The sequence below is a fragment of the Eleutherodactylus coqui genome, chromosome 1 (assembly GCF_035609145.1).
Source record: "Eleutherodactylus coqui strain aEleCoq1 chromosome 1, aEleCoq1.hap1, whole genome shotgun sequence".
Lineage (NCBI taxonomy): Eukaryota > Metazoa > Chordata > Amphibia > Anura > Eleutherodactylidae > Eleutherodactylus > Eleutherodactylus coqui.
In genome coordinates, this window is record NC_089837.1 from 341,358,798 (window position 1) to 341,419,745 (window position 60,948).

Sequence of the window (60,948 nt, forward strand, 5' to 3'; positions counted from 1 at the left end):
CGTGTCCACAGGCGTTAGGACGGACAGAGGCTGGACAAATAGATTTGTTTTCAGTTTTTTCCCACCAACAGGCAGCACTGCGTATATTCAATGAACATGAGAAGTTTAATAACTGTGCTGTGTCCCTGCTTATGTGTCACAGAACGTGAGGGTAGCAGAGTTATTATAACTCTGGCAGAGCAGGTATTTTTTTCCCAATTAAGGAAAGCAAATGGCGAAGCCAGCAGTAAAGCGTAGCTGGGTGCGTATGATTTAGCAATGTTTTTCACGCAGCTCACACGTCTCCACAGGCGTAAGGACGGACAGAGGCTGGACAAATAGATTTGTTTTCAGTTTTTTCCCACCAACAGGCAGCACTGCGTATATTCAATGAACATGAGAAGTTTAATAACTGTGCTGTGTCCCTGCTTATGTGTCACAGAACGTGAGGGTAGCAGAGTTATTATAACTCTGGCAGAGCAGGTATTTTTTTCCCAATTAAGGAAAGCAAATGGCGAAGCCAGCAGTAAAGCGTAGCTGGGTGCGTATGATTTAGCAATGTTTTTCACGCAGCTCACACGTGTCCACAGGCGTTAGGACGGACAGAGGCTGGACAAATAGATTTGTTTTCAGTTTTTTCCCACCAACAGGCAGCACTGCGTATATTCTATGAATAATAACTGTGTTGTGGCCCTGCCTATACAATTCTTTCCCTGCAGTATCAATGGAGGGTGGAATGCTCTGCAGAGGCGATTTTGAGAAGCCCAAAAAAAATGCAGCACAGCTAACAGCAGCCTGGACAGTACTGCACACGGATAAATATGGCCCTAGAAAGGACCGTTGAGGTTCTTGAAGGCTACACTCACTCCTAACACTCTCCCTGCCTATGCAGCACTTCTGTCCCTAATGCCAGGTGCAACGGTCTGCAGAGGCGATTTTGAGAAAAAAAAAAATCCCACTGCTAACAGCAGCCAACACACAGCTATCAGTGGCCCTAATAAGGACCTTTGGGGGGTCTTGAAGCCTACACTAACTACCAATTCTTTCCCTACAGCAGCTCCGGTATAAACAGCACTGTCCCTCATCTAACTCACACCGCATCTGAGGCGAGCCGCGGGAGGGGCCGACTTTTATATTAGGCGAACACCTGATCTCGCCAGCCACTCACAGCAGGGGGGTGGTATAGGGCTTAAACGTTGCAGGGGGAAGTTGTAATGCCTTCCCTGTCTTTCAATTGGCCAGAAAAGCGCGCTAACGTCTCAGGGAAGGAAGTGAAAGTAACCAGAACACCGCATGGTGTTCGTTACGAATAACGAACATCCCGAACACCCTAATATTCGCACGAATATCAAGCTCGGACGAACGCGTTCGCTCATCTCTAGTAACCAGTCATCTAGATATGGAACAATCGCAATACCCTAAAGCCTAAGAGAAGCAGCTACTCCAGAAATCACCTCCATGAAGATGAAAGGGGCTAATGATATCCCAAATGGTAAGGTTGTGATAATACAGTCTTTCCTTTGATGTTGATAGCCAAACCCTGCAGGAAGTACCCCAGAATAACTATCGGGATATGTAAATAGGCATCTTGGGACTAGAGTAATCATAAAGTCTCCTAGCCAGAAAATAGATGCCACAGACTTTGTTTCAATTCTGAACTTTTTCCGTCTGATATGTCGATTGAGGTATCTCACATCTATTATCATGTGCTAATCTCCGGATGGCTATTATATAAGAAAAATGGGTGAGAATACCCAATTTCTTTTTCTGCACAGGAGATAGCCTCTAAGGCACCCTTTGTTATATGATCTTTTATAGAAAGCTACAGTGTTTCCTGTTTGCTTGACATGAGAGGGCCTGCCTGTATGAGCTTGTTCGTTGGCAACTGAACAAAATCCATTGTGTACCGTATTTGTATAATGTTCAGGACCCAAGGGTCCTGTATCATTGTCTGCCGGAACATAGAAAATGGGAAATGTGACGGCTTATGGTAATCTCGAACCCTGATGTCACACCTGAGACCAGCCAGGCGTCAGAAGTCAGTTTTTTAAACTTCTTCTGGCCTCTGGATATTGCAGATCCTCTCTTCTGGTCTGAGCCATGCCAATAATATGGCGTTGATTGTCGGTACCTCTGAGGGGAACTCCCTTTTCTGGCTCCTCTGCCTTGCCACATGCGGTACTGATTCTCCTTTCTTTCTGAAGCATTATAGAGAAACTGCACGGTTAGGTTCGGGTTTTAAGGGATGATAAAATATCATCTTATGAAGTGCCTAAGTATATGTCTTTTTGTAACTGAAGATTTCTCCTTAAGTTATGGACTATTTAATTTAAGGTGACAGATGCTGAGACCTGTGCAGATGCCCTTGAAAAGGCTCTTCTTAGTGTACTTTCTGCCCTGCAATCCATAGCATCTTGCCGCCTTGAACCATCTTCAGTCTGTATTATGGTACGACATGAGAGTTTCACTATGGCAATATCAACTTTAGGGATAGGAACCCATTTATCGAATTGGTCTTCCCGTATAGGAAACATGGTCTTGAATCTCTTGGATAACAAAATGACCCTTTTCCAGATGTTTCCATGTCCTTTTTTAATGCCTCCCCCTCTTTGAAGGCCCTAGGCCCTCTATGGTGTTTCTGGAGCTTTTCCTGTGTCAACATCATAGTTGATAGACCTGACTGATTTTTGTAATTTATCTTCTCTATAGTGAAATATAACTTTCCAGCACTCTCCTTCTTATCTTGAGAAGGTTTTGAAGAATACGTTTTCGTCCCATTCTGGATGCTGGGCAAGGGAGTCTTTTGAACAATATCTTTAATGCAGATGACAACATCCTGGATTGATGGTTCTGCTGTTGTTTTTATGGGGTAGTGCTGCCTACAATAGTTATATCCATAGGCATCTGGTAAGGGTGTGTTGCAATCCCAGCAGGTTAAATGCCTACACTTAGAAATAGACTTCTGACCACCTGACTATTTCTCCCGAACCAATGCCCAATATCATGGAAAAGAATAACAGAATTTATTTTAAATCAAAGGATTAGATAATATTGATATAGATATAAGAACTTCCTAAATAATAATGTAGCTCAAAAAAGTAAAATATTTTCCACTAAATTGCATAATTAGAAGATCCTATATCACAGTGTTGTACAAGAGTCACACTGAACTCACGAAGGAGGAAGAATAGTGTTTTTGAAGGGCTTTTATGAGAGCTGACCCGGAAGTTCCACCTTTTTGAACACTGATCTACAATTTACAATAAACTTCTTTGCTGGTTTTCGTAAGAGAGCCTGATCTATTCAAGAATTCTTCCGGTTAATCTACAATTAGTTTAAAAAAATTGAATGAGAGTCAAACAAATACTTTCTCTCGTACCTTGGAAGTGAGCTAACATCACTTCTTGTCTCTCCGCCCAGAGACACAGGGCACCACTATCTTGTTAAGGCCCTGTTAGAGACCGCACTCTAGCCCTGGCATATGGAGCAGGAGAAATGGCATCTGGGGGGAGCTAAACTTCTGCATGCGTTCCTCCAGAAACTACCAACCTGGGCAACTTAACCTCTGTGCGGCTGGATACTCCTGTGACCACCACAGACCAGTGGAGGTTAGAATATACATATTCCACGGGTTTTTGGATTCTCTTGTTGGAGTATTCCTTTAAATTTAGAATCAGCAATAAGGCTGCTGGGATTTGAATTCTTTCATGTATCCAAATTTAATTAACAAGGATCATTGGAGAAAGAACAAAAGACAGCAACTGAGTGAAGTCACCACTGTCCTCTTTTTGAGGCACCAGCCCAGTGTTAGCTTTATTGATAACACAAAGAAGAGCAAAGAAGGGTATAGTGTTCAATCACGGGAGACAACTCCCTAAAAGTAACAAATCATTACAAAGTGTTAGTTCTGACAAATGCATACATAATGTTTGCTTACATTACCTTACACTGATAGAAGTAAGAAAAGTGGATACAATTACTAAATATGGTCTCCAGGAAATACTCAAGGCTCCACTATAAGGACACATTGCTTCTACGAGCTTCAGACTAACCTATGTATTAAACCTTGAATAGCAAGTGTAACACAGAAATCATCTTAATACTTTCACACTCTGAACACGGGGATATCTGAAAAAGAAGAACGTTTTAAATTAAAGAAGGGTAGACACCAGAGGTGTCAAAACTCCATCTGTCCTATGGGAGACACTGGGCAGAAAAAAACAGAGGCAGTCCAGACTGATTAACCCTTTATATGGGGAGGCAGAGTTATTTAATTGCTTTCTAATTAAAAATTCCATGTGTCCTACCAGTACACAGGACCAGAAATACCCCATAATTGTTCTGCTGTAGAACCCTGCTTTCACTGCACTGATTCTTAATGGCGAGTCTCTAATAGCAGGAATCGCTCAATGGCCTTGTAGAAGAGGATCCAGGAGATATAGTCAATAATAGCAATATCTAGACCAGAGGTGTCAAACTCGTTTTCACCGAGGACCACATCAGCCTTATGGTTGCCTTCAAAGGGCTAATTGTAATTAAAGAACGCATTCCTGACCCAGGAAGAAGAGGATCCATCTGACTGAAGGTGAGCTGACCTGTGGGACTGGAGGAGCCAGGAAAAGATCGGTGAGGTGAAGATCCGGTAAGAAGGCTACCTGGGGAGGAATAGGTAAGTGTGGAATTTATTTAAATGACAGAACCCCTTTAAGGACTTATTCGCATGAATGAGATTATTGCGCGAGCTCTGTGCGATACATTGCACTGAAATGGATTTCAATGGATTTGTTAACCCAAGGGGTTTTTTTCCTCGCAGCATTGACCAACATGAAATAGAGAACTAGAGCCACTTGGATTAACCGCCTAAAAAGACTTTCTTCTTTCCTTGTCCAACCCCTCACCTTCTACAGTAAAGGTTCCTATACACAGTACAACTGTTTGACATATTAGCACCTGCCACCCGTCGCTGCTGTGCTTTTACACAGTTGTTCTGTGAATAGAGGCAGCACGTGCCGGAGATCATTTCGGCCACCCACCTCTATTCGCAGTAATTCACAGTGGCCTAAAGGACACTGGTCTCTCCTGATTCTCCTCCTACCTATCTGATCGCTCGTTCAGCGTCTCCTTTGCTGGCTCTACCTCCCCTCCACGTGCCATTGCTGTTGGGGGCGCCCAGGGCTCGGTCCTTGGCCCCCTTGTTTTCTCCATCTACGCAGCCCCTATTGGACAAACCATCAGAAGATTTGGCCTGCAATACCACCTCTATGCTGATGATACTCAGCTATATACCTCTCCCTGTGACATCTCTGCACCTTTTCCCCAAAACATCACTGACTGTCCGCTGTCTCTAACACTATTTCCTCTCTCTACCTAAAACTAAATCTCTCTAAATCTGATCTTCTGGTGTTTCCGCCCTCTACTAACCGGACCTCATCCTAACATCTCCATCTCAATGTGTGGTGCCACCATAACTCCCAGACAGCATGCCCACTGCCTTGGGGTCATATTCAATGCTGATCTTTCCTATACCCCCTACATCCAATCTCTGGCCCGAACATGTGAGCTGCACCTCAAGAACATCTCAAGAATCCGCTCTTTTCTCACCGTGGACATGCTAAAAACGCTCACTGTTGCCCTCATCCACTCCTGCCTCAATTATTGCAAAGCGTTGCTGATCAGCCTCGCCAGACTCTACCCTCTCCTATCCATTCTGAATGTGTCAGCCAGGCTCATCTTCCTGTCCCGCTGCTACTCAGACGCCTTTGACCTGTGCCGGTCACTGAACTGGCTGCCCATTAAATACAGAATTCAATTTAAATTTGACTACCTTCATCCAAAAAGCCCTCCACAGCGCAGCGCCACCCTACATTGCCTCCCTCATCTCAATCTATCACCCAGCCTAGGCTCTCTGCTCTGCTAACGAAACCAGACTGAGCGCCCCTTTAATTTCAACCTCTCATTCCTGCCTCCAAGACTTCTCCAGAGCAGCCCCAGTCCTCTGGAACGTACTACCAAAGGCTACCCGGGCAATTCAGGACTCACAAAACTTTAGGCTTGCTCTTAAAAAATATATCTCTTCAGGGAGGCATACCGCATCCCCTAAACCAAACCCCTCTGCACTCCGCCTGATAATATGCTTCCTGACCTATTGGCTACAAACCCTGCTAGCCACCATCAACTGACCCTGCAGTCATACCGATTCTGCCGTCACACGGCTAAATGTCTGACCATTGTCTATGTGTATAGCATCCCTCACTCTCCACCTCACCATACAGTGCATATCTCCAGCCCACCATACCGTTCACATCTCCAGCCCCTTTACCTTCTTTATCACCCCATTACTTGTAGTATGTAAGCTCGTTGGAGCAGGACCCTCACCCCTATTGTTCCTATCAACTGATTACTGTAATTTTTGTACTTCTGTCTTTGTAAGCGCTGCGAAACATGTTGGCGCTATACAAATAAAGATTATTATTATTAAATTGGTAGCTGTTCAAAGATTAAGTGCCTCCAGGTAAACGGCCCAACAGTCGCTTGGTGAGCTAAATGCCAAGTGTCTCCAACAAATGAGCGATTTGTCGGTCAGCGCTCTGTTGACAGCCGCTTGTCTAGGGTACGACTATCACCCAAATTAGTTGTTTTCAGTCATAATTCGGACTATAATTGTCTCGTTTAAAGGTACCTTTACAGTCATTCCAGTTTTGTATGAACACTGATGTAGATCAAACATACATGAATAATACATGTTATTTCAAGTGTGCCAATTGAAGTGTTTTATTTATGCAAAGGGAAGAAATGTAAAATTAAACATGATTACCCAATTGTCAAATCGAAGTTCTCACAGAAATAAATGCCCTACAAGGGTCTCCTGACTGACATGCGTATTCACACCAAACTGTTCCAATGTTACAGTTACAAGTTGCATACATGAACCAGTTCTAAGCCTCTTATTCATATAATTAGATAATTGTCTATGGAGATAATATAATGTTATTCATAGGCCAAGACCTATATGCCATTTGTTCCTATTACTGTCCATAAAAATAGATGTGGCATTGAGCAAGACAAAAAAATTGACAAGATTTCCTTTTATTCTAATGTCCTATACATTTCTATCGTTCAAATGAGGTGAAATACATTGCCTGTGCTCAATACCCTTTGGGAGATCGCGGTATAGTTTCTATGTTCACAGTCATAAATGTCTCCAGCATTTACACAGTGTTATGAATAGGAGTAAAAAATGTCAGCAGTCATTCTGCAGAATAAAGTTACCTAAATTAGGTTTCAGGACTTGTAAGTTTATGTATTTTCTGGGTGAAAGACTTTCAGATACACTTTTATCATGTTAGAGCCTTTGAAGGAGCTACTGTAGGTTCTGTCAGTTTGAAGTTATTCAAAGGCTTCGTGCTCTTTGTAATTCTCTAAGGCAGAGAGGTGGGCAGAAAAGTAATCAGTACTCATCCACAAAGCATTCGTTGCCCACATGTTCAGCTGACTCCAGCTCGACGCTGGAGAGAAAGCGCCTCATACATTTTTTGCAGTTGTAATCCAAAGTAGTGGTGTACACAGTTTTTGTGTGCTTTGGATACACAATTGTGGTGCTCATGAATCTCTGAGGCTTGTTCTTCGGTTCAAAGTGAACTTCAGCTCTGTAGTTGCGCCATGTACAGTTAGGAATACAGATCACAGTCTGACTACATGAAGAGACTCCCAGTCCTACCGCCATGTATATATTGTCGATGAAATGCCTGTCGGAATCATATTTAACCGATGATGTATACCTGAAAACAAGAAAGAAGTCACAATATTAGTACAACCAGAATACAAGTATGTATGGACCATAAGTAACACAAATGTTGCATCATCCACTGTAAATATATATTTTTAGCCCAGTTTAACAACTCATTCCTGAACCATGACTGCTTGGATTTAAAGTTGTTTGGTTGAAAACGAAAACATTTTTAAAATGAGTTGATACATGCGGAAGAACTTTCTCTTCTATTAGCTAGAGCAGAGAACAGCTACAAAGAGTGTTTTGTAGGTCTGTGCGATACACAGAGAGCCCATTGACTGATTACAGGAAACTTTTAATGAGCTGCAAGGGAAATTAAGACCTGTGTTTCTAAAGTATCCGGTATAACAGATCAACACTGAACAACCAATATAATCTATAAGTTGCTATTTGTATAGCTCAAACATACATGAATAATACATGCAGGGGCTTAAAGGGGTTGTCCCGCGCCGAAACAGGGTTTTTTTTTTTCAATAGCCCCCCCGTTCGGCGCGAGACAAACCCGATGCAGGGATAAAAAAAAACAACTGGGTAGTACTTACCCGAATCCCCGCGCTCTGGTGACTTCTTACTTACCTTGTGAAGATGGCCGCCGGGATCTTCACCCTCGGTGGACCGCAGGTCTTCTGTGCGGTCCATTGCCGATTCCAGCCTCCTGATTGGCTGGAATCGGCACACGTGATGGGGCGGAGCTACGAGGAGCCGCTCTCTGGCACGAGCGGCCCCATTCAGAAGACAGAAGACAGGACTGCGCAAGCGCGTCTAATCGGGCGATTAGACGCTGAAGATTAGACGGCACCATGGAGACGAGGACGCTAGCAACGGAACAGGTAAGTGAATAACTTCTGTATGGCTCATAATTAATGCACAATGTACATTACAAAGTGCATTAATATGGCCATACAGAAGTGTATACCCCCACTTGCTTTCGCGGGACAACCCCTTTAAGTAAAGGCTCAGGGACCCTGATGCAAAAGGTGAGCTGGGGCCCCCCTCTATCTGTTTCTGTACCCGTACCCATACCTAAACCATGCTGCAAAGAGACATAACTTGAAGCTTCTGGGCCCCAATGCAAAACCTGTAACAGGGCCCTCAACTATAATGCTTTATTCAAAGTACTGGGCTCCCTATGTGGAGAAGAGAGGCCTTATGGGCCCCTAAGGCTCCAGGGCCCGGGTGCAACCGCATCCCCTGCACCCTCTATAGTTACGCCCCTGAATACATGTAATTTCAAGTGTGTCCAACTTATTCCGCAGCACTTTCAGGTAACTTATTACACACAGGTACATCCATATGTTGTGAGCACTCTCCTAGGTCGCCTGCTAGTCCGCTGCAGTTTTTTGCTACTATTAACCAGAAGGCACAACATTTTTCATGTTGTTCTGACTGCTAGGAGTACAGACCTGTAGCTGTAAGATGCTGTCCTTACATAGTAAAGTATATTACATTGACAGATCCATTATATGAAAGGTAATCAAATGCCGCACAGACCTTTCTCTGGCTGAATCAATTTCTGACATAGATAAATAAGATACTGGACATTGGTTACTCTTTAATTTTGTCATGAGGCCCTAGAGGAAAAGCCTGAGAAGCCATGCTCTAAGCAATAATAAAAAGGCAGGTACAGTAAGGTACAGAGTGGAGCGCAGACGAGAGAACACATAAGTCCCACTTCGTGAACATAATCCTCTGGTATGATATTCAGGAGGATAAGCAGTGCCAGAATACTGCTCTGAACATCCAGTGCTTATTTTACCATTCGGTTTTACAATCATGTGGAAGGTAGTTTTTAATGTCGTACGTGTTAAACATCCCATAGCTTTTTGCTGACAGCTATTTTTGGGTGGAACAGACACTATTATTTCAACATTGAGACTTTACATGTTCCCCTCTCTTTGCTTTGTATTTTTCTATTTAAAGAAACAGTTTGCTGTAAAATGATTTGATTGAAAGGTGATTTGGGAAAAGGCTGAAAATAATCTTTTTATTTTCAGTTAACACTTCATCACGAGTAAAATAAGCACAGATGATTTATAGGAGGAGACAGCGCAGGTCCAAGTGGGCTATAAAAAAGGCTATGATCAATCCAAGAGGAAGAGCTGCAGAATTATTTCCATACATCCATATGACCGCCAAGAACTACTGTAACTGCTTGTAGCAGAAGGAGAAAGGTTTACTGGAAACAGGATATCCGTAAAGTCTTATATAACATCAGAAGGTGGCCACTGGTCTACTTTATGTCTTGCTCAGAAATGGAAACAAGAAAAGTAGAGTAAGTGGTGATTTTAATGATTATTTTTACTCTATCCTCTAGAATTAGGTTCATCATCGTAGTAAGAGTGTCTCTGTACTTCTACGAACCAGACATTTTCCAAAAAAGTATACTTTGGTATACATCTGGCTTGCATGTGTTGGCATACATGTTTTTCTCAACTGCATTTAAAAAACGTAGTTGACTACATTTTCCAATACAAGGCAACCCTGCTTTTAACACATAGGCCTCATGTCCACGGGCGGGTGGGATTCTGTGGGCGGGAGCCAGACTGCAGAATCCCACCCTGCCTGCGGCATGAGGACATTACTTACTATCCGGATCCTCTGCATGGCTGTGCGGGTCATCTGTCTTTTCCTCTGTGGATGTGCGCAGGCGCGCCAGCATGTGGGTGGCCCACCGGCCAGCACGCCCCCGTACATGCGCAGTGGAGATTTAGAAAAAAAAATCTCTTGCTTTCCTGCGGGATGCCTGCAGTGACAGTTAAGGGCATGTCGCAGATCGGACGGCTTCCACTGACTTCAGTGGAAGCCATCCCGTCGGGATCTACGGTAAAATAGAGCATGCTGCGATTTGTTTTTTTTAAGTTGCGGGCGACCATGATTATCTATGGGTGGCTTGAACTGCGAATCATTCGCGAGGGTACACCATGCTGATTCCGCAATTCAAACCCACCCGTGGACATGAGCCCATGCTATAGGTGCTGATTTATTAAAACTGGCGTTTAATGCCCCAGTCTTAATATATATAATTTCTGCTATAATCTAAGTAATTTTTCTTGTGTAAATTATAATGAATGTGGTAGCTCAAGCCTGTTCGGCCATTTGCTGCCAAGCCCCACCCACTCTTTTTACAAAAAGTTGCAAGGCTAACATAAACTGTAAAAAGATATAATTTTTGGCGCAAAATGTAACCTGCACCAAAATTGTAACTTTTTAGAGCCCCTACCCATTTGCGATATCACAGTGTTTTGTTTTTTTTACCGCGAATGTCAATGGGACTTTCTAAAATTAAAAAAGCATCGCACAAAAGCACAAACTAGCGATGCATTTTTAACATTAGAAAATCCCATTGACATTTGCGTTAATCGCAGCGATATCGCAGCGCTAGAAACACGCAATGCCAGAATTTTGGCACAAGTGTGATAACAAATTCCCTTACTAGTGTGCAATATACTTTCTGTTAAAATAGCAGGCAATGGTAGACATATACATTAAAGGAACACACAAACATGGTGCGCACAGAATTCACTTTTTCAAAGTCCCGGCCCTCCGGTGTAGCCACTCTGTTCCCGGCTGCTCCAGTCCTGGAAGCTGTGGCAGTGAAGTCATGGTCAGCATTCAGGCGACCGCTGCAGCCAATAACAGACCTCAGCGGCCATGAGAATAATGATCAGCACGTGTCTGCAAAAGGAGGTTATGGGACCAGAGCGGCTGTGCTGGAACACTGGGACATTTAGACATCTTTTTCTTTTCATCTAATTTCAGTTTATATACCAGTACATTATACCTAGGAACAACAATACTGAGGTATTTAGGTACCTCTGCCTCCTACTGCCAAGCTCCTGAGTTTAAGGGCTCACCAGGGATGCGATGAAAGGAGAAGATTGAGAAATTAATCTATAAAGACCTGCTCGGAGGTGTCAAAAGAAGTGATATAATCTTGTGTCCACCCCCCCCCCCCCCCCAAATTTGGACTTCGGCTAGAATCCATGTGAATACGCTCTGCTCCGTTCCGCCCACTCCCGTTGGACACAGCCGGAGGGGAGGAGAGAGGCAGAGAGCCAGTGAGGGGGAGGGAAGGGGGGGGCTGCTCAGATGGAAACGGATATCGGCCGGCCGTGAAAACACTGGCCGATATACGCTCGTGTAAATAAGCCCTTAAACTGAATGCTTATCATCCACTTCATTCGTTTGAATGATCCTGTGAGCAATAATCGTTCTGTCTAAACACAACATTAGGGCCGTTTTACACGGAACGATTCTTGTTCAAAAAAATCATAGGATTGTGCAAATTTGAACAATAATCGTTTAGTATAAACAAGGCCAGCAGTTAAGCAAACGAATCATCATTCATTGTTCATCATTTATCATTCATTTTATGCAGACATAAAAATAAGCATTTGCTCGTTACGTGTAAACGGCGATCAATCAGTCGATCACATTCACTTCAATCTGAATGACTGAACAGTCAAGTGAACAAAATTTACGCAATTTATCTGCATGTATAAACTGTCTGCAGGAAGCAAACGAGCGAATTCTGTCATCGATCGCTCATGCAAATCATTTCAGACTCTATGTAAAAGGAAGCTTAGAAACAGGAGCATACATAGAAATCATGGGGCCCCAAAGTAAGAACTTGAACAGGCCACCCCCATTTTGATGATCTGCCATTCAGAAGTCTGTGAAAGCTGAGCGACCACCTCTATAGGATCTTATGATCATAATAACCCAGCTTTCCCACTTGCCAGGATAGGATGATGCAACAATGCAATATGTAGACAAGCACAGTAGTCACAGCTGTATCAGACCTCTAAGCAGCCCTCTCTGTGCTGAAGGGGGTAGGCGGCAAGCCCTCACCTTGTAGACACTCAAACAGCCCAACAGCATCTAAGTCCTCTCTGTGTTATGAATCCTAGCGGTGCGCTGCTGTAATGTAGAAGCAGTCACAAGATCCCTAAAGCCTGGGTCACAACTCTCTCTATTAGGCCGCATACATACGGGCGGGTTGGATTCTTCATGCGGAAGCCCACAGTGGAATCTGACCCTGTGCCCAGGCGGCATCCGTGAGTTCCTGACATTCTTTTCTTTTTTCTGTACTGCGGATGGTTGGCACGGCGAGCTGTCGGACATGCACAGTACAGTGTTTTTTTTAGGGGGGGGGGGTTGTGTTTAAATCCCTGCTTTTCCTGCGTCGTTGCTAGGCGATGACATGGGTTCCCGTGACCTTTCCACAATGTCATTGCAGAAGGGCCACAGGTCAGACAGCTTCCATTGACTTCAATGGAAGCCATCCGTGTGGAATCTGCACTGACATAGAGCATGCTGCAATTTTTCCTCTGCGAGTGGAAAATCACAATTGATTTCCACTTGCTTTCCCATAGCATGCTATGGGCGGTATTTGCGTACGCTCGCTCCAGTTCCGCAATGGAAATCCAGCCGTGGGCAGCCGGCCTCACGTGCAGGACGTAGACTGCCAGCCTTCAGTGTGCACATAGCTAACGGCCCATCGGGAATTTTCCAGTTACATTACATGGCCAATCTGCCCCTGCACATAAGCTGTGGCTGCAACAAATGCAGTCACAAAAACACATACTTCAGCACTCTTAAGTAGATGGGCCCACATATCCCAAGATTTTCAATTAGAGTATACTGTCTGGTATCCATTTGGAGGTTTAGTCTGTTAGACTTAGGAACCCATCTAAAAGCAATGATCGCCTGGATGTGGCAGATAGGCCCACATATTTTGGCCAAAATATTTTTGATTATAGTTATATGCAGGTAGTATTTATAACAGTTATTCAATTATCAAATATGTACAAATGCTGAAGTGCTTGTCTTTGCTAATTATCATAGTTGCCAAACATTCAGAAATTCCTGGGCATTCCATAAAAATAAGGGACATTTTTTTCCAGTGTCTCAAAAAATTAGATACATCCGTGTTTCTTCTTTTAGTCTGGTGGTACTTGAGGAGATTATTGTGACTGTAATTATTGTAATTTTAAAGGGGTTGTCCAGAGAAAAACTACCGATAACCTATCTTCAGGATAGGTCATCAATAGTTGATCAGCTGGGGTTTACTGGGATCGAACGCTTGCTATCAGCAACACAACACCAGGCGTACGGAATTGAAGTTGCTGCTCCGAAGCCTGTGTAGTGGTCGACGTTTGTAACTGCAGAGCCAGCTCCCATTAAAGAGCAGCAGCTTCCAATCCTCACATGTTGCGGTGCCAACAGCGGTCACCTGATCAGCCGTGGTCATGAGAGGTGCACCCCACCGATCAACTATTGATGACCTATCCTAAAGATAGGTCAACAATAGTATTTTCCTGGAAAACCCCTTTTAGGCTCACAGTACAGTGAGTGCTGATAATGAGTGTATTCGAGTATCTGACCTATAGACATGTACCACCTGTAATCTTTATCATTCATTGTGGTTCTGCAATTCATCCAAACAAAAGTTGTCTGTGTTTTTTTAGTAAATCATCCAGAAGAAAAAGAACAATTCAGGTCAGCAGCCCTGGACATGATATATGAGGAACTGTACTTTGTGGCTAAATATTAACTACATTAGCTGATTGTAACTCCTACATCTGCATCTAAAATATTTGTTCACCTGAGATATTCAGTGTGCAAATACCACAGTAGAATATTTAACCCGCCTCCATGTTAGAAGGTACAAGGTTGTGAATCTGCATGTTCACATTATGATTACAGGCTTTGGTTCTACTGTTAATAGGGGAACTGGTTTGCTGCCAAAATACTAAACTCTATGTTTAAGCAGCAGCTATCACCTTGTATTTATTACATTATTCATATTTATTCATTTTCTGATTTAAATAGCTACCTTAGCATTCTTTTCTATGGCTAGTGTAAATATACAATGGCTGCCAGTATTTCATATATCTTAAAAGCTGGGTAGGCTTTGCTAAAGCAGCAATTGCATTGCCTATCTTCTTTACTACTCTCACAGATAGCACAGGTAATACAAGATCCAATATATAATAGTCAGCAATACTGTTATTCTTCATGTACACACGGCAGATTAATCTGAAAAGCCATCCCAATTGATGGACATGCTTTAAAGGGAACCTGTTAACAAGGTTCCCGAACCATGGGCAACATGAACACAAGACAGGCTCATGTATTGCAGATTTGTATGGTTAATTCTGAAACGCGGCAGCATTTCAGAAAGAAAAAAAACATACTTGAAGAGCCATTTAGAAAAGGGCTTGGCATTGCAGGGGAGGGGCCTCACTGACATCTCTCCGCACATAACAATCGCACATAATATGGCGATCGGTATTCCCTGCTGTGGCTGTTACAGCTGCACCATGGGATTCCTTGGATGTGAAACCCCTGGATTTCACCTTTTTGTCAATGGGGCCGGCCGTAGCATTGAAAACATAGGGAGTAGATCGCGCTTCCCTGCCACAGCTGTGACAGCTATGGCAGGGGATTCCTTCATCCCTGCGGATGAATGGCTGAGTGCTGCCCCAGCTAACAGAATACAGAAGAAGACTTCGGGGACCGGAGAGAAGAGCCGGACAGATAGGGATCATTTTATATTTCAGGGAAGTGCGATCTACTCCCTATGTTTTCAGTGGGGCCAGTGCTGCTGCTGCTAGCCCCAATGACAACAAGGTGAAACCCCTGGATGTGACAGCATCCAGGGTTTTCACATTTTTTTCCTTCGGTCACATGTTTTTAACACATGCGATAAACGCTGTCCAATTTTTTTATAGGTGTGAATTTTTTTTCGTGACCGCTTTCATTGGAAAGCATTAGTTCTATGTAAAGGCGATTTGAAATTGCACCTATACATGCACTTAAACAATTGTTTTGAGAGTTCATTTGGACTGCTTGCTATGTCTATTGCATCTGAGAGCCACTCATCTAAATGCTGTAACATACAAAGAACTGTAATGGGCAATAACGCCTTAAATTCAGCTTAAATTATGGCTATATATATTCAGGTATGTTTGTATTGGAATCAAGAGCAATGAATTACAGTTTCATCATTCACGCTTCAGTCTTACCTTATCTCCTTGGGTGGCAATGGATCTAACTCCACACCTTCTCCAAATGACAGAGGACAAAGCCGTGGGGTGTAGCTGCTTGACAGGCTTAGTGAGGGTGATGTACTCTACGGAAAAAAAACATTTGTATTATACCAAACATTCTAAAACTAATTAAAAAGGCATTCGAAATGAAATATAAAAGATTATTTATACAGAAATGATACATTATTATTTTAATTTTTCCTAATTATGTCAATTGTTAGCATAACCTAAAAGGAATGTCATGTATATAACATAAATTTACAGTAAATATCCATCTACAGTATCTGTGTGTATGTACTGTATGCCAACTTCATAATTTAACATATTGCAGAATTGCACTCCCAGTACTTTCCAATGGGAAGCATTCAGATTATAGGTCCCACTTCAGAACAGTTACACTGAATGGCCACAGATTCTTGGAATTTATCTACCTGACTGTTTTGATGAAATACGTATTCTGATTCTTTTGTGTGGTGCTATAATATATATTGAGATGGGCATGAAGCATATACAGCCTTTCTCATTGTCATTTTGAAGCATTTTTTGTATATTATTTCTCTTTGATGGTGCTTCTGTGTTGAGAATATATAATTTAAAAAAATCTTATGTGTATAGCGCCAACTTATTCCACAGCGCTTTCAGGTTATTTATTTATTACCCTCCACCAAGCTGGGTACTCATATTTACCGACCTCGAAAGGATGGAAGGCCTTGAGCCGGCTACCTGAACCAAGCGGGGATTGAACTTGCAACCTTCAGGTCATGAGCAAGAGCTTAGGACTGCATTTTTGCTGCCTTAAGGAGCACATTAAAACATTTAAGAGGTTCCAGAATGGGGCCATCCTTTTCAGGGTGAATACCCCACTGCTATAGGGTTGTGAGTATAGGGATTATTAGGGTTAGCACATTTGTTATTGTTTTCCCCTTCATTTTTCTGTCTCATTTCTTTCTATCAGAGATATTACTATATTAGGCATATCTAATGCAGCATTCTTGAACCATGGATGATGATCTAGCATAAATTAGTATTATTTGCTGTTCAGGATATTGTTTTCTGTTTATATCAATGTCTATGATTGATCATAAAATATACACTACATACGTGTGCCTTTAAATAAAGTTTACGTTTTTACTGTGATATCTTTCAGTGATGGCTTAAACCTGTAGCATCCCATTCTCCATTGGTTTTCAGTGATATTCACTTGATTTTATGTCTAATGTCCATGCAGATGAGCTCCAATTATAAAAGGGCACGTGCCTCTGATAAAGTGGCCATTCAGTGTATGTATGGTGGCTATAAACTAGCAGGGTTTGGCTGTCCTAAAAGAACCCGTAGTCTGCAATCAGGCCGGCAGAGCAGCTGAAGAGAATATGAATTCTACATGCATTCTATGCTTCATTCATATGTGATCCACTTGTCAAGTTGTACCGTAACTGTTTTGGAACTCCAGGATTAAAGGCGTTTTCCAACCGCTAAACATAATCCACAACAGGATTCAAAGGGTAAAAATAACAATTAGTAATGTGCTTCTCAAGCCGCCTGCGCACCCCCGCATCTCGCTTACATCTGTGCATGACCACAACAGATAATTGGTTTTTTGACAAGCAGCAGTTCTGCAGATATAAGTAAGATACGGTGCGGAAACAGTGTGGCCTTCATTAGTTTATGACTGTTTTTATATTTTTTTTTTTTTTTTACCCTATTGGTTTTTTTTTTAGAAGTTGGAAAACCATCTTAATAAATTTACCCTTCTGAATTTTCAAGCTGTTATGTATTAATGGTCAATGAGCTGGAATAGGGTTTTCTCCAGCAGGCTTCAGGGTATTCTGCAGCTTTCCTAATTGTGTGGAAGCAGTATGCGCACACTGACCAAGTCAAACACAAGGTATGAATCTCATGTTAAAAATGGCTCTTCTGGCAGAGACGTCCAGACAGGCCTTTTTATTGAAAAAGGATAACACCTGCCCTTTATGGGCGTTTAACAGATTACATCACCAACATATATATATTCTTATTCGCTAGATTATACAGAGTCTCCCGCCTCCCTACCCTCCCGTCCTCACGTCCGCCAAGGTATGGACTTTGTATTCTTTAGCATGCAGACAGCCTTAAGGAATTCTGTGTAGTTGACAAATGATGTGTTTAACTAGCTTGTGTTTGACGAGTGGAAGGGGGCCTAGATAAACACACAGTATTGACCACAGGATATACACATAACACTATAGCCCTTAACTCTTAGAGGTTTCTTGTGCAATTTCTATGTACTTAGTCAACATTAGATCAGACATCCTTCACCATCCCATTGTCTACTAAATACTATGATTAGATTGTGTGTCGATCAAACTCCAGAGTTAAAAGTCATTACAACAACAAAATACATTTGGGTTTATATAAATCAATAGACATTTTATATTCATCATGATGTCTACTACAATCCCCCCTTGAAATGTCTATTCTCTAACTTTCCCTAGTAATTCCACAATCATCTGCGGGTGACCCTCCTTGGGGTCCCAAATCTAGGCAGGCCCATCGAGCATACCAAGGTAAGCTCTCCAAGCCAACCACGGGTTCTTCACAGCCCTTGCGACTGGACCACAGCTAGCCTGGGTCCCCCGTAGTCACCGACTCGTAATTCCAAGGAGGGTGGTCTGACCCTATAACTGGAGCGCGTTGTAGGTTGGATTTAGAGTCTTCAAGGGGGTGTAGGACTTGTCCACTCCATCTGGGGATGCATCCAGTAAACTCATTGTGGGAGCGGCTTTTTCAACAGCAGTTTCACAGGTCTTTTTGACACAGGGGACAACACAGCAGGCTAGAATAGAAAAGATAATCAGTACACATAGAACAGCAATGCCTATCTGCACCAGAATTCTCTGCCACCCACTCATCCATGAAAAGTACTGGTCCCAAGCGTCAGTTATCCCTGAGTTTCTTTTTAATTCTTCCGATAGTGCAGTCAACTTTTTAATGGCAACTGTGACTTTACCCGTGGGTCCTGTATTGTCTGGGATGTAGGTACAACAAGTCTCCCCTATCATCTTACAGACACCCCCCTTCTCAGCTAAAATCATGTCTAAAGCCATTCTATTTTGAAAAGTCATAGTCGAGGCAGGTCCTAATTGGTCAGCTAGTCCCTGTAAGGCATCTCTGGTGTAATTTATAAATCGCTGCTGATTATAATAAATATAATTAATCCAGTCAACGTTTTTATTTACCGTAATGATTGGGAAAATGGACTCGAATCCAGCTTTAACTTGGTCTCTAGCTTTATACTCGTCAGGTACCCCCCTTGGCTGTCCTATGGCGTCAATGTACACGTGTAAATCGAAACTACCGCCAGGAGCCTCTCGTCTCACTCTATGATAACTATTGGGGGTAACCTCATTATCCTCAACGTTATCTGACAGGATGTGGAGGGGCATAAGGGCTTTTGCTAAGGCACACTCCCCTGTCCAATTACCTTCCAGACGGGTCCTCAACCTCATGTCTCCACAAAGCCAGTAAACGTCTCCTAAGGACTGGACCTGATTCTGCGTCCATTCCCCTCCCAGTGTACTGTAGGAGGAGCAATACCCGTTGGTGAAGTTCCCCAAAAATCTCCCCCCTTGTCGGTTTGCATAGCAGGTGTAGTTTCCGGGGTAGATTGTAATACTCTCCCCGGGGCGAGGCACTTGGGTGATTATGGGGTATTCCTTTTTCCACTTCTCACAAACAGTGTGATTGGTGGAAACGTTCGTGAAGAGACTAAGGAAACACTTTTCAACATCTACAGGGAGATTCAGTGGGACCGTCCCCAAGTGCGGTCGGGCACTTCCGCACACGTAACAGTTAGACTTGTTGCTCTTGTTGGCATTGTACCTCATCCACTCTAACCAGAGATTCTGGTCAGAGTAGCCAGTCTCTACTGTCATGACGTCTTCAAAGGTAGGGTCGGCTATGGCCATCATGTTCGTCAAGGTCTTTATTTTGGGGCGCAGGGGGTTAAATATAGGCACGGGGCTAGGTGAAGGCCTCCATTCGGGAGCATCTACCATATCCCTTATTTTAAACTTCCCTAAGGGATCTGTCCTCCCATACCGGTATGTCCCCAAACAATAAGTCCCCTCGTCTCCCGGGCTTGGATTTTCTATGGTTAGTGTAAGAACCATATTAAAGCCAAGCAACATGATGAGTTCAGCCTTCCAGTTCCCACTATCCTTATTATTTTTAAGGAGGGTCATACGACTAATTAGGGATTTCCCGCTCTTATCTTTTTTATTTACGGCACTTCGCGGTTTATAGGACCAGTCTGTTCCTGTGTTCCATCCCACTGATCCCCAATAGCGACAGTCTTCTCCCCAGACGTTATCAGTAACACAAATATATTGAATTCCCAGGGTGTACAAGTCATATAGCCAACTGGATCGGGCTAAATCCGGCCCATGGTGGGATTTTGTTTTTAGACACGGGACCACAGTACAATAGTCGAAGGAATATGTGGCCACCTGAGTGTTGGATGAGTTATACCAAAAGGTAACAGTACCCTCATATTCCTCCGACCAAGGATTCCAGTTGCCACCCTCCTCTCTCGTGATTACTGCTCGAGACCCACCTCCCACTCTGACGAGTCCCAAACAAAACAATGTCCACAGCATGACTAGACCTGGTCTCCCAGATCTGGAACTTTCTTACAGTGGGAAGCGTGGATCCAGGTGGGTCTTCCGGCTAATTTCACAGCTGTGGCAGTAGTCAGAAGCACCTGGTAGGGACCATCAAATCGAGGCTCGAGGGAGTGCTTCCTGAGGAACTTCTTGACATACACCCAATCCCCAGGCTTCAAGGTATGGGTCCCGGTGTCCGCCTCTGGATCTGGAATGGAAGAGAACACCTGTGCATGGACCCTGGTTAGTTCTTTGGCAAGGGAAGTCACATACTTAGTCAACACATCAGATTGCAGTTGTAACTGTTGGGGGTAGTAACAACCTAACCTTGGGGCTGACCCAAACAGGATTTCATAGGGAGATAGTGCGTGATCCCCCCTGGGTGTATATCTCACACTGAACAGGGCTATTGGGAGACAGTCTGTCCAGGGTAGCCCTGTTTCCTGCGTCATTTTGAGCATTTTGCTCTTTAGTGTGCCATTAAGTCTCTCTACCTTTCCACTACTCTGGGGGTGGTAAGGTGTATGGAACAGCAGACTGCTACCAAGGGCCTGCCAAATTTCTTTGGTGACGTTGGCAGTGAACGCTGGACCTTGGTCACTTTCGATGACCTCTGGGATTCCGAACCTGCAGACGAGTTCTGAGAGTAGTTTCTTAGCAGTAGTCTTTGCAGTCATATTGCTCACTGCGTATGCTTCTGGCCAGCCGGAGAAGACATCTACTACTACTAGGGCGTATTCGTATCGCCCGCTCTTTGGCATTTGGATGTGGTCAATCTGGATCCGTTGAAAGGGATACATGGGTCTGGCAAGGTGTTTTGCAGGAACCCTCTCCATACGTCCTGGGTTACATTCCGCACAAGTAACGCACGACTTACAGTATCGGTCAGTCAGAACCGAGATTCCAGGGGCCACGTAGTACTTCTGAATGAGGGCGTTCATCAGCATTTTGGATAAATGCGTGGGTCCATGAGCCCATTGTACCACTGCCGGGTACAGAGATCTTGGAAGACAGGGTTTCCTTGAGATTTGATACAGCCCTCTTCTGTCTTTGGTAGCCCCCTTATCTTCCCAGATTTTCAGCTCTTCTGGCGTAACTCTCGCCTGTGCTTCTGAAAGAGTTTTTACATCTGGGGTGGTAGACACTTCTGGTCCCGTCTGAGCGACCATTTCCATTGGCTGATCCTCCACTCGAGTCTCACTTCCTTCGTCTGGACCTGCTGCTGCTTCTTTAGCTGCCTTGTCGGCTAGATAGTTCCCTCTAGCTTCTGGTGAATTTAACTTTCCGTGAGCCTTGACTTTCAGAACAGCCACTTGGGTAGGTAGAAGTAGCGCATCCATCAGTTCTCCGATAGCCTCATGATGTTTCACTGGAGTACCAGCTGTCGTCAGGAATCCCCTGGTTTTCCATATTAGTCCAAAGTCGTGTGCCACTCCAAGAGCATACCTGGAGTCCGTGTAGATATTTGCAGTCTTCCCTTTGGCCAATTTACAGGCTGAAATCAGGGCTTGCAGTTCTGCTTCTTGTGCAGACATCGTTGAAGGCAGTCTCTGAGCTTGGAGGATGGTGTCTTCCGTAGTGATTGCATACCCCGTGTGAAACCTTCCCTTGCTGTCCGCATACCTGGAACCGTCAATAAAAATTGTAAGTTCGGGATTCTGCAGTGGGGCATCTAGGACAGTAGGTAGGTGTGAGGTTTGTTGTTTCATGAGCTCAAAGCAATCATGTTCGGGCACCCCCGGATCATCATGTTCGGGCACCCCCGGATCATTTGTTTCTTTTTCCTCTTCTGACTCTACACCCCCCTCAGGAAGTGGGAGGAGAGTGGAGGGGTTGAGTATATGGCATCGGCGTAGAGTCACATTATCCGGAAGGAGGAGCGAACATTGCAGTCTGAGGTGTCTTGCTGCCGAAAGATGTTTTGGTTGCGTTTGATTGAGGATGGCCGTGATGTCATGAGGAGCTTGAACGATCAAAGCGTGTCCCAAAACAAGGTCCGAGGTTTTGTCCAACAGGACCTGAGCAGCAAAAACGGCCCTTAGGCAGGAGGGCCCTCCTCGGGCTACTGTGTCTAGCTGTGCAGAGTAGTAGCCAACTGGCCTCATTCTGGGGCCGTGAGATTGGGCAAGGACACCCGTCGCATGTCCCTGCCGTTCGCTGACAAAAAGGTGGAAGTCCTTGTTATAGTCCGGCAGGCCCAATGCAGGGGCTGTGGAGATGGCTGTCTTCAAAAGATAGAAACTTTCAAGCGCCTCTGGTCCTAGAAGAAATGGATCCGTCTTTAAAGCATCGTACAGAGGTTGCATCAGTAGAGAGGCTTCTGGGATCCATGATCTGCAGTAGGAGATTAGGCCAAGGAAAGCCTGTAACGCCCGCGCAGAGTTTGGCACTTGTATCCTCTGGACTGCCAGTATCCGTTCGTGGGTGAGGTGCCTGGCCCCCTGCGTGATGCAGTGACCAAGGAAAACCACCGAAGTGGAGCACCACTGGAGCTTGGATAGAGATGCTTTGCAACCTTGGTCGGCCAGGAAGTAAAGCAGGCTTTCCGACGCCGCCTCAGCTGTGGGGAGGTCATCAGCGCACAGCAAGAGGTCATCAACATATTGTAGGAGAACCACCGTAGTGTGTTCAGATTGCCATGGTGCGAGGATAGACGCAATGGCTTTCGCGAACTGACTTGGAGAATTCTGGGCCCCCTGAGGCATCACGGTCCATGTATATTGCCGGCCATCATGGGTGAAGGCGAAGAGAAATTGGCAGGACGGGTCCAACGGGATGCTGAAGAAGGCATTTGCAAGATCCACGACTGTGAAGTATGTGGCGGTGGGCGGTACCCCCGCCAACAGGGTATGTGGATTAGGCACAAGGGGTGTGTCCAAAATGGTGGCCTCGTTCACTGCTCGGAGGTCCTGCACCATACGGTATTTCACTGGCATCCCCTTGGGTGTCTTCTTCTTTACTGGAAACAACGGGGTGTTGCAGGGAGATTCACAGGGTATGAGTGCCCCATTTTCCAAGAGTGCCTTCACTTGCCCTGCGATAGCCTGTGAGACGGCAATCTTGAGTGGATACTGCGGCCGACGTGGTAGGCTGGCTCCAGGTTTCAGTTTAACTACCACGGGTGGCACTCGGAGTTTACCGATGTCTTCCGGGCCTTTGGACCACAGTTTATCTGGAATTCGCTGGAGGACATCGGCCGGCACTGTATTAGGGTTTTCCGTGCTGACTGCAAGGAGTAAAGGTTCTGATGCCAGAATCATCGTATCTTCTTCCGACAAAGGCGATGATACCTTTATTCCTCCATCCTCGGTATAAGTGATGGTGGCTTGTAGCTTGGATAGCAGGTCTGCTCCCAGCAGGTTTAGCGGAGATGTCTTGTGGATCACAAACCGTGCTAACACATTAGGGAGAGAGCCAATCCGTAGGGGTTTTGAAAGGCGGTGAGAGGTAGGACGTCCTTCTATGCCCATGGTCAAGATTTCGACATTGTCCAGCAGGGTCTTGAAAGGGAAATCCGCTTCCTTAATCACACTTCTGGCTGCACCTGTGTCCAGGAGGAAGGTAGTGGGACGGCCTGCAACGGAGAGGGTAACCTGGGCTTGTGGACCCGGCAGATCAATGTTGGTATCCCGCTGAGACATGGCCATAATGGACGCAGGCTTGCCACTGTCCTATTGTAGAAGGTCAGTGGCTGGAGGAGGTGGGGGAGGAAGTTGCTCTTTGGTACTTTGGCCGGAACGTCGCCTTCTTGGAGCGCGGCAGTCACGGCGGAGGTGTCCAGGGCGACCACAATTGTAGCATGTACGCAGATCTGGTTGTCCAGGCTGTGGCACCCGAAATCTCTGCAGGGATGGGTCCTCTGCCAGCATTGCAAGTGTGTGTCCTTTCCCTTCTAGCCCCTTTGCTACCAGTAACAGCGTATCCATGGACAATGTCTTGTATTCCGGACGAGATGTGATGAGGCCTTTCCGTATGGGTTCACGAAGTCCTGACACAAAGGCAGATGAAAGCATTTGGGCATGCGCTTTGGTTTGCGTGGAGAAGCCTAGGTCATTAAACAACTGTATCAGGCGAGTGTGGTACTTCTCCACAGATTCCCCCTTTTCCTGGGTGACGTCTTGGATGGTGGTCGCTTGATCTGCAAGACGATCCTGGGCCCACACCTTGATCTGTTCACAGAACTGGATACCGGATTCATATGTAACGTCGCTCTCCACCTTCAGTGGGTCCAGGTGCTTTTCAATCACTGGCCAGTAGGTGTCTCCTGCTTTAACTTCAGTAAGGGCCTGGAGGTCCTTCCAGGTAGCACTAAAATTCTTCTGAATTTGCACCAGTCTCCGGTAAAAAGGCATCGGCTGTCTCTCCGGGTCAGGGAGACTGGTGTTAAGGGTAGACGCCTGAGTGGGAGTAAAAGAAACATACAACACAGGAGCATCGGCTGGAAGCCGGACTCCTGCGGACTTGGGAGGCTGTTGGCTGTGGGCTAAACGTGCGGGCCCTGGCATCCGGGCCCGCTGGTCTCCACTTGCGTTAATGAAGTATTCAAGGCGGTCCTGCGCACTTCGGATATCTCTCTGTACTCCTTGGAACTCCCCCAGGAGGCTACGGGCTACATTGGCACTAGCGGGGGATGGATCTGCCCATGGATGGAGTCCGTAGCCAGGGGCAACGCTCGGGGAACCATCTTCCCCTAACATCATGAGGGGAAGGCTGCCAGAATTGAACTGGTTAGCTTGTTCTACAGTGCCTTCTAGGGATAGAGGCACAGTGTTGGATGGCACATGAAAAGAGCCATCTGCATGCAGCACTGGATACAGGGATGTCAGAGAATTAGGATTCCCGGGTGTAGCAAGATGGCCGCCGGAAGAAGGGGCGGGGCCAGGTGAGGCAAGATGGCCGCCGGAGGAAGGGGCGGGGCCAGGTGAGGCAAGATGGCTGCCAGAGGAAGGGGCGGGGCCAGGTGAGGCAAGATGGCCGCCGGAGGAAGGGGCGGGGCCAGGTGAGGCAAGATGGCCGCTGGAGGAAGGGGCGGGGCCAGGTGAGGCAAGATGGCCGCCGGAGGAAGGGGCGGGGCCAGGTGAGGCAAGATGGCTGCCAGAGGAAGGGGCGGGGCCAGGTCCTGTCCCTGATGGGGAGGGACCGGAAGTGATGTTACCGACACTAGAAGTGGACACAAAGGAAGAAGTAACATCACGGTAGGGGCGGGGCGCCCCACAATTACTGCAGACCTCACGCCATGTGGGATTTTGAACATTACAAACAAGGCAAGTCCAGCAGGAATGGCCGCCATCATAGGGAGGGGGTATAGTGGACACAAAGGCATTACACTGTTCATGATACAAGTAATACACATCCCCCCCCTCCTTTACCTCCTCCTCCACCCAACTCTGCTCGTGTATCCCTTTTGCTACTCTATACCATGCCTCAGCAGACTGCAGCACCCCCCTATCTGCCAGAGCCCCCTTTTTGTCCTTCAAAACTTTCCTCCATTGTTCTGGCTGTAATCTACCACCCCTAATCTTCTCCCATCCTGCAACTTTTCTGATCCTCTCCCATTGTTCAGCAAACTCTGCTCCCTCCCTTTCAGCAACCAAATCACAAGCTCTATGACCTTTGTCCTTGCTCACTTTGTTCCCCATTTTCTAAACAACCTGCGTCTATGCCTGACCTTCTCAATCTGCTCAACTCTATCCTACCTACCAAGTCTATCCTATCCGAAGTTTCTGGACACAGTAATGTTCCTCTTGTAAAATCTGCTTTCTTCAAATCCTTCCAATATAACCCCTCTTTCCCACTCAGATCACAATGCACATTAATTCTATAACACCGAACAAACGGTACAGACGGGATTACTGGAGAATACCCACAACGGCTCAAGGTATATGGCTCACCTACCTTAGCAACAGCCCACCCTCCACTTGTAATCCCCAACAACACTCCCTGAACACAATTTGGACAGGACATTTAACTATACAGAGACTGACGATTATATTCAGTGACCAAAGACCTCAACAGTATCCGGAGCCGTCAGCCGTCACAACGCACGGCTAAAATTCCCACGTATTCCTCCCTTTGTACAAGAGCATATACCGAGCTCAATCATACAAAAATGAATACGCGTTTTCCAAATTTACCTGCCCGCTCTCCAAGCGTATTAGAGCAACCGTGCCCTATTACCTAGGGGAGCGTGGCCCTCGGGCGTGCACCCTCAAAGCGTATAGGAACACAGACTATGTCCTGCTATACACTCGAGTCCGCCCCTCTACACACAAAAGGTTAATCCTCACAGAATTTGTCTCTTGGTCTTAGGTACACAGTCTTTAACCGTCTCAGACACAACAGCATACAGCATACAGAATACCCCTAGACAGATAACATGGTGGTTTTTCGGGTGGACAGAACTAGAGTTATTACCTGTCTTTCAGTGAAGGTCTAGTCTGGATCAGATACAGGCAGATTTAGCAGTTAGAAATCAGTTTTTACACAGGTAGATAAAGCAATCTTACCGTGTTCTGTAGTTTTTGGGCCCCTGAGTTCCGCGTGCTATCTGCCGGTCTCTATACGTTCCAGGCTGTGACCTCACAGATCCACCGCTCACCAAGGGACGACACTGAGCTGGAATTGGGTTTTCTCCAGCAGGCTTCAGGGTATTCTGCAGCTTTCCTAATTGTGTGGAAGCAGTATGCGCACACTGACCAAGTCAAACACAAGGTATGAATCTCATGTTAAAAATGGCTCTTCTGGCAGAGACGTCCAGACAGGCCTTTTTATTGAAAAAGGATAACACCTGCCCTTTATGGGCGTTTAACAGATTACATCACCAACATATATATATTCTTATTCGCTAGATTATACAGAGTCTCCCGCCTCCCTACCCTCCCGTCCTCACGTCCGCCAAGGTATGGACTTTGTATTCTTTAGCATGCAGACAGCCTTAAGGAATTCTGTGTAGTTGACAAATGATGTGTTTAACTAGCTTGTGTTTGACGAGTGGAAGGGGGCCTAGATAAACACACAGTATTGACCACAGGATATACACATAACACTATAGCCCTTAACTCTTAGAGGTTTCTTGTGCAATTTCTATGTACTTAGTCAACATTAGATCAGACATCCTTCACCATCCCATTGTCTACTAAATACTATGATTAGATTGTGTGTCGATCAAACTCCAGAGTTAAAAGTCATTACAACAACAAAATACATTTGGGTTTATATAAATCAATAGACATTTTATATTCATCATGATGTCTACTACAGTCAATATATCGGATTTAAAATATGATATCTCCTTTACTTCTGCTCTCCTTCCCTGTCTCATTTAACCACCCCCCCCCCCTTTTACCCAGCAGCCCTTTACCCATGTCTTAATTATATATGGACTTTGTATCTGCAGCAGAACATTTATATATCACAGTATGTAGGAATATTCCTTTACAAACATTGCTTCTTGAAACAGAGCCACACCTGTCCGTTGGCTGTGTCTGGTATGGTAGCCCACTCCTTTCAATGAAGCAGAGCTGCAATCCCAGACATGACCCAAGGACAGGTGTGGCACTGTTTTTAGCAGAACATAATCATGTTTTCTGCCTGGGTGGTTCCATGCATTGTGTTTTTCTTGGCATTTTTCTGTGTTTTTTGTGGTTAAAAAATACCACAGCAGATGTTAGCTGTAGTGTGTCTTTTGGAGCCATAGCTTTTTTTTCCAAATTCAGAATGCTCTAGGTTTCACATTATTTTAGGCATAAAAATTACCTGAAAAAAGCATGAGTATATAAAAAACACTAGTCAAAAAGTCATGAAATTCAGACCTTTTTTTTAAGAAAAAACACAAAAAGGAAGAGTTGAGTTGTTAAGAACTGTCAAAGTGAATTCATAATAAAAAAAACATCTGTGGCATCCTGCCAATGGCAGCAACCTACATGTCTACTATACGGCCTCCTAGTGGAGGCCAAGGTTCAATGGCCCTGTCCTCTGTCCGATCGACGACTTGTCAAGTCCCAACTGACCATCATAACTCACACTACTGCTAGTTCCAATACTCCACTGCTTGGGCAGTGCTGAACCTGACTCTTACCCCCATCCCCAGTGCTTACTGTACTGAGCGCAGGAGATGGGGGAGGAGTTGGTCTATGTCACGTGGCATCTGGAACAGCAGTAGTGTGCATATGTTAGTAAGATAGTTCTACTGTTGCTGGTTGGAGGTGGAGGGGGGAACACAAGGGATACTATTAACTTGACAGACACAGGGGGCACTGTCACTTTGTGGGGTCACAGTTCAGAACTTTGCTATGTGGCCCCACGAGTTTTCTGTACACCCCTGAAAAAGGTGACGTTATGATGTACATTTCCTACAATAAATACATCAACGTGAGGACATTTACTTTGCATATAGTGAATCATAATAGTAATATGGCAGTCAGTATTTCTTGCTAAAGTCAGTTGATGGTAATACGTTGATTCAAAAAAAAAGAACATCTTTGAATTTATTTCCTCCATAGGTTGCAGCAAACTTCAAAGCAGCAACTATTGGCAGTAATCTAAGTAATTCATAGTGGACACAATTGAAGGATATCCTTTCAAGCCTCAGTAATGAGAAGCAACTAGTCTATAATCTGGTGGAGATATCCTTAAAACATTTACATATGCTTCTTAAAAAATAACACATTCCAATATTTTTAGGGTTCTGGAAAGCCAAACTCACTTTTTTCCTAAGGCATGAAAAACTGAAAACATGTAATATATATGGAGATTGGTCAAAACAGTTAAAAACAGAACTGTAAAATGCACAAAGGGCATGGGGAACTGCGTGCAGGGCTGATGACAGCTACAATGTTATCTGAGCAAATTGTATTTGCTGAAAGTTAAGGTACATTCTATATTAGGCAACTGTTTGCGCTCCACACCTTAGTCATAGAATCTGAAAGGTTATAGTGAAATGTGCTTACAGTATTTCCTGTTTACATGTTCAGTGCTCACAGGTATAAGTTTGGAGGGGGGAAGCATTCCATTATGGACCTCTCACCTTACAAGCTGGCAAATAGATTATGTTTGAACCACAATAAAGACAAATCTCCAAGATGAAAGTCATTCATTGTAAGTCCAAATGCACACGCAAATGAAAACTCGCGCGGTAATCCGATCGCGGCATGTCCTATTTCTGTGCGAGCCTCGCAGAGGCTCACACAGAAACGTCACCGCTGACGCGCGGCTCGGGTCCGCATGGGTGTGCGACAGCCGGCACAGAGTAAGATGTCGGGAGGAGGTGAGCGTTGAGGGTCACGGCTCGCATCCCGCTGCAAGAATTCTTGCAGCGGGATCCGACCCGGCCGTCTGCAGGAGGCCCTAATGTTATTTTTGATAATACGTCTTGTAGCTGCTACTTGATGTTTCCTGCACAATAGACTGTATGTTATCTTAGGCCGCCTGCAGACGGGCGGGTTGGATCCGGCGGCGAGGATTCTTGCAGCGGGATGCGAGACTGCAGGGACCAGTGCGTACTCACCCATGCCCGCGGCTCCGGACGTTCGATGTGCCGGCTTGCCGGCGCATGCACAGACCGGAGCCGGCGGCGGGTGAGTGACGCACAGAAATAGAACATGCCGCAGTTTGTTGGCTGCGCGAGATTTCGCGTGGCCAAACCGCGGCCGTCTGCATAGGATTGCGTTTGTTAACGCAATCCTATGCAGGCTTCCAGCGGTGGAAATCCCACGGAATTTCCGCTCGTGTGCAGGCGCCCTTAAACATTCTGTCTCTGCTTAGAGGGTTCTATAGGGCAAACCCATATCTGATAGCAACATTCTATTAGTTAAAGGTGTTACTCCCCTATTTACAGCACTGTGCAAAAGTTTTAGGCAGGTGTGGAAAAAATGCTGCAAAGTAAGAACTCTTTCAAAAATAGAAGTGTTAATAGTTTATTTTTGTCAATTAACAAAATGCAAAGTGAAAGAACAGAACGGAAATCTAAAGCAAATAAAATGTATTCCACAGCAAGACAACGACCCCGAACATCCAGCCAGTGTCATTAAGAACCATCTTCAGTGTAAAGTAGTACAAGGAGTCCTTGAAGTCCAATCTGTCTCAAATTACATGATGAGACAAAACAATTTGAACAAGTCTACATCCACATCCAAGATGTTTGGAACAACCTCCCTGCCAAGTTCCTGCAAAAACTGTGTGCAAGTGTACCTAGAAGAACGGATGCCATTTTGAAGGTAAAGGGCGGTCACGCCAAATATTGATGTGATTTACATTTGTCTTTTGTTCATTCCCTTTGCATTTTGTTAATTGACACAAAAATCTCTTAACACTCCTATCTTTAAAAGCATTCTTACCATGCAGCATGTTTTCCTCACCTGTTATAGACTGATCAGAGATTTTTAGCATATTCTATTGATTGGTCCAACCACTCTGAACTTTATGATAGCTATAATGAAGAGTAGTGCGAAGCTTTTTATGTGTCAACGTAATTCTCTAGAAAAATGTGATGTTTAGACAAATGCTAGTGTGAATACAGCCTATGGGAACTTATCCTCTGAATGTAAATAAGAATCTTATTTCTGTTCACTGACAGGTATCTAACATTTTTAAAGTGGTAGGACGTAGAAACACAAAGCTGTATTTACATAAAACAGAAAACATTCGGCATACAAAAATAGGAAAATGTCTAAAAGTGGTACTACTGATAAATCAGCAGACCGCCATAGTGCACACCACTCCATTCAAAACCAAGATTGCTGGCGTGCTCCTTTGAAGTGGCAGCGCTTCAACAGTTGTATACTATCATCATTATTATTATGTAAAATGCCATTAACAGGACAATCTATAGAGAACAGTTTGGACTCTCTGCCATTGCACTATAAAGCATACCCGACATAAAACATACCCGACTTTCAGAGAAGCAGCTGTGAACTTCAGATTCATCAGGAATAACCTTCATTGTCGCCCCAAATTCAGCCAGAACCCTGACAGCTCCTGAGACTTTGTGCCAAACACTTCCTCCCACATTCAGTGTTTTATACCAGCTACTTGGAGAGAGATTAGATAAGAAGGTGCACTCACCCAGGAAGTTAGACTCAAGGCTACACTAGAAAACTACATAAAGGGAAGCCGCGCCAAACCTCCGATAAAGTAAAATGAAAATGCCCACAAATTAAAAATAACATGCGACTTTTGACCCTCAAAGTATTGACTAGTGGCAAGAATCCAGAAACCGGAGCTACACCAATGCTGGCCCACAATGAAGGTACATCCAGAAAAGTGCGCATTCATAGTCCACCTGAAATAAATAATTCTTCTATTGTTTGTTCCTTTAGATTGGGTCTACCTGTACTGCTGTTTCAGACAAATCTAGTGTTTATAAGATCTACCATGCAGGTGCAATGAGGCCATAAAGCCTCTGTACATTACTGTTGAGGATCCATCGGATGCCATTTGTAAGGACTTGGTCCTTATACAGAACCTCAGCATATGTGGAGTTCAACAGGGCGTGACACAATTTTTCTGTCACATCACATATATACAAAATCCCACAGAAAAAATAGCATGAAACTGGAATTACATTGATGGCAGCCCTATTAGCTCCTTGTAAAATGGAGCCACAGTTATGAAGAAAGAACGTCTATGTTACAAAGACAACCTGCAGAATAACCATTGATTCTGGAATCTCAAAATCACAGCCACAAGACCATATGCCAACGAGGAAGGAGCGACCGTCTGTAGTTATATTTCACAATAGGATAACATCTGGATCTCTCGCTACAAATCATAAAATAATCTTTATTCTCATAGTAGAAGCACCTGATTCTTTTATGGTTGCAAATAAAATGCCATTTTCTAAGCACCCAAAGTTGGGAGAGGAATGGAGGAATCAGTGTATTACAGCAGTGTTTTGTGTTACTCTGTTTCCACCGAAGTACTTGCAATACTATTCACGTGGTCCAAATGTTCAGAATTGTTTTGGGAGGGTCCTGAAGACTATTGCAGTTCATAGACCTCACACAGCAGGGGAGACTCCTGTTACCTCACCCATCTACGGCCTCAACCCTTCCTTTACTTCCCGTAGTTTTCCGGCTTACACAAGTTCCTCTGGTCTGCCCTCTCTTAATGATACAGTACAATAATAAAAACAGCACCATATTTAACACAAATCCGTAACAACTTTCACCCCATTAAGAAGAAACAACGCACAATTCAAGACTCCTGCCAAATATGATTGCCAGACATTAAGAGATTTTTTTTTACAGCCCCCACTATTATTTCTCTAATGGTTATTATTGCTGTATGTGCATATTGAATTCAAATGTCCCTATTCGGATGTATTTGTGATGATTAATAAAGTTAATTTGAAATAAAAACTGACACTTATAGAGATTTTTGCACATATTTGATGGACAATATTTGATTACAAGAATAGAGTAGCTTATTATTACCCAATTATGCTTGACCAAATTCAAATTTGGACAGTAAAGTACATTTTATGTCAATTATGAAGCATTTGAAACAAATATTGCAATGCCTTCTATGAAGAATGACAAAGCGTTTTATATCTATGTGCAGTATACAAAATGCAAACATATTCCAGAAGCTGAGTCATATATCCTCCAATAATAGCAAAATGAGCCATCGCTGGTTCCACAGAAATTGTACTATTTCTGTGTGTCAAGAATAATATCATTTACAGGTAATGAACATACATATGTGGTAGCACAGTTTAAAAGGGATTTAAAGTTATTTAAAGCAGTGCTTAAAGGGGTATTCCCATGCCAGCAAATTATCCTCTATCTACAGGAGAGGGGAGGACTTGCTGATCATTGGGGTTCCGACTGCTGAGATCCCTCCCTCGATTCTCTGATTTTACATTCGGCACCTCCTAAAGTTTTGACAGCTCTGATCACATTTGCAAGCAAGCCTCTGCTTTATTCACTTCAATGGGACTGCTGAACCTAGTCGAATTCAAGCAGACGGCTATCTCTGGAGGTTCCATTGAAGTGAATGGAGCAGAGGTGCGGCCACCACTGTTAGGACTTGAGCATGCACTAGGGGTGATATCTCGAGAAGTAAAATTAGACTACAGGAGAAAAGTTAGATTATGACCGGATGGCATCAGACTCCTGCTTCCCTGTTTACAATTTTGGCTTTGCACTTAAACTTGACAATGTTAACCCTTTCCAATCCAATTTGTATCCTGGTTTTCCTAGGGGGCTTACTCTCTTTCTGCCATTATACAATGGCGCTATATGCTGACTAAAGACAGTACTGCACGTGGTAACACGTTGGATAGGCTCCGACAGCAGAGAGGCTGGCAATATACAGTAAGAGAACCCCGACGGATGTCTTCCAACATCGGAGCTGTACAGCCTTAAATCATAATGTCTTCAGACGTCAGACAGTGGATTGGAAAGGGTTAACCATGAGGATTGTTATACCAGGATATTGAAAGCCCACATCCATACACACACACACACACACACACACACACTGTCCCCTTGAGGACCAGTGTGTATCAACTAACAGAAATGTACCTTTTCTATTTCCTCCTCCAGTTATTTCCTATTTGGTATTGGTGGTCTTTATTATTAAATTATTCCAGTGTTATTTTGATTGTTTTATCTGCAATTTTTTTTCATGGCTAGAAAAAGTAGGCGCTATGCACTGACTTAATATGATGCATGCGTGTCCTTACTTATTTGATATTTTAACATAGCTTGTAAGTTTTTTTTCTTATTAACTACATTTTACATACGTGTGCATAATAAACATTGATTAAAAAAAAGTAAAGGACCTTCTTTACCAACAAGGATGGGCAAAAAGCAGGGCTGCCTGTCACTGGGATCAGGGGTGTACCTATAGGGGATGCAGGGGATGCGGTTACACCCAGGCCAAGGAGCCTTAGGGGGCCCATAAGGCCATTTTCTTCATATAGAGAGCTTGGTACGATGAATAAAGCACTATAGCTGGGGGCCCTGTTTCAGATTTTGCATGGGGGCCCAGAACCATCAAGTTACGCCTCTGACTGGAATATAAAGGTGGCATGTACAAGTCCCAGTGAGAAGCCCAGTGTTGACCTTGAAATGTGGCAGTTCTGCTCTGTGTGCACTCCTTCCCATATCAAGTATAAGACCAGACATTGCCTATGTATCATTGATACTACAATATACTAAAATCTATGTGAGACTGTGATGTTCACTAGCTGATCTAACCAATCAAATACCTGAGGCTAAAGCCGGGCTCACACTAGCACATGATTACCGGGTATTATGCAAACCGACGGCATGGGGGTATATGAACCAAAAAAAAAAAACACATGGGCTGCACATGACAGTGTGCATGAGATATGCATAGTACAATTTTGCTGCCATACGTGGAGATAGGCCGGGTCACTGGCAGCTCCGCAGCAGTAAAACACTGTGTGACCCATGCAGTCTAACACTTACGGTGGTGTGAACCCATCCTAACTTGTATACAGCAAGTAAACAGCCATGGCTTGTAGTAAGGAGTCACAGTGACCCTCCCTACAGCCTCTGTCCACAAAGCCAGCATTCAGGAAAGCAATTGTGACTTGAGTATAATTATGACATGTTGAGACTACATTAAAAAATACAGAACCTCACTACATTTAGTCCCTGATGTCTTATGGCTCTTCCTTATTTTCAGTATTATTTTAATGGGTTTCCCCAAAAACTGTTTTATGATATATTGATATGACTGATCAGTAGGGTCTATAGTTTTAGTCCAGCCTGTTGATGGAGACAAGCCCATTTATGATATGGGGTCGCCCCTCACTGAAAAGCTCACTGCACTGGCTATAGCTCGCAGGTATGTACCTCTTGAGAACCCACAATATTCATTGAATAACTATGGGCATCCATAGATGTCAATCGAGTACATGCAATATTGCAGATAAAGCAAACAATTATGACGTGGTTTCCCAGCAATAGTGGAAAGAAGTGATCAAAGGTAGCCTAAACGAGATAGAAACTGCTTAGAGCATCTAGACATCGCAAAGGGGTATGCTGCTCAGAACCATGCTCTATGAGTAAGAGCAAAGAGTGGCTAACAAGCAGGGGCTCTGGCTCTCATGGACTCAGGACTTCCATTAGCTGTTTGCTTTGACAGCTGTCATATTTTATGGATTATCTATAATCAGACAACCCCTTCAACTTTTTTTCACTTCCAACCATTTAAGTCCAAGCACTTAGACCCTCTATAGATCTTATAAAGAGAGCTGTGTCTCTCCCAAGCTCTCCCCGGCTTTTATTGGAGAACAGTTTATGGGTAATATACTGTCTATATACTCAGCTCTGCAATGGACATGGTGCTCAGCAGATCTCAGCAACCCCTTCCTTCTAGTGATCAGTGGGTATCAGCTCTGGACCCTCACCAGCCACAACTTTTGACACGTCTCTATGGCATACTAGATATTGTGTAAAAAGACAGCTGCCTTTTTAACCCTCATCCACCCAGAGTTTTGCCTACTTAGGCTCCAGTAATACAGAGACCTTAAGAGTTCTCTCTGCCCTGTGTACCCTGGAAGATGACACCCTCAGCCCCTTCGTCACTTGGTGGTTTACGTGGTACGGGGAAGGCTTGATTTTCACAGAGATATGCAACAATAAATCTCTGTTAGGGCTCCTGCACACTTTTGTTTTTCTTGTGCGTTTTTTTCACGCGATATCGCTGCGTTTTTTCACGCGATTGTCAATAGGACTTTCTAATGTTAAAAATGCATTGCACAGAAGTTGCAAAGTACCAACTTGGGATGCGTTTTTTTTTTTGCAGCATTAAAAAAATGCAAGTGTGTGTGAGCCCTTAATCTGATTCACCTTTCCAACTAAATTTGTTGTATGACAATATCGCAGCAGAACGGTCTGCACCCTGCATGGACACAAAACATAGTGGCTCCTCACAGGTTGTTCAAGCTGCAGGAGGGTACAAGCTATTTACAAGGGAATATTTGCTCCATACAGTTATACAAAACATCTAAGGGCTCCTGTCCACGGAGGGATATTTGCTGCGGAATCCATGGCCGGTGGCCGCATGGCAGATCCGCAGCAAATATCGCCCATAGCCTGCTATGGGAAATAGATTCTTCCTGCACACTTGCGGAAACCAAATGTGGTTTCCGCAAACAGAGGAAAAATCGCAGCATACTCAATTTTTCCACTGCTTCCATTGATTTTCCCCTATTGATTTCAATGTACTTGCAGAAAGGTCACTGATTCCATGGGATGACGCAGGACTTTTAAAATAATCTGTACTGCGTATGTACAATGGCTCACTGTGCGGATCATCCACAGTACAGATCAAAAGAGAAGAGAGCAGGTACGTGCGGGCACCACTGATGGCAGAGACATGTGGAATCCAGCTCTGCAGTGCGCAGGGGGCCTTAAGGGCTTGAACAGATAGGCGTAATTTGGCCTGTTATGCGGCCGTGAAAATCATGGCCGCATAAAGGGGCAACGCTAACCCATTGATTTCAGTGGTTTCATATTCACTAGCGGTATTCTCGGGCATTATTACCACACCGGAGAAAAGATAGGACTTGCCCTATCTTTCTCGCACGCAGTTAATACTACATGCGAGAAAGATAGGGCAGGACCTATCTTCCCACTTTTTCTTCCAAACTCGCACAGAATAGCGCGGAGTTTGAAATGGGAAAAAAAGGAGGTTTTTACCTTGTTCATTCACAACTCCGCTCCGTGAGCATAGTGGCACATATGCCCATGTGACGAAGCCCTTAGAAACAAGAATAAATGGAGGATAAGAACTGTTCTTAGTTAATTGCTAAGACTGCTTTCACATGTGCGTTATGGCTCAGTTCAGTGTTTCCATCTCGCTGCTCCATTTTTGGCGAAGAGAAACTAAAGTAAAACTGAAAAAAACTGATGCGTCTCTTTTTTCCGTATTGATTTCAATGCGATTTAACAAAAATGAAAGCAAACGGAAAGGCTTCAGTCTGCTTCCATTCTGGTAGGTTTCTGTTTTTTTAAACGGGAGAACAGCAAAGTCTGCAGCATTATTTTTCCATACAAAAAAAAAACGGAAACTGACTAAATGGAAGCCAACTGAAGACTTTCCGTTCGCTTTCCGTTTTTTAAAAACCCTATTGAATTTAATGTGGAAAAAATTGATCAGTTTTTTTCCATTTCATTTCAGTTTCTCTGCATCAAAAACGGAGCAGAGAGATGGAAATGACCATTAGTAAAGTTTAACTCCGGCTGCACACGTCCCTTATTGTCTGCCAGTATTATATATTATAATATGTGGATACTGAAAACAACATATACTTCAATGTGAAAGGAGAGACAGATGTGATGTGTATGTAACACAATGACAAATTAATACATTGTTAAAATTCACCAGATGAGACAGATGGATACAGAGGGAACCATTATAAACCTGCAGCTGCAGAGCTCAACATTGCTGTACAGTGTGTACTGCACTTGCAATAACATAAGTGTGCTCCTTCCTGTAACATGTAGGGGTGTAAGGACATGTAGGGTCAGCTGACTAGTATAGGGCAGACACTATTTCCACTGGTCAAAGGGTATTAAGTAGAATATATATATATATATATATATATATATATATATATATATATATATATATATATATATATATATATATATTCCTGCAACATAGAGGATGGTCTATACCCATGTTATTCAATTTATATAGACAGTATGTACAAAGGTAACATAAATATGCACAAATAATATCTATACAGCCCAGACTGTACACACACTATATAATATGTACAGCATATATACACTGAGTGCTGTACACAGCTTGTATGATATCTGAGCCCACATTCTACCTAGTATATACTGTATCCTCCCAAGTATTCATGTGCCCCAGCTGGGGATGATGTGTCAGTGATGTGTGCCCCCAGCGATCACTCACCACCTGCACTGTATGGCCGGAGATGTCCTGCTCACATGGCTTGTCGCCTGCGGCTGGGCTCAGCAGCCAGTTGCTGGGACAGGGACTTGGGGGGAGCCCTGAGTCCGGGCTGTCCAGGACCCTCTCACCCCTCTTCTTCATGTCCAGCAGATCGGGCACATCCTGCAGGTTGAGCCTCCCAACCATAGCTGCTGACAAGTACTGGATGCGATGCCCCCGGGCACGTCCTAGTAGGCAGTGGGCAGTGCCAGCTAGTTTCACAGTTGTCCTCGGCGGTAATGAATCAGTCACTCAGTAATGTCCGACTTCTGCAGCACTAGAAACACTTCTGTAAGTGAAAAGGATCTTGTGTGCAGCAGCAGTAGCAGAGTAAGGGCTGGACCGCCTTCAGATGCCTCCCCCTCCTCCAGAGCGGTACTTCAGGCTTTATTATGAAGCCCTAGTTAATTGTTAATATGTAGGCATGAGAGTTCTCACGTCTCAGGTCACTGACACTATATAGCCCTACTTATATTGGATGGGGGGGTGCAGAAAATCTGCTGCTGCCGCCCTGCTGCGAGCTATATGGGGGCTTCCTCAGATCGAGTTCTCCTCCACATCATATGGAAGCTGGCATAGCACAGTGCACTCTCATATATTGTATGATGGAAGCTTATTACTTATCAGAGGTAGCGGTATATATCAGGAAAGCATTGAATGACAGTTTATTTTAAAGATACCACTTAGGGCAGAGTCACATGAACGTATGCGCAAAAACCACTCGCATTTGTGCATGAACGAGGTTTAAAGAGGTACATAATCTGTGTGTTTGCACATAAAACTGTAATTTTTGCGCAAGGTCAGTTCACACACGCGTGTGACACACCATTTCCATGGATTTCTTGACTAATTAAAACCTAATGAGGTCCAGATGTATTCTTTTCCCTGCTTTTTACGCAGCGTCACACCCTTCCCCTTGTATATACTATAGACTTATATGGCACTATTGCTGCGCAAAATGCAGGAAAACAGAGGAGGATCTATTTTCTTTTGTATCCCTGAAATGCCCATGCAAAACACTTATGAGAAGGAACCCATTGAAATCAATTAGTTCTTGTCTCTGTGTTTAGCAGCTATTTCATGTGCAAATACCTGCGCAAACACGGTTGTGTGATGGAGCCCTCAAGGTGAGTAAAGCCACAAATATTTGTCAACATTAACCACATTCCTGCAAGGATATCTAGCATTGCATTGCCCTAAGTAGGAATTGTTTTTATGTTCAAAAGGATTTTTTTGTATGTTCATACACATTTTACAATATACTTTTCAATATAGAATACCAAATATTGAGCTGTATATTACAACAAAAAGATCTTGTTACACAATCATAATTATCATCATTTGATTCAATTTCCCTCTTTTTTATAACAGTTATTTCACTTTCTTATCTATAAGTAAAATCAATATTTCAACAGTATTCTATTTCCTGCCCCGTGAGCTCCCACCCATTGGGCCCATCCTTTCACCTAGCCGGTGGGGTTTCCCAGTGAGCGCTCCGGGCACCTGCTATCCTATCTAACCAAACTTTTAGTATTAGAAATATATGATGTTATACAATGTTATACATTTAATAAAACAAACCAAAGAGAGTGATAGAAAAATAAAAAAGGTTTAGGGAAAAAATAAGGTGAAGAGGGGTACCCTGGTATCCCAAACCGCACTCATTTAGGGCTTATTTACACAAGCGTTTTCACGGCCGGCCATTATACGCTTCCATCTAAGCAGTTCCCCCCTTCCCTCCCCCTCACGACTCTTTGCCTCTCTCCTCCACTCCGGTGTTTGCAATGGGAGGGGCGGAGCTAAGCTTTGCTCTGTCTGACCCACTCCCTTTGCTAGCTATGGACGAGGGGAGGAGAGAGGCAAAGAGCCAGTGAGGGGGAGGGAAGGGGGGAACTGCTTAGATGGGAGCGTATATCAGCCAGCCGTGAAAACGCCGGCCGATATATGATTGTCTAAGTAAGCCCTTAAGGAGATTAAGTTTCTACTAGTATGTAGAGTCCCACATTTTATTAGGAATTGTGTTTAAAGCTGTATTCCCATTTTCGGAATCTTATTTCAATATATTTTAAATTGCAAAACAATCCACACACCTATAAGATGTTCATTTTAAAAAATGCTGTACCTGTATGTCCAACCCCCTGCTCAGTGCAGGATCACTAAATCATCCCAGACAGATATTTGTCCAGCATCTGTTTGAAGACTTCCATTGAACGTGAACTATAACATACTATGTTATTGCTATGTTTCCCTGAAAATAAGACCTACCCCAAAAGCTCTACCCTAATTTTTGACTATTTTCAGGGAGGCTTAAAATAAAAGCCCTACCCTGAAAATAAGCCTTAGCTATACTACATTTAAAAAAATTAATACATTACCTAGCAGGTGCCATTCGAATCCTTCCTGCTGGTCTGCGAAGTTCTGTAGATCCGCCGGGGCTTCCTGCACTCCTCAACCTCCAACAGAACATCACTTCCTGGAGGTGGTATTTATCAATGCCGCAACCAGGAAGTGATGTTCTGTCAGTGGTCAAGGAGTGCAGGAAGCCGGGCAGTGCTATGTAACTTCGCAGACCAGTGGGAGGGACCTGGACTGTGGCAACTAGGTGAGTATTAATAAGACTTCCCCCAAAAATCAGACCCTGTGCCTCTTTTGGGGCAAAAACATGGTACGATTGTCCCATATGGACGTCCCTTGCGTTAAATGAAAAGCTGCTGCTGCTGATCAGCTTACTGGAGTTGCAGTAGCTGAAACCTTGGGTGATCAGTAGAGACATTGGAGATTTTATATGATGTGCAGAGCCAGCAATTCTCATTCCAGCTAAGGCTATATTCACACAGAATTATTGTACATTTTCAATGCAGATTCTGTACTGGAAATTCACAACAATATACAGTGTAACATAAGTGAATGTGGTTTTACAAAACACCACTTGTACTGAAAAATATCTGATGGATATGCTGAGTGTTTTCAAATATATCACATGCCCTATATGTAGATGTATTGGAAACTATTAAGTCTGTAGTGGAATCCATATTTGGCAGATGTGGGCTTACAATCATGTCAGCAGCCATCATGTTCTGCCACCTCCAGACATGCCGATCAATCTACCTAACTGAATCAGAATTACTATGTACTTTATTTATTTTCAAAAATCTAACGCCGCGTCCAAATGCAGGTCTGCGAGGACCCATTGAAATTAATGGGAGCATTGTACTGCAATTAGCACAGCTTTCAAAATACTGTGGTAATCACGTAAAAAGAGCGTGTGTAAGAATGGCATAATGGTGTAAACACATGGACTAGTCTGATAGCGGGCCAAGGAACTCCGACCCCGATATTGCACTTATAAACATGCGATTTATGCCTGCGATTGTGATACACCTTTTGAGAAAAACACATCGCATCGCTTAAATGGTGATTTTCATGGACGTGAAAATCACGTGTTTTTCAATAGTAAAATTAGAAAAATTGCATCATACTCGCTTGGTTTGTTTCCATGTGTTTCCACTCGCACTCCAAAACATACTGATAGGTTAACCAGGTTTCTACAAAACTAATCCTTGTGTAAATGCTTGAAATAGGGAAATTAGATTGTGGCTCCCATTGAAGACAATGATCCATTCAGGTGCTAGATCAATATTAGTAAGGACTAGTGTGCTTTATATATTTTTTTTTTACTTGTTTGTATGCAAAGTTTGGGCACTATTTAGACACAGAGTTGGAGGCAGCTTTTATTTTCACTTAAGTCTTTATCACTTGTTCTTTGTTCAGTTAAGAAAGAATAAGGCCTCGGGATATGGATGACGTGCTTCACCGAATCCTTATGCCCAGGTAGAGGAGAATGTCATCTGCATATAAGAATATCTCATCCTTGTAAGACCTAAAGGCTCATGTAGACACAACGATTATCGCTCAAAAGCCATCTTTTGAGCACTAATTGTTGCATGTAAATATGCCCATCTTTCACTTTTCTGCCGAACGATGGATTCTAGTTCTGCATGAAATCCATTGTTTGGCTGAAAGGTTGATAAGTGGGACCGCACGCTGTGTTCTGCCCAGGGAGCGCTGATTACATTGTCTCAGCTGTCAGCCCCATGGCAGAACAAAGAGAATGTATTCAGAGAACAGCGTATGGTCTGTTCTCTGAATACAGCTCCAGTGGCTCACACACTACTAATTGGTACTATTAGGCATTAGTAACAAGTAGTAGTTTATGCAAAAAATGATCGCTCAAAAGCCATCTTTTGAGTGATCATCTTTGTGTCTAAATGCACCTTTTAGGTAAATTAGATACAACCCAACAGCAGTTTACAAGAGCTCTTTCCGTTTCCTCTCACAATGCAGATCCAATTAAAGAAACCATGGACACAATAAATGCAATAATCTTTTTTTTTATAGATTCAGCCTTTCAGTCATAAATAGGAAAGATTCCATTCACATTGTATATTGCTGGATAATAGAAGTTCATAAATAAAGTTTGATATAGACCATACAAGAGATGCTGCTAGGCAGAGGGCAGGCATGGCTGTGCACACTCACCCCTGTAGGTCTTCTGTGGTTCTTTTGATGTTACTTTTAGGTTCTTTCTCACTTATTTCAGGATTACAAAATAGTGAGAGGGTGCTCACTTTGGCAAGCTGTTCATTTATATATCTGGCTTGACACTATGTTCCTTTCATGCACGGAAGGAAGGTAGGCCTAGCACAGGAAACTATAATCCACACATCTTTATTTCCATAAAAATATAAAACATAAAATAGCAATAAACCCACAGTCAACAGTTTCCTATGCATTTTGAACATAGTATTTTTTACTCAGTCATATCCTATTGAATCTGTTATTGCCATTGGTGGACATCATAACAGCTTGTTGACAATGCCATTGAAATTGGCACAATTCATTTTTTATTGTAGTGCTACAGATGCTGCAGTCTATGGAGTATGACCTGTGTGTGTTTATTTATGTAACCCTAAAGGCTCTTTTGCATGCAACAATTATCGCTCAAAATTCATCCAAACGGCCGAGAGTAAGCGATAATCGTTACATGTAAACTTTTCATTTGAACGATGGATTTTAGCCTGCATGAAATCTATCGTTCAGCTGCTGAAAGATTGAGCAATTTCATTCCAATTGAATGAATTTCACACATCTTTCAAAAGACTGCAGGATACAGAGTGTACTGATTGTGTTTGCTTTGCATACATAATAAGTACACTGTGTACTCTGCTGCGAGGAAAATAACAGAATCTGCTGGCCAGATGTTTGCTCCACTGGGCGTGTGTTTAACACATTCATAGCTGAGCAAACAACTTGTGGAGGAAAATGAAGATGATTCAAGTTCCTTTTACACACAAATGAAGATAATTAAAGCCATTAATACTCCATGCAAATACATTGCCAAATCTTTCAATCTTTCGGCAAAGATTATCTTGGCATGTAAAAGAACCTTTAATTCCAACATGGAAGCTGTTACGTCTTCCACACCCACGAACTGGCGAACGCAGACGGAACCACAAAACTGCTAAACAGACTTCATACTCGCTAACAGGCAAACTCAGATGGAACCACGAAACTGTAAAACAGACTTCATGCTCGCTGACAGGTGAACTCAGATGGAACCGGACAGACATAAACCAGCAACTGACAAGGGCTCAAAACAATTATCTGCACACCTGCACACTTAGCCAGATGGAATAACTATAGAATGTATAAGGTATTAGTTCATATTTTGGCCAAGGTACTTAAGCCTATGAGCCCACTTTAAGGGTCCTCGTTGTCTCCCGAGTCCCTACTCTAACAAGACAACTAACCCCAGGAAACCTGCCTGCATTCGGGGGAATCATTCCAACAGGGATTAGCCCCATGCTGGAACCTAGGGACCTACCTCGACCTAGCTGAAAAACAAAACAGAGCAGAACTGAACGAAGCTCACACCAACACGACAGGGATCTGCATACAAAACCAAATACCATGCACCCTAAACAGGACTGTTCACACATCTGGCAACCTGCACAGATACACAGGAACATGACACTGTTCACTCCTAAACACACTGAACATGCCCATTGGCACCTCATGTCTGGCCACTTGCACAGACACGCAGGAACATGACACTGTTCGCACCTAAATGCAATGAACATGCCCGTTTGCATCTCATGTCCAGCCACCTGCACAGACATGTAGAAACATGACAATGTTTACACCTAAACACACTGAACAAACGGAAAAGGCCAGCAGCCTCTAGCAGAGGAGCTTGTATATATGAGCAGCAGACCTGGGGGAATGGCTGGCTGGAGCAATCCACACCCTGCCAGCTCAATCAACCCCATCGGTGCAGCCATGCTGATGGAAACCAATGTAGTGCAACAGATCCCTGCAGCACACCCTAATAGAAGCTTTGTTTCTTGGGTTGATACTAGTCATTCTTTTAATTTGTATATTTTACAAGATTTAAAAATGTTGATAAACATAGATTCTGCAGAAATTAATAAGAGCTGATGACTAAAATAGCTGTTACTAACTTAAATATAATATAAGAGAAACAAAACAATCTTATAGATGATACTTCCTAATGGCTAACAACAATAAGTAATGCTACAGCAAGCTTTCAGGTTACTTAAGCCTCTTCATCAGGCTGGTATAAAAGGCCTAAGTAGCCTTGAAAGCTTGCTGTAACACCATTTCTTCTTGTTAACCTTTACAAGGCATCATATCTACAAGATATTTCTCTTACTGAGAGCCATAACATTTTGTTCTACTGGCTAACACAATACCAAATTTTTTTATTTCAACTTAAATATGTTACATTTACAGAACATACATGTAGATGTTATCAAGACATATTAACTCTTGACCCCATTGTCTGCAAACTGCCATTAGTACAGGTAAACTAACATTTCTCATTGTATATTGTTCTACTAAAGAAGTTTCATGGTCTTTGTGGGATTCCATCTATATCTTCCACAATTTATGATCCTTGTCCTCTTTGGTCCTCCTACTTCCCCAATGTCTTGCTCATCATTTACTGTAGGGTTTGCTTTGGGCTCCATTTTACATAAACTCTTGATTGGTGTGTTTAGGACTTCTTTTCCCTTCAATTAATCCGGTCACCAAAGGCCAATCTATTGTCATGTACAGCTATTTTTTGGGCTTTACTTACATTTTAATATTGTGTATGCTTCTGGTTATCTTGTGCATATACCCATTGCATCATGATAACAAACCCTAATAGCTGTTAATTATACTTGCTACCATATTCCTTAATTCTATTAATGATTCAACTATTTTCTTCCTTTTTTCCACTATTGTACAAAATGTTCAAAACAATTGAAAATTAATAAAGCTGTGCATGTCATTCCATTGTTTTCAGATGCTACCACGCAGATATTGAAATCCTCGAAATAATTGATTGAAGCAGAATGTTGTATGCTCAGATCTACTTTGTATCCACTGCTTTTTATTTCCGTCTCTTGTTTTTTTAACCAATTCTGAATATACTCGATGACATTTACCAGTCACATTCTATTAAGTGGTATTTTGCAATTTTCTAAACTAATACAGTATGTTCCTTTTGTTACATTTAACAAAGCTGTTCACCTTAGTAATAGGTGGAGTGCTATTCTGCTATTTTAGGACATCGCAGACCCTATAGTCTTTCTTACTTCAATTCTTTCAGCCAAAACAAACTTGCAACTGAACTGTAACATAGTTACACACAAGGCAGCTTGATCTGTCCAGCACAAGTGAACTGAAAATCCTGAGGAAGAAAAAAAGGAATTCTTCTGCAACCAAAATCAAAAGCAGACTGAGGCCCCGGGCGTCTGCGGTCTGCAGTTATGTTCTGACAGTAACTGCTGATACTTCCTAAAGGAATTTACATTCTTTTAAGAAACACTGACAGGCTGTTAGACTGCACATCCTGAAGACCAAGAACTTGAAGCTGCTCATACATGGAGATTATGTCAATTCAGGATTTCTGAATCTTTGATGCCATACAATGCCAGAGATGCCATACTAGCCTGTGGTGCACTGAGGAAATTTAGTTTCTGCAGAAGCCATTTAGGTATTGCTTGCTTTCCTTGTGGTTCATGCTCATCAAAAGCAACAAATATTACAATTTTGACATATACAGTAATTATCATCTTTATTTATATAGTGCCAACATATTCTATAGCACTTTACAAAATAGAGGGACCATAGACAAAATAACACAGTTTTAAAACAATAGTCAATTTGAACAATAGGAATGAGGACCCTGCTTGCAAGAGCTTACAATCTATGAGGAAATAGGGGTGACACAAGAGGTAGCAGTGCTTGCTCTATACAACGGTCCAGCCATCTTCTATATAAATAGGGTAATATACATAAAGCTGTATGAGCCGGTCACATTCCAGTATCTGACTATATAAAGATATGAAGTGCATAAGGGTGGCTTTGGTTGGTATTAGAGATGAGCGAGCATACTTGCTAAGGGCAATTACTCGATCGAGCATTGCCCTTAGCGAGTACCTGCCCGCTTGGAAGAAAAGATTTGTCTGCTGGCGGCAGGCGGGGAGTGGCGGGGGAGAGCGTGGAGGAATGGATGGGAGATCTCTCTCTCCCGCCCGCTCCCCCCTGCTCACCGCCGCAACTCACCTGTCACCCGCGCCGGCAGCCGAACCTTTTCTTCCGAGTGGGGAGATACTCGCTAAGGACAATTACTCGAGTGAGCATGGTCCTTAGCGAGTATTCTTGCTCATCTCTAGTTGGTATGTGACATGTTAAAGCGGTTGTACCAAACCTGACTTTTATTATCTATCCATTGAGACCCCCACCAATCCCGAGAACAGGGAGCCTGTGTCCCCCTTTCTTCCTCATAAAGCCCACTGCACCCCTGCAGTAAGGAGAAGATTGAATACAGTAGTGGTTGCACATGCCTAGTGTCTATCCATTAATTTTCAATGGGACTGACGGAATTAGCCAAGCACTTGTACTTGGCCATTTCCATCAGACCCACTGAAGATAAATGGAGGGCATCACACATGGACAACCACTACTCCATTCAATCTCCTCCTCAATGCAGGGTGTGCGGTGATCTTTATAAGAAAAAGAGAAGGACATGGGACCCATGTTCTCTGGATTGTTAGGAGTCTCAGCAGTTAGAACCCCACCAATCAGACTTTTATCCCTTGTCCTGTGGATAGGTGATAGAAGTCAACTTTGGTGCAACCCATTTAAGTACAGTGAGCAAATGGTATTGAGAATTGCATGTTCCAACCAGTAAAATCAGGGATCTTGTGTTGGTCCAGTGATGTCCCTAAAAAGCAAGATGCAGTGCTCCCATTCTATTCACTGATGTTCAATCAGACGTCTTGTCCTTATACTGTAAGTTCTTTGTGACCTGACATAACTTTTTCTGGGGGACACATTAATTGTGAATTACATGAATTTAACAGATACTGTAAGACTAAATAAAATCTGTTATCCATGTAACTGAACTCTCCCCACGCCAGCAATGAAATCCCACTCTCGGGCCCCATCATGTTACTTGTGATAATGTCAGGACTGGTTATAGATTTATATTGACTGACTCCTGGTTCCATTGCCTGGCATTTGCTGTTCATCCTTTTGGTTATTGACTTCTCACTCACTTCCTGGTGACATATATTATTCCCTGGTTTGTTGCATTGTTGTTTACTCTACTGGTATTGACTACTAGCCTTGACTTCATCCGGCTTCCTCTTCAGATATTTCTCTCAGCATACTTGCTGTCAATTATTAAATACTATGGGCCACTGGAAACCATGATCTGAGAATCAGATAAGGAAAATCCATACATCCTAGCAGGTATTTCTTGAATGAGGACCGCTGATATACCTTAGATTCCACACCTCAGCTTAATCAGCACCATATGGATCACAGTTCAAGGATCCACTTCTCTGATGCGATTTGTAGTGTATTAAACCTTAGCATATGCAAATAAGGGAGATGGAACAATACCTCTGCAGTGCTAGCCATTGGAAGGCAGATTTTCTGCAAGTCAATGTTAGACTCTTTATACAAGCCTTGTAACAATGACTGGTAATTGGAAACCAAGTCAGAATCCTGAAGACATATATAGACAGCTGTTTCAGGGTGTTTGCCCCTCATCAGTGTGCAGTAGGTTTCTGGTTTGGCTAGCGAGAGGCCTGGGACAGGGGTCAGGAACGCTATATTTTCTCCTTAGGGAGAGCACCTAGAAGGTGAGTAGGTGAGGAGACTTATAAGGTCATTCATGCTCCTCTGAGTAATATGCATCCCTATCAGCATCATCAATCATTCTGTATGATTTGTGTCTAAAAGATCTAGAAAATGGAACAGTCCTTCAAACATGGGTGACAGACCTATCCAGAAAAAGTAAGTAAATTTTTTACTAAAGGGTATCAAGGCACTTTAGGCCCATGAAAATGCATTTATGCATGACTGGAAAAGAGGTAGATAGAGTAAAGGCCATTTTACACAGGACAATTATCATTCTGGTCGTTAAAAACACTGCGCCTTGTAAGCTATTTATCAGAGAACTCTCTCCTAGACCCCCTACAGTCTGGCTTCCGACCTCAACACTCGACAGAAACTGCCCTTACTAGGGTATCCAATGACCTACTGACAGCCAAATCGAGGGGCAATTACTCCCTACTGATCCTCCTCGACCTTTCTGCAGCGTTTGACACTGTTGACCACAAACTCCTCCTCAGTATGCTACGCTCCATTGGCCTAAAGGACACTGCCCTCTCCTGGTTCTCCTCTTACCTATCTGACCGCTCTTTCAGTGTCTCCTTTGCTGGCTCTACCTCCCCTCCTCTTCCCCTTGCTGTTGGGGTCCCCCAGGGCTCGGTCCTTGGCCCCCTTCTCTTCTCTATCTACACAGCCCCTATTGGACAAACCATCAGGAGTTTTGGCCTCAAATACCACCTGTACGCTGATGACACCCAGCTATACACCTCTGCCCGTGACATCTCTGCACCCTTCCTCCAAAACATCACTAACTGTCTGTCCGCTGTCTCTAACACCATGTCCTCTCTCTACCTAAAACTAAACCTCTCTAAAACTGACTTACTGGTATTTCCACCCTCCACTAACCGACCTCCTCCTGACATCTCCATCTCAGTGTGTGGCGCCACCATAACTCCTAGACAACACGCCCGCTGCCTTGGGGTCATATTTGACTCTGATCTCTCTTTTGCCCCCTACATCCAATCTCTGGCCCGAACATGTCAGCTGCACCTCAAGAACATCGCAAGAATCCGCTCTTTTCTCACTGTGGAGACGTTAAAAACGCTTATTGTCGCCCTCATCCACTCCCGGCTCGATTATTGCAACTCGTTGCTGATCGGCCTCCCCTGCACCAGACTCTACCCTCTCCAGTCCATCCTGAATGCCGCAGCCAGGCTCATCTTCCTGTCCAGCTGCTACTCGGACGCCTCTGTCCTGTGCCCGTCACTGCACTGGCTGCCCGTTAAATACAGAATTCAATTCAAACTCGCTACCTTCATCCACAAAGCCCTCCACAGTGCAGCACCCCCCTATATCGCCTCCCTCATCTCAATCCATCAACCAGCCCGGGCTCTCCGCTCTGCTAATGAAACCAGACTGAGCGCCCCTTTAATTCGAACTTCTCATTCCCACCTCCAAGACTTCTCCAGAGCAGCACCGGTCCTCTGGAACGCACTACCAAAGGCTACCCGAGCAATCCAGGACTCGCAGAACTTCAGGCGTGCTCTAAAAACGCACCTCTTCAGGGAGGCATACCGCATTCCCTAAACAAACCTCTCTGTACTCCGCCTGATAACATGCTCCCTGACCTACTGACTGCAATCCCTGCTAGCCATCATAAACCGCTCCTGCAGTCACACCGTTTCTGCCGTCACACGGCTAAATGTCTGACCATTGTCTATGTGTATAGCATCGCTCACTCTCCACCTCGCCATACTGTGCACATCTCCAGCCCCTTTACCCTCTGTATCACCCCATTACTTGTAGTATGTAAGCTCGTTGGAGCAGGACCCTCACCCCTATTGTTTCCATCAACTGATTACTATATGTAACCGTGGTTCTGTAATGTTTGTATTTTGTCCTTCTGTATTCCCCCCTGTCTATGTAAGCGCTGCGGAATATGTTGGCGCTATACAAATAAAGATTATTATTATTATTATTAAACAGCGGCTGTTCTTCAGTACTGAACGGCCGCTGCTTACAGTGAATGGAGAGGGGCGGAGGGAGAGTGGGGAGAGAAGTCTTCCCCAGCCGCACTGCCTCCCTGCTGGCCGTGCTGTCAGCGATACACAATCCTGTGTAACAGTACGGGAGGGAGGATAAATGGGGACGAGCGTTGGGCATCGTTTGCCCAACACTTGTCCCATGTAAAAAGACCTTAAGTAACCGAGTGTGAAGAGGAGTATTCTGAAACCTCTGCCTGATTTTCTTACTTACCTGAAATGAGAGGAAATGTGATTCTTTCTGTCTCGGAAGCATTTGCAGAATGCTTTAGGATTTTCACGAAAATCATCAACCGACTTCAGGGCAGATGTAATTTTAAGCTAATGTAAATCATGACCAATATTTCAGGGAAATATAGTTAACCATATGTGTATAAGCTGTAGAGCTGGGATCTGCAACCTGTAACTCCCTAGCCGTGATGAAACTACAATTTTATTGGGCCACAGAGGAGGGATTTATTTTTTTTTAATCCCAGCATTTCAGTTACAAATTTAACTATTATTCATTTCAATAGAAAAATGATCCAGGTAGTGTGATATTAGCAAAGCTGTTATGATCACACTGGATCATTTTTATGTGCTGGGATACACATTCGGATACAATTATATATCTTCAAAGGTCCACTGGAGTATCTATGTGCACTCTTCAGTATTGGAAACTGAAAGCAATGCAATGGTTTTGCTTTAAAAGATGGATGTTTTAACCTCATGAAAATCGTTGGAAAATGGCCGGGCTTTTCAGTTGTTAGATTATCGTTGTGTAGCGTTTGCATTGAATGATAATTAAATGGTAATTTAATGATAGTTTGTTTGAAGACATGTGCATTAGTGAAGGGAAAAAAACAGCTCTTTTGTACTGGCTCGTGAAAATCATGGGTGCGCCTATCTTGCCTTTAAAAAAACCTAGCAGTTTAGTGACATTAGAAATATACACCCCACCAAACAATTAAACGCCCCCTCAAATCGCTGAACAAATGTCAAATAAACCAAACGAAAAGCGAACTGCCGAACGATGCATTTTAAGCAGACTGAAAGACAACGATGAACAAATAGGTACTGAAAACTGCACGATGGCCGAGTGTCTACACACAACTATTATCGCTCAAAAGATGGCTTTTGAGCAAATATTGTTGTGTGTAAATGGGCCTTTATACTGCAGCTGGAATTTCCCATTAACTTGCGATTTATTTTAAAGGGAGTCTGTTAGCAACTTTGGCCTTGCAAAGATATTGTCTTGGTGTAGGGATTAAACATAGCCATGTGTAGGGTTTTACTAGCACTAGCAATCAGAGATTTAAGTTTTTATCCCCCATATTGCTTGTCCTGGAGGTAAGCAATAAATGTGTTGTATACTAACTACTTTCCCTCTTCTTAGAGAAATAACATTGGCAAGAGTAACCATGAACCTTTATAAGAGAATCAGGGAAGATGGCTATTTATGTATATGGCTTTATACTTTAAACCATGCTGCAAGCATTTATTTCTGTTTAAATACATTATTTTTCCCTTTTCTTCCTTATTCACCTTTCATGTGATCCTTATTATCTATAATTTTCCTCACTGTGTACAAATACTATATGCTAAAGTCTTCCATTTCTAGTTTCCTATTGCTTTCCATAAAACATTACACAACCATATATACGAGTACATTGAAACACCTATTGTATTGGGATTCTAAGCGATCTCATGTTTTATGTTGCACGCTACGGTAGTTTACTCACACAACGTGATAGTTTTTTTATTTTCATACTCTCATACTTCACTAACAACTTATTTACTGCCAAGTCCAAAGATCATAGCTAATAATGTTATACTTCAACTTTGTGAAAGCTATTGTCAGTGGCATGATCCTGTGTTATCTGCTTCCAGCTTTATAATAGAGGTGTTATCTTTCATAGCAGTATTACTTGGGATGATAATGAGATGACTACTGAAAAGTAATCTCTACAGAACAGGAAGTGCCAGCTTATTATGAGGCTTAGTGGTTAAAGCTGCAGGATTTCAGGACTATTTTTTAATATATTGAAATGGAAAATTAAAAAGGCCAAAAATGTATATAATTTAGTTTGAAAATGGCCAGTTGATTTAAACAGACAGTTTTCTGATGACACATTGGCCTTTCAAATAATGATTTTTATAAAGTGTCAACATATTCCACAACACTTTAAAGGTTTTTTTTACCACGACGTAGAATTGCTTCACAACCTCTCTGTACTTCCTGGTTGCTGCTAGTTAGCACAAGTGACTGCTGCAGCCAATCACTGGGTAGAAGTGGTCAGTGCTGCTGCCAGGGATTGGCCTCAGCAGTCACATGTCCTGGTCAGCTGCAACCAGAAAGTATAGAGTGGTTGTAAAGCAATTTAAGTAATGGGAAAATTCCTCTAGGGCATAAACACATGAGTGCATGTGCTAACACACTCGCTGCTACGGAGCATATTATGCATGAACAAGGTTTTTTTTTCGGACTATTTAAACTCCACGCAAATCCTATTTTCAAAAAAATGGCTGTTTGGAGGACTAACAAAGACTAAAAAACAAATTCTGATTTAATACTTCAATTTCCTGCATCTGTTTGCTACAATTGTTTTTCATCTACAAAGTCCTCTGTGAGCACAAATTTCTCTCTTGAATGACAATTTGCTACAATGAATCAGAGGAGTGGGGACAAGCAGGGCATATAGATAGGGGTTGTCATCATGAAATAGAAGATAATGAAAATATTAGACACATTCATTTTGTTATACCTATAAACATTTTATAAACAAGAATACTTAAAGGGGTTGTCTCACGCCGAAACGTTTTTTTTTTTTTCTTAAATAGGCCCCCCGTTCGGCGCGAGACAAACCCGATGCATGTGTTAAAAAAAAACAAAACGGGTAGTACTTACCCGAATCCCCGCGCTGCGGCGACTTCTTCCTTCTTCTTACTTACCTTAGTAAGATGGCCGCCGGGATCTTCACTGTGAGGTCCATTGCCGATTCCAGCCTCCTGATTGGCTGGAATCGGCACACGTGATGGGGCGGAGCTACGATGACCAGCTCTCCGGCACGAGCAGCCCCATTCAGAAGGGAGAAGACCGCACAGCGCAAGCGCGTCTAAAATCGCCAGAAGAGGCGATTTTAGACGGATCCATGGAGACGAGGACGCCAGCACCGGAGGGGGTAAGTGAATAACTTCTGTATGGCTCATATTTAATGCACGATGTATATTACAAAGTGCATTAATATGGCCATACAGAAGTGCTGAACCCCACATGCTTTCATGAGACAACCCCTTTAATGCGATGATCCTATTAATGCAATTTCCTGTCTTATTATGAATATTGTAAGTTAGGATATCATACAGGATTGTCCCCTGATTTGGTTTGTGCATGACACTAGTATTCAAAGGAAAAAAAGACAGGGGATTCCTGTGTCAAACACTGCTCTTTCAGGTCCTGCACTAGGCATAACATAGTATATGATTTTTTGCCTGTGGCGTTCCTAGAAAGAGAAACTATTTCATATTTCCATAAATTAACCCTTTCCAATCCACTGAAAAAGACACTTGACAATAGTGTGCTGTGCTGTCAGCTTGCTCACTTCATATATCTCACGATCCACTGCTTGCTCCAACGGGTTCACCTGCCCCCGGTCCTGGGCTTAAACAGCAGAAAATTCCATGCAGGAAAAAGTGTCATCCATGCTTGCTTGCAGAATAAAATGTATAATCTTCCTTTATTTAAACATATTTAAAATTTGCCAGGTATACACATCTCTGGACCAGACGCGTATCGGCTGCACAGAGCCTTCGTCAGAGATGTGTATACCTGGCAAATTTTAAATATATTTAAATAAAGGAAGATTGTACATTTTATTCTGCAAGCAAGCGTGGATGACACTTTTTCCTGCATGGAATTTTCTGCTTTCCAATCCACTGTCTGACGTCTGAAGACATTCTGATTGAAGGCTGTACAGCTCCGATGTTGGAAGACGTCCGGCAGGGTATCCTTACTGTATATTACTGGCTGATCTGTTGTCGGGGAGCCTCTCCAGCATGTCACATACCGCGATATTGGCTCTAGCCAGCAGATGGCGCCATTGTATAATGGCAGAAAGAGAAGGCCCCCTAGGAAACCCTGAATCCAAAATTGGATTGCAAAAGGGTTAATAGTATAAGCTAAGAAAATAAACTTTGCATTATTTCTTATTAGAGAAAAAGGCATCTTTCTCTCTCTTAGAAGCCATTTCTTCTTCTTCCCCTGCACTTCAATTTACTCATAAAAGTCATGCACTAAGTTCAAAAGTTCAAAAGTTCATGCAATAAGAAATCAAATTATAACTGATGCCCATAGAGGTCTGTAGGGTGGAGGAATGAGGGGGCTGATGGAGGTAGACAAAGGCAAAGCTTGTAGGTTTTACCTGACCATTCAAAACGGGGCAACTCTGTTGGCGTGTACCATGTGGATTTGTCTGGCACCCTCCCATCTATATCCCTGGTTATCCCTGTTGCTTGGTGCCGGACCTCTTCTGCTGAATGCATGGCATTGCCACCCTCTGCAGTAAGAAAGGGGTGCTGTCCGAGGCAATGTACTTACCTCATGGACAGTGTACCCCTGAGCTAAATTACTCAGTACTGCTGCATAATATCCGCCTTGCTGCTTTTAAGTGTGTGCTAAAAACAAATAAAGAAGCAAGTTGTTCTGTATTTGTGCAGTATGTGTGAAACATCGTAACAGCTAGTCTCCAACCCTCCTAGAGCTGATGGGGTAACTGACAATTAGTAATACAACCTACAGGAAGGTAAAACTGCCAAACCATGCAGGATACAAGTCATATAATGGCCACAAATAGTGTTATTACTCATGTACACACATCAGCATATTCTGAAAAGTCACCTGTAATGATAAGTACCCTACAAACTTGCCGCAAAACCACACTCAATGTAAGGTATAAAAATGAAATTCTGTCTGAGTGTTTAACTTCTGTAGATAACATGGAAATAACACACCTCCTTATCCTTTATCTGTACAACAAATCCTCCTAGTTCACCCACTCTGGTCATACTAAGATATAGTGGTCTGCCTCTTTCACGAAGTTACCAAGAGCCATTCTCTACAATAGCAGTTGTGAATGGTTTTCCCTGCACTACATTGCATCCATAAATCAATATTATTATATTCCCAATATGTTCTAACATTTACACTTTACAAATTACACAGTTGAGAGTTTTGTTACCTGAGCTAATATACTTATGCCATGAACTGGTGTTCACATCTCACGTTAGTGTTCAGTTACAGCTCACTCACGCAATGTTTTCATGGACCGAAACTGTTCGTATTTACTACATATTTGGTCCTTGCTGCTCAGAACCGTCATTGATCAGCTGATAGGCTACTGGTACGGATGGTCAGAACTGTCACATTACCATCCTTAGCACAGTCGCCCAGTATGGTATTGCTGCTCGCTAGTATTCACTTTTATGGTAGAAAGCTGCAATACCAAACCAGGCCACTGTTCTATGGATGGCGTTCTGACAGTACTGGCTATTCATAGTAGCCTGTTAACAAGCTGATTGGAGGAGGTCCCAAGTGGCGGACCTCAGCCAATTTGCTATTGTTGACAGGGCTTGTGAATAGGTACTGCTGCATACTAGCTTTAATCTTGTAAAACCCCTCTAAACAGTCCTGGCTTGATAAGGAAAGGACACCCATCTGCAGACATCTGTGTTCGGGTCATCGTCTTATAACGTACAGAGTTTCTGTTTTCTTCCATTTTCTTCTTTTGAGTTTATAAATACTATGAATGTGCAATGAAGAAAAGAAACTGGCACTGCTGCTCTCCAGTTCTGTGAAAGCATCTGATTTTGCTGCCATACACAAATTAATAAAGCTGTATTTTATTTTCAATTTCCTAAACACATGCTGCAGTTTGTAACGCATCGTACGCCGCTCTAATGACATTTCCTTTGCTGTTTTTGCTGTCTACCTCCATACAGCACAAGAGAGCATTCATTCATACGCCAGTGGCATTTGTTTATATCATCGCTCGTCTGTCTGCAGAATCACAGCTGCATAATTGATTCTAAAAAGTTATATTTCTTAAGACTCAGATGTCTTGAATTCTAAGACTTTTACGTTAGGTGTTGTATGCCAACCTGTTCTGTAACAGTGCCCGAATGCCAGCAGTGTTACTGCACAAATGAGCAGAAATGGCTACACAGCTAGAACAGTTAGGCCTCATGTCCACGGGCAAATTACCAATTTAAATCTGCAGCGTTTTTCCTGCACGCGGATCCGCGCCCCATAGGGATGCATTAGACACCCGCAGGTAGTTAAATACCTGCGGATGTCATTTTTCCCTGAAGGCGCGGGTCCCGCGTGCAGGAAAAAATCCGGACATGCTCCATTTAGGTGCTGGTCTCCCGCAGGCTTCTGTTGAAGCCTATGGAAGCTGTACGGATCCGCAGGAGACCCACGCCTGAATTAAACTCACCTGCTCCGGGTGATGCAGGTCTTCCTTGCTTCGCGGCCGGAACCTTCCTTCTGCGGCCCGGCGGATGTGCCCAGCGCATGCGCGCGGCACGCAGCCAACGTGCCGAGCATATCCGCCGGGCCGAAGAAAGAAGATCAGGCCGCGAAGAAGGGAAGATCCAGAGTGTGCGGACAGGTGAGTAATTCTTATTTTCAGCTCTCATGTCCGCGAGGCAGGAGGGACCCGCTGCGGATTTTCTATGGAGAATCCGTAGCGGGCCTGATTTTCCCCGTGGACATGAGGCCTAAATCTAAACCATCAAATTAAGCCTGGGCCAGATTCACACAGGGCAGTTTTCAATGCAGCTCTTGATGCATATTTTCAGTTACATCAGGTATTTGATGCAAAAGAAAAGTGTATTTCCACTGTGTGACAGACTGTAAGTACTGTAGTAAGTTAGTGGTAAATCACAATAGCTACCTGCAGCATCCTAACAGTAATGGTTAGCACCTTGTAGATCATCATGCAACAGTGTGCAAACAGTGAAAACCTTCCTTTTTGGGAGAGCCTTATAGGGAACTTTATACTGTAACAGACAACAAAGTATCCATATCGGATGGTAGCTGTAAAAGTAAAAGATATGTATTTTCCATCATTGGCTTATTGCAACATTCTGTATGTAACTCATCAAATTTTACCATCAGGAACTAAACAAATATTATAATTTGTTAGGTATTTAAGTAATGATGAGATGAATATGAAATTAAATGGAAAATTAAATTGATGAAGAAAATGCCAGAAAAAAAAATATGATTTGTACTATATAGCATGTTATATGGAGCCAATGCTGAAAAACACATATCTTCACAGTTACCAACCAGATTGCATCAAGGAAGCTGCTCCTTATTGCCAATTTTTACAATTGAGGAGGATAAATAGTGACAATGAAAAGTTTTTTCAGCAAGCATCTGACCAGAAAACTCAGTTTTTATCCAGTGAGCAGAGCGAAAACAGAGCTAACAAAAGCCACTGAAGAAATCTATTTCGATGTATTGTATTAAAAAAACAAGAATGAGAAAAGTAGATTTTTGGAAGATTCCCCCTTGTTGGTTGAAAAAAAATCAATACCTGTTAGAAACTTTTAATGTAGAGCTTGTACTTTATGTGATCTGCATGCACAGCTTAAAATTGATTAAAATAGGAGATATTAGACATTTGGTTAGGCAGTTTATTAATTGTAAGTCGGCTTTTTCTAGTATATGGGATTTTTTTTATATGGGAAATTTGCCAATGAAGCGCGCTGCGGCAGGGAGGGGCCAAAACAGGCACGCTGGGGCGGGGTCAAGGACGATTTGATGCTCGTTCGAGTAACAAGCACCATCGAATACGTTAATACTCGAACGAGCATCAAGCTCGGCAGAGTATGTTCGCTCAACTCTAGTCCCAATCTGTAGCATCTTGGGCTGCTGAACACGAATATAACCATAAACATTGTTAATTGCCTCTCGTTTTGAAGATATTTCTTATAGTTCATTTTCTGTGTTTTACTGTGTAAATTTATTCAGTAGGACTGTAACATCGTTGCTGTTTGCAGTCTTCATGATGGCTGTGGAGAGGGGCAAGCAACCACACAAATCACTGTTACTTCTGCTTGGCTCCACATATTCCCGGCGGGATAACAAAGCAAAAGAAGTCGAGGAAAAAACTCTACCCCAACATTCCGTCTACCCTGAGACGAGTTCCACAGGATATACAAAATACAAGTTTTTCTTATGGGAGTGGGATAGCCGAGCAAGGAGATTGCACTATATGTGGAAGGAATGTCCTTGCCAACAAAATGTAGTGGTTAGAGAGAAGAATATTCAGCACCCAGCTCTGGTCGAGGCTCACAAAATCGTGCTACCATCCCTTCACATCAAACTAGGTTTGATGCAGAACTTTGTGAAAGCCATGGAGCTGACTTCGCCAGCTTTTCGATACCTTCATGAAAAATTCTTGAATAAAACTTTCTCGGGAATGTTAGGGCAGAAAACTATAGGGAACTAGTACAAGACCTGCTGATACAGTATCAGAAACGTGGCTGCAATACGTCTCTAAAGATCCACTTCCTTCATTCCCATCTGGATGTCTTTCCAGACTACTGCGGTATGTTTAGTGATGAACATGGCTAATGTTTTCACCAAGATATCACAACAATGGAACAAAGATACCAGGAAAAATGGTCCACTACCATGCTGGCTGACTACTGCTGGACACTACCGTGCTGGCTGACTACTGCTAGACACTCTACAGAGATGCTCCCGAACAGCTGTACAAGAGACAGGCCCAGAGATCTAAGATATAGTCTATGACTTGATGTTCTACAGGTATTAACCATAGGTCTATTACGATTGGAATGCATTTCGTGATGTAAACAGTTATTTCAGATTACAAAAAAATAAAGCCAATTTTGCATTTTGACTGCCCTATTCATGTTGAGCACATAAAAATTGATAAGAAATGACTAATTTTATTTCAGCAACATGACTTTTGTAAACATTTATTGGCCAGTACCTACTCCTCACAGTGCATTGGTAATGTTAGACTACTAATGCACCATACCTGCTCTCTGATTGACTGGAGTTCATCAAGTGACCAACACAGGCCAATCAGAGAGCAGTGCACAGTGTGCATAAGGTAGTTAGAAAATTGCTGCAGCCATCTTGTATAGAAAGTGGGGTCCAACATGCGATGCGCTGTTGGTGATGATGCATTGTCATCAGGCACTTCATCAGTCTTTAGTTATTAAACCCCAGTCATGCAAGGTACACATGGTGACACGTCGTTGCTGAGATACCATAAGTGCCAACTGACGCTCACCTCTAGGATTAAGCACACGTGGCCTGCTACTGTGTGATGTTATGTCAATTGTGTGTTCATGGTTCAACTAGTCTTGGCACACTCTTAATATTGTAGTCTGTGATGAGCCAACAAGTGTGACCGCTTGAGAAATACTGGCACCACACCTCCGAACACCAACAATCTGCCCGCGGACAATGTCACCGCAGCATGTTTGCCCGTGACTGCCAAGTGTTGCCTTCTGTTGTGCAAAAAAGGTCGGCAAGTTACCTTAGAGCAGATTGTAACGTAGCCGTCACAAGATGTCACATGACAGCTGTACCTAATGGAACGATCGTTCAGTGTATATGCCTACTTTTACGATCTAGAAACACAATTTCATATATTCTTAACCCGTACGTCTTTGTGAAGGATTCCATTTATTTATTGGTGTGATAAACTAAATGTGTTAACTTCACTACAGTATTTAACGTCATAGTACTGCAAAATATAAGTAAGAATATACTATTGTGGAAGTAGGAGAATTTTCAATCTCAGGACTTAGGCACACAAGGCAGTATGGTGGACCATGGACTCTGTGTGCAGTAAGTTGGAGACATTCTTCACTAAAGCATTTCCCTGGTAATATGACATTTGATGGAACATACTAGGATTTGATTTCTGACAAATGGATCAATTAACGCCCCATGCACTTCTATGGGTGCTCTATTACAGCTCTGTATGTATGAAGTTGATTTTTAAGTTGATGCTTCTGATGATTAATGAAGGATTGCAAAGAGTTTTTTCTGTTAAATTTCAACCAAAAAGTAATCCCTTGGTCAGCGTTGTTTCTAACACTTTGATGATTCAGGTTGGTGTTATTTTGCCGATTTCACAGCAGACTTATTATTCCCACTTTACTTGGAGTCATCCAGCAATTAGCTTACCAGATGATCCCTGATGTGATTTACAAGCACTGAAACCTCTGTTTTACTATTATCTGTTGAATGTTGGGAAGGAGGGAAGCTGCTGGATAACCAT

At 43.3% G+C, this 60,948-nt stretch overlaps 1 protein-coding gene across 1 annotated transcript; it reads right to left on the minus strand.

Annotated features, from left to right (window-relative positions):
* Positions 1-3,741: 3,741 nt before the first annotated feature.
* On the minus strand, positions 3,742-38,724 carry RFLNB (refilin B). Its single transcript, XM_066575941.1, has 3 exons — positions 38,367-38,724; positions 15,799-15,905; positions 3,742-7,757 (listed from the first exon to the last, which is right to left on the minus strand). The coding sequence occupies exons 1-3, from the start codon at positions 38,550-38,552 to the stop codon at positions 7,427-7,429; spliced, it is 624 nt and encodes a 207-aa protein (XP_066432038.1). The 5' UTR covers positions 38,553-38,724; the 3' UTR covers positions 3,742-7,426.
* Between the last annotated feature and the right edge of the window lie 22,224 nt (positions 38,725-60,948).

Coding starts and splice junctions, on each gene's coding strand:
- RFLNB (XM_066575941.1), bottom strand. CDS start 38,552: ATGGTTGGGAGGCTCAACCTGCAGGATGTGCCCGATCTGCTGGACATG. Junction 15,906..38,366: donor CCGGCCATACAGTGCAGGTG/GTGAGTGATCGC, acceptor TTTTTTCCGTAG/AGTACATCACCCTCACTAAG. Junction 7,758..15,798: donor TTGCCACCCAAGGAGATAAG/GTAAGACTGAAG, acceptor TCTTGTTTTCAG/GTATACATCATCGGTTAAAT.